This window comes from Narcine bancroftii, chromosome 5 (genome assembly GCF_036971445.1).
Source record: "Narcine bancroftii isolate sNarBan1 chromosome 5, sNarBan1.hap1, whole genome shotgun sequence".
NCBI lineage: Eukaryota > Metazoa > Chordata > Chondrichthyes > Torpediniformes > Narcinidae > Narcine > Narcine bancroftii.
The window spans coordinates 55,622,102-55,694,190 of NC_091473.1; the positions used below are offsets into that span (position 1 = coordinate 55,622,102).

A 72,089-nucleotide genomic window follows, 5' to 3' on the forward strand; every position below is an offset into this window, starting at 1 on the left:
AATTCTGGATAGAAACCAATCAAGTTACATTTTCCAAAGCCTTGGTCCTAACACAGAGTAATATCTGACTAACATGATAATATGATCTAAGATAAGCATAATTGAATCTGTATATAATCGATTAATCTAAAAATAATTTAAAAAAATGAAAGAAGGAAAAAGAAACTAGAACTAAATCTAATCTACCCCTTCCCTCTAATCAAAGTTACCCCAGTAGAGGAAAAAAAGTAAAGATAAGGGTCAAATAGAAACCTTCAGAAACTTGACAGAGAATTACTTAAATCTGCCAATCATGATGACATTCTATGAATGGGCCCCATATCTTTTGGAATTTAAACTTTCTATCTTTTATGTTGTATCTAATTTTTTTCCAAGCTTAAATATGACATTACATCATGTATCCACTGTGCATGAGTAGGTGAAGAGTCATCTTTCCATTTCATTAAAATTGCTCACCTGGCTATCAATGGGCTAAAAGCCTAAACTTTCTCTTGAGATGCAGACACAAGTATATCTGGTTCATGAGAAAAACCAAACAAGGCAATTAAAGAGCATGGTTCTATTTCAATCTTAAAATTGTTGATGAAGATTAAAAAATATTTTCCAAAATATTCTAATTTGGGACATTCCCAAAACATATGATCCTTCAAACATTTTTCACTTCTCACATAATGGATCAACATCTACATAAATATGAGATACCTTAAGTTTGGACAGATGTATTCTGTGTACCACCTTAAATTATAATAAACAATGCCTTGCACAAAATGAAGAATTGAACTAGTCTTCTGAGTTATCTGAATAAATACATATAATTTCACTACCATTGTAAAAATCCACAAATGCATAAAACAAGATCTAAGTGATCTTATAAATTAAGAAAATAATTAATAAAAGGATCCTATAAACTTAGAAAATTTAAATCCGTTACAATAGAACATCTGATTTTTTTTCCAAAGTTGCGCGTGCCATCATATCAGATAGCCATTGAGTATGTGGAGGAGGGAGAGCACCTTTCCAGCTCATCAATTTTGAAAATCTAGTAATAAGGGAGGCAAAAGAGACTACATGGTCAATGTTTTAATAATAAGATGTCCATTCAATAGTCTATTAACAGCTGGGAAGGAAATACTTTAATATTGTGGTTTGCATTTTCAAACTCATGCATTTTTCCCCGAACAGAGTGGAACCAGGGTGGGATGGGTCTTTTGGATGCTTTCCAGAAGCACCAGGAAATATAGATGGAATCAATGGATAGAAGGTTGGTTTGGGTGATGGCCTGTGCTCCATTAACAGTCCTTGAAATTTCTTGTGGTCTTGCACAGAGCATTTCCTTTACAACATTGTGAGGCATCTGGACAGGACACTTACTATGGCGCATCTAAAAATATTGTTGAGATATCAGATACCTACAAATTTCCTTGGGCTTCAAATGAAATGGAGACACTGGTGCACCTTTTTGGCTATTGTGTCAACATGGCTGGACCGAGATGATTGTTGGGGATATTTGCACCTAAAAACAATTATCTCTACTATTTGCATGTCAGCACCTGATACAGACTTGGGTATGCCCTCCACCCTGCTTTCTGAAGATGATGACCAACTCCTTCATTTATAAAAGAGTTTGTTGACTTGACACCATGTCTCTAGAGCCTAGACTCTCTCTGTCTCTGTCTCTCCCCTATATGACATCTCATCATTTGAGATTCCGCCTACACGTAAGGTGTCATTTGCAAATAGTAGATTGAATTGGAGCAGCACTTGGCCACAAAGTCATGGGTGTAAAAGACGTATAGTAAAGAACTGAGTACAGAGCTTTGCAGTGGTACTGCTGTTCAAGGTTATTGTTGATGAGGCTTTATTGACAATCCTCATTAATTCCAGTCTGTGCATCAGGAGGTCAAGTGGGGAACCAAGACCTAGGTCTCTGAGCTGATGTCAATTGTGATATTTAGTTTTGGGCACTGAAGCTCCAGAAAGAAAAATGGACCTTGAAAGAATTGTACTGTGGAGGCACTGGAATGATATCCAAACTAAATTGACTTGTATTCCCTTGAGATACATGAATAAAGGTGTTAATCATCAAATGAATGACACAGTGGTGCAATTTATTAAGATGTTGTGTCCCTGGTCCAGTGAACTGAATTGAATCCTGAGCTCTGGTGCAGTCAGTTTGAAGTTTGGATGTTTTCCCTAAGACAGTGTGGGGTTATCCTCATTGCTCCAATTTCCTCCCACATCCCAAAACCATGCTTGGATATTCCAAATTGCCCGTGGTGTGTAGATGAGTGGTAGAACCTGCAAAGAAGAGGAGAATAAAGTGATTTCATGGAGGAGTAAATGGGTTTTTAAGGTAGCTGTAGACTTAGCAGGTTGAATGGTATTTTCCTTATTGTATGAATTTGATGGGATGGGTGCTGAGAAATGATATATGTCTAAATGTGGGAATCCAGAATGAGGGCATATTCTTAAAATAAAAGAAACAGAAAATGCTGTAAAATCTCAGCAAGATGAACATTATCAATGGATAGAGAAATGGTCAACTTTCATTAGAATTCAGATGAAGATTCTAACCATCTGTCTGAGACCCAAAATGTTGATCATTTTCCTTTCCACTGACTGGCATTGCATGACTGCTGAGATTTTCCAGTATCTTCTGTTTTTTATTCCAGATTTCCAGCATCTAGACACTTTTTTTCCCCCTGATATTGACTGTATCAATAACTGATGGTTAGAAATACGGGGATTAGTGAACTCTGGAGACTTGCTTTGCTCAAAAGACTTGAGAAACAAAGTTTGGAGCTTTCCAAATTTGGATGCAGAGTCCCTGCGTGGTATCACAGCAGGAGCAAGTTGAGTTCAGTTCCCTTAGGGCTTTCAGGCAGGTGGGTTAAATCTGCCCCAATATTGAAATGAAAGATATTGGCAGAGAAAAGTTCTATTTATTTTCAAGTTCAAGAAAAAGACAAGGGGCACCAGAAGGATTACCTCGGCTTCAACATTTCAATATTGAAACAGAAACTGTCAAGAAATGTTAAGTGTTTTCAGTACCTCCATGTTCTAATGCAAGAACTGTGCCTTAAGTGTGAGCACATATGTCACAGTCATTTTGGTAAAGATCCAAGTAAAATTAATCATATTGAATGGATAATTACTGCACTGATGCTTCATTAGGCTGTTTCCATAACATGCCTTTTACTGATGTCTCCTAATATTTGTAATTTATTCAATCCTTGTCCTGGTCCTCAGCTGACATAGCTGGAGTCTGGGCAGATACCAAGTCCAGTATGTGGTGGATTCATCATTTTCATTTCTCTGGAATCCCCTAACATAACTAAGTTTTTAGCTTGTCTTGTATTCCCAACTAGATTACCATCAACACCAAAACAGGAAACGGTGGAAACACAAAACATTTGTGGAAAAATAAACCAATCACGCATTATATCTGAGAGCTTTTATCATCCAACAGGGCCTCAGAACTAATCCTTCATTTAAAATGACTTAGATGGTGGGTGAATCTTTGAAATCTCTACCCCCAGAAAGTTAAGGGGTCAAATCATGAGATGTATATATGGAGGATGTTTTTTGGAAGATCAACAAATTGATGCTATTGGAACTGGCACAGAAGAGGAGCTGGGCCCAATAGAAATCTGCAATGATTATATTGATAGATATAGCCATCTTGAAAGGTCATTTGGTCCACTCCAACTCCTGTGTTCTTGTGTTTTTGTAGTATCTCTTCATTTCAACAATGAAAAATGAAAATGTATGAAATGTTCAGCAGATTACCACATCTGTAGAAAGAGAAAAAAACAAGACTTAATCTTTCAGGCTGATGATCTTTTATCAATTCATAAACATTACCTCTGTTTCTCTCTTCACCTGCTGGACATTTCCACACTTTGATTTTGAACAGAAATCTAACTGGTTCCAGTCATTCTAGAAATACCCAGCATATGCAGTGTTTTGCTTTATGTATGGCCCCAGATCTAAACAGTAGAATTATAGAATCCTACAACATGAAAACAAACTGTCAGCCCAACTCATCCATGCTGAACAAGGTGCATACCTGACCCAGTTGCTTGCATTTGGCCCTCGCTCAATCTTTCCTATCCATGTACCTGCTCAAATGTCTTTAAAATATTGTAATTTGCCATTGAGACAAACTGAAGAAAAAACAGCCCCTCGGCCCAATTTCTTCATCACAGCCAAGCTAATTTCATTTTGAGCCAACTCTCTCTAAACACTTCTTGTTTATGAACCCATCCACTAGAAGTTCATTCTATATACCTGCCTCCAACATTGTGAAAAACGTGCCCCTCAAACCTCTTTTAAAACTCTCCCCTCTCACATCAAAGTTGTGCCCTCTTTGTGGAGTGGGGTGGGGGGGTGGGTGCGCGGTGGTTCAAAAGGGGAAAGGTGGTGATGTTTCCCTTGACTTTATAAGTTTCTGTCAGGGCACCAGTCAGCCACCTTCACTCCAGGGAGAACAGTTCAAGCCTATCCAGTCTATCCCCTTAACTGAAGGTCTCCAGTCCCAGCAACATCTGGGTTACTGAAAATAGTGTTATCCCTGAGTCAGGACAAACTGCTGAAAGTGATCAGAGGGGCATGAGTGAAAAATGTGACTGATTTTTTTTTAAAGTTAAATTTAAATATAATAACTTGATATTGGCAGATAAATAGCAGTCAGTTATTCTCTTGTACTTTTCAAAGCAGACTGTAAATTTTACAATGTGGCTTTGCTTCTGCTTCAGGCACACACTAATCAGCCTATCAGCAAGAGTCCCTCCCCTTGAGGAAGGTCTTGGAAGAAGATCCATTTCATCCTGTTTGACAGTGAAAGGATGTGTGTGTGCCTCATGCACAATATGGCAAGCAAGAAACCAAATTTAAAAAAAACCCACCAGATGTCTCATTCATCCAAAGGGTAGACAAAGAAAGACAATCAATATTCTGTGGGTATGTCTTCCTGTTCTGCATTTTACATTTCCTTCGTTGTCTATGTTCTCACTCTCTAAATGCTCCCATTCAGTCATTGACAAGATAGCCTTGTTTTCAATTTATCCTATGTTTGTTCTGAACTTTATCCTATCGAGGACAACCCACTCCTGTGGTGGAGGGGGTTGAGGTCACAGATTCAAAGTGATCAAGGAGTTTCTCATGGCGAGTACCAAAATGCAAATTTTATTTATAACCAGGAGTAATCGCAAAACCAGGCAGAATGACCGTAGATAAACTGTTCTCACAAGCGTGCAACTTCAGTAAAATAAAAAAATACCTATAGGAAGTACAAGAACTGAGGGTGATAACAAACAGTACCTGCCACCCAGATGTACAAGCACAGCACTTTGATTAAAGATTTTATCTAGCTACAGATTTGAATGTACAAGTTAAACCAGGTGAACTACATTAGTCCCTCCAGTTTGCATCACAAACGAACGCCACATTTGGTCCTCCAGCACCACCCATGGATCACTGCCAGGAGTGGGCTCAAGGGAAAAAAAGAGAGAAAAATTCACAAAAGTGCAGCTTCAGATACTCCTGGGGATAGATGCCAACCAAAGTATCGATCACATGGCTGCAGCTGATGAAGATGATCAATCAGAAGGTGGATAGTCTGGGGGTGGGGTGCATGTGATTTTGATTGTCAAGTGGGAGGTCCCCTGTGACTTGTGTAGTAACTCTCCATGTTACAGTTCCCCCAAAAAGCTTTTCAACTTTCTTTCTTCTCCCCCAACTACTGATGAATGACTTTTGACCTGAGCCAATAACTTTGTAACTTTTCCTACAGATGTGGTCTGATCGACAGACATTTTCATTATTTTCCCTTTTTATTATTTTAGATTTTGAGAACTTGTATTTCTGTTTTGTTTTTCACAAGTGGCTCATTAAAAAAAAAAGTCATAATACCTGAGGAAAAGAGGAACGTAACACGTCTGATTGTAGTCAGAGACAAGTGAGGGGTACAAACATGCTTTTAATAGCTGACAATCAATGGCCGGTAGACACAATAGTCTCAGGTGAATCTGAGGTAAGGTGGAAAAACCAGGGTTTATATTGGGGTAGATGAGGGTGGAGCCAAGGAAGGAGCCAGCCATCTGAACAATACACAGTGAATTCCAGTTCACAGCATTCACCCCTTCTTTCAGAATTGAGCCTGTGGGTGAAAAACAGAGATAATTCATTAAAAAAAAACACTAATAGTTTACAAATATTTACAAGTTAAGACTGTCAGGGGGTCTGGTAATTCTGGTTGAGTGCCTCAGTTAAGGACTTTGGGATTCCTGAACTTCCTGCACCACCTGTGGTGCAGCGTTACTGGGTCTTGAGGGCTCCAGCTCTGATCGCAGAGTAGATTGGACAACTTCTCTAAAAGAGTCGTCCGGAACCCTGGGTGAGGTACTCGGTACTTCCTGGCTTGTTTGAGGCATCAGATCCTCAGTTCTGGTAGGTGCCAGGTCTTTGATCAAGATGGTGTCCTCTCTGCCATCAGGGTTTGCCACGTAGGCACATGTTGGGTTGGCGTGTAGCAGGTTCACCCTCTCGATCGGGGGAGGTCTGTCTTGCTCCTCCTCACGTGCTTTCTCAGCAGGACTTCCCCGGTGCCATCAGCCAAGCTGGGAGAGTAGTCCCGGACGTGGATTTCCTCTGGAACATGAACATAGCTCATAAGGAGTTGTGTTGGTCACAGTGCAGAGGAGCAACCTTATGGAGTGCAGCGCCATGGGTAGGACTTCTTGCCATCGTGAGTCTGGAAGGCCTTTGGATGGGAGAGCCAATTTAACAGACTTCCATACAGTCACCTTCTCCTTTTCAACTTGTCCGTCCCCCAGGAATTGTATCTCGTCGTCTTGCTTGAGGAAATGCCTCATATGAACAGATACTGCTGTAGCTCTTCGCTCCTAAATGATGAGCCCCAGTTGCTATAGATAAAGCTGGGATATCCGAACAGGGTGAAGAGTGTAAGACCCTGATGACCATGGTGGTGGTCAGGTCTGGGCAGAGTATGGAGAATAGAAAATGTAAATAATCATTGATGTCTTTGAGAAAGTACACATTTCTATTGGTGGAAGGGAGGGGACGCTTGAAATCATCACTGATTCATTCAAAGGGGCAGGATGCATTTATCAGGTGCACTTTATTTGGGTAGTAGAAGTGCAGCTTGCACCATGTGCAGTCCTGGCAGGACCTGGTCATTTCCCTCATGTCCTCAATAAAGTAGGGCAGGTTGCAGCCTTAATGAATTGAGCCATGCAAGTGATGATCGGGAGGCAAAGCTCACCATGCAGTGACCACAACTGGCCAGTGTGTGCAGAGGCACAGCTTCCTCTTGACAGGGCATCTGGAGGCTCATTGAGAGTACATGGCCTGTATGCTATATCATAATTATAGGTATAGAGTTCGATCCTCCACCTAACGATCTTAACATTCTTTATTTTACCACTTTTGCGTTATTAAACATAAATGCCACTGATCACTGGTTGGTGAGCAGTGCAAATTTTCTTACAGCCAGCTAATGCCTCCAGTGCCTGATGGCTCTACAATAGCTTGAGCCTTTTTCTCCACTGATGGGTTCAAAGCTCGTGGCCTTTTAAGGGTGCAGGAGAGAAAGGCAGCTGGCTTGCCCACCTGGTTAAGGGTAGCGGCCAGAGCTACGTCAGAGGCATCGCTTTCCACCTGGAAGGGTGCATTCTCGTCCACCGAATGCATGGTGGCCTTTGCAATGTAGTTCCAATCAGAGTTGAAAGCCATCTGGGCTTTTGCCAATAATGGGAAGAAGGTGGATTTTAAGAGGGGGTGGACTTTATCCACGTAGTGAGGGACCAACTGTGTGTAGTAAGAGAAGAAGCCTAGGCACCTCCTTCAGGCCTTCATGGTCTTCAGGATTAGGAGGTCTAACAGTGGGTGCATTCAATTGGAGACAGGACCAATGACTCCATTCTCCACTGCATATCCCAGGATTGCCAGATGTTTAGTCCAGAACACGGACTTTTGTATGTGAGATTCAGGAATTTGGCCATGTGGAGAAACTTCTGGAGGTTAGCGATGTGGTCTTCCAGAGAGTGTCCACAAATGGTGATGTTGTCGAGATAAGGGAACGTGGCCTTCAAACCATATTCATCAACCATTTTGTCTATCTGTCTCTGGAAGTCCAAGACCCCATTAGTGATGCCAAAAGGGACCCTCTGGAACTGATAAACCCATCTGTCTGCCTCAGTCCTCGGAATGGATCAGTAACTGATAATATGCAGCTTTCAGGTCGATGATCAAATAGACCCGATACTGTACAATTTTGTTTACCATGTCCGAAATTTGAGGAAGGGGGTTCGCGTCCAGGAGTGTGGAACGATTAATTGTTTGGCTATAGTCAATCACTAGCCTGGACTTTTCTTCCCCTTTCACGACTACCACCTGGGGTCTCCAAGGGCTGTTGCTGGGCTCAATTATATTTTCTTTGTGCAGCCGCTGTGTCTTGGCTCTGATAAATTCCCAATTCTCTGCACTGTATCGCCTGCTCTTTGTGGCTATTGGCTTGCAATCGGGTGTCCGGTTTGGAAACAATGTGGGTATCAATATTTAGGGTGGAGAGACCGCATGTGACTTCTGGCTTTTGGGACCATCTGTTTCGCACCGTGATTGGAGGGAGTGGGCCAGAGTATTCCATGGTCACGCTTTTAAGGAGACAAAGGAAGTCCAGGCCCAGCAACACAGAAGGACATAAATCCTACAGTACATACAATTGGAACTTACAAAATTCCCCAACTCCCAACCTTTTTCAATTAGATGTACTATACACTATCCCTGGATCATCACAGAGTGTGAGTGCAAAGCTTGGAAAATACGATAATCTGTCGGGTACACTTTTAAGTTGTACCACAAATCAGTCACAGAGTTTATAAACCTCTCCTTGGAGCCAATAGACAATAGAGAATAGGTGCTGGAGTAGGCCAATTGACCATTCGAGCCACCACCGCCATTTATCAGATCATGGCTGATCTTTCCCTTTCAATAACCAATCCCAGACTTATCCCCATAACCCTTAACTCCCCTGCCCACAAGAGCCTTATCCAACTCTCTCTTAAATCTATCCACCAAATCCACCCCTTCTACCCTCTGTGGCAATATATTCCACAGACCCACAACTCTCTGGATAAAAAAAAATTCTCCTAATTTCTGTCTTAAATGGCTTTCCCTGTATTCTTAAACTATGCCCTCTAGTCCTAGTCTCACCCATCATTGGGAACATGTGCTCTGATTTCACCCTATCAAGCCCTTTGATAATACTAAATACCTCAATCATGTATCCCCTCATCCTTCTAAACTCCATCACATATAGCCCAAGTCTTTCTATCCTATCCACATATAACAATCCTGCCATCCCAGAAACTGACCTTGTAAATCTATGCTGAACTCCCTCTATAGCAAGTATGTCCTTTCTTAAATATGGGGACCAGAACTGGATGCAATACTCCAGGTGAGTTCTCACCAGGGACCTGTACAACTGCAGGAGGGCTTCTCTACTCCTATACTCCAATCCCCTCTAAACAAAAGTCAACATACTCTTTGCTTTTTTCACCGCTTGCTGAACCTGCATGCTAGTTTTCAATGAAAGGTGGACAAGTACGCCCAGATCCCTTTGCATTACACCACTCCCTAGCTTAACACCATTTAAATAATATTCTGCTCTCTTGTTTCTGCCTCCAAAATGGACAACCTTGCATTTACTCACATTAAACCTCATCTGCCATTTCTCCGCCCACTCCCCTAAACTATCCAGGTCCCCTTACAATTTCCTGACATCTTCCTCACTCTTACACTACCACCCAGTTTAGTGTCATCTGCGAATTTGCATATGTAGTTATTTATCCCCTCATCCAAATCATTTACATAAATGATAAACAACTGAGGGCCCAACACCGACCCCTGCGGAACCCCACTCGTCACATCCTGCATCCAGAAAATGACCCTTTCATCCTCACCTTTTTTTTCCTATTTCTCAACCATCTATCCATGACAGCACCCTGCCCCCGATTCCATGCTCCTTGATTTTGCAAACTAGCCTCCTGTGTGGGACTTTATCAAAAGCTTTCTGAAAGTCCAAATACACCACATCCACTGGCTCTCCCGAATCCACCCTCCTTGTTACGTCCTCAAAAAATTCCAGGAGATGAGTCAAGCAAGATTTTCCTTTAAGGAACCCATGCTGACCAGCACTGATACTATTATTCTTTCCTGTGTTCTGTTATTTCTTCTTTAATGATGGATTCCAATATCTTCCCCAATGTCCATTAAGCAATCAGTCAAGTGTCTGTTTACCCTCACTCCATCCTTGAGTTATTCAACTGGAGAGGTATTGCCTGATCCAGGACGACTGATGCAAGTGCTCCGGAAACTCTGTTGCTCTCCATGGCAACGTCGACTCTCTCCTCTTGGCTCATGGGCAGACAAGATGGTGTTGACCATGAGGCATGGAAAGATGGCTGCCCTCCATTTTGATCCGAAGGAGGAAAAAGTGGTGTCGACCTTGAGGCATGGCAAGATGGCCACCATTGCTTCCTGCGATGCTTCACTTCTGGTGGTAGTTCTCACCACAAGGCACAGCAGATGCTGGAGGTGAGCAGAATGAAGAGGCTGTGGCTGGCACTTCAGGACTCAGGCATGGGGTGAGCGCAGATTACGGGGTCACACATGCGGTTTCCCTATTTGGGTTCCCCGTAGCCCTGCAGACCCTCACCCAGTACCCTTGCTTTCCACATCCTGAGCATCACGGGGTATCAGGCATGGGGGGTGCTGTTTCTGTCCACAGAAGTAGTATCCCTGGTTGCACATGGCACCCCAATGACCTGGTCCTCTGAAAAGGCACCACTTTAGCCCATGAGATCGACAACTCCCAGTTGAGCCTGTATGAGTGCTTTTGCCCGCACCAGGGTGCTAGCCAAGTCTTTCTTCCCCAACTCCAGCAGTCGCTGCCTCACGTACCTCAATTCACTCCTGCCATGAGCATATCCCCGATTTGTTCCTCCTCTTTCATCCAGGCCATGACTGCTTGTTAATGGCATTTTCTCATCAGGCCCACAGTCCAAGGACATAATCATCCAGGAATTCACCCAGATATTTAAATAAATGGTGTCTCGCCAGCACCTCGTTCTGAGGCCTCATATAGCTGGCCTTCAAGCCTTCTATGGCATATTCATAATTAGCACAGTCTCTGATGACAGCGAACCCCTTGGGGCCAACTCAAGAGAGAAGTTCAGGTCTCCAGAGACTATCAGAGTTGAAGGCGTCTTGTGTGGCTTTCAAGTAGGACTGGAAGCACTCCAGCCAGTAGGCGAGTTTCTTGTGGGCCTCTGGGGACAGAGGGCTGACCTGGAGCATGCTGGCTTCAACAGGTCTTCCATCCAGCTTCAAAGTTAAGCTATTAAAATTGTAACGTGACTGATTGCACTCAGAGACAAGTGAGGAGTACAAATAGGGTTTTGATAGCTTACCTCAGGTGAATCTGAGGGAAGGCAGGAAAACCAGAGTTTATATTGGGGTAGATGAGGGTGGAGCCAAGGGAGGAGCCAACCATCTGAGCAATACATGGACAGTGAATTCCAGTTCACTGCAAGGAGACAAGAATCAACAGACTGCAGACGCTATTGTGTGCAGTTTTGGTCACTTACTGCAGGAAAAATATCAATAGATTGAAATAGTCCAGAAAGATTTTACAAGGATGTTGCCAGGACTTGAAGAGTTGAATTGCAGGCAAAGATTGAATAGATTAGAACTTTATTCTCTGGAGTGTCAGAGAATGAGCAGAGAATTGACAGAAAAGTATGAAGGGGAAAGATAGGGTAAATGCAAATAAGCTTTCTCCCTCTGAGGTTGGCTGAGACAAGAAAGAGAGAACATGGGTTGAGGGTGAGAGGTGAAACTTTTAAGGAAACATTCAGGAAAATTTCACTCAGAGGGAGGTGTGAGTGTGGAATGAGCTGCCAGTAGAGGAGGAGTATATGGGTTCGATTTCCACATGTGAGAGAACATGGGATAGGTACATGGATGGGAGGGATACGGAGGACGATGCTCTGAGTGTAGGTCGATGGGACGAGGCAGAATAAATAGTTTGGCGTAGACCAGATGGACTGAAGGGCATGTTTTCTTTTCCATGGTATTCTATGGTTCTTGTCTGGAGCAAGAATAAAAAATGGTTTGCCTTGATCATGAACTTATAATGACTAATAAATTTGGAGACCAGAAAACCAAGGGTTTACCTCATTAACAACCAAGCATTGGCTGAGTTAACAAGTCAGGCAGTGTCACTGGAGAGAGAAGTAAAGTTAATTTTTGGTTAACAGTTCAATTACTACTTTTAGTTTTTATTTCTGATGTCCAGTATCTGCATTTTCTTGATTTTTGCTTAAAGTTATACTTGCCTGTCTTTTGGAAGTAAATCATGAAAATTTGTAGACACCATGATTGAAGTAAAATCACAAAATGCATTTTGTGCTTTTACTTTGCATTTCTTTTAATATTTAGAGAAAGAACTGTATTTATTTGCTACATATCAGTAGATTCTAAATAAATTCACAGTTAAGATGATTCTGTTGCATTGGAGGAAACTTGGAAATTGATAAATATGAATTTGCTTCTTGGATAAATATTATTGGAAGATCTTCCCTGTTTCTCCTCAGATATTGCTCTTTATCAACTACACTTTGGCATTTAATGCCATTATCCCATCAAACCTGATCAGCAAACTCCAAGAATTGTGTAATTAGATGACAGATTTCCTCACCTCCAGAACACAACCTGTTTGGTAAGAACTTTTGCTCCACAATCTCCATCAGTACCAGAGCATCACAGGGTTGCATTCTTAGTCCCCTACTGTACTCACTTTACACCTACGACTGTGTGGCTCAGTACGACAATAACACCATCTACAAATTTACCAATGATACCATGATAGTTGCTTGTATAAAGGAAGGGGATGAGTGAGCATGCAGGATGGAGATTGAAAACTTGGCTGAATGGTGCACCAACAACAACCTTGTATTCAATGTCAACAAAACTAAGGAGATAATTGTTGACTTCAGGAAAGGAAAGCCAGAGGTATAGAATTCATTGATCATTGGGGGATCAGAGGTGGAGGGGTAAGCATATTTAGGTTCTTGGGAGTCACTATCTCAAAGGACCTTTGCTGGACCAAACACACTAATGGCATCATGAAGAAAGCACGTCAGCTTCACTTCCTCAGGAGTTTGCAGAGATTTGGTATGACACCAGAAACTCTGTCAAATTTCTACAGAGGTGTGGTCGAAAGTGTGCTGACCAGCTGCATCACAGTCTGGTATGGGAACACCAATAACCCTGAGAGTAAAGCCCTTCAAGCAGCAGTTGACACAGCAACAGGACATCACAAGCAAAATTCTCCCCACTATTGAGTACACCTGCAGGAACGCTGCCATCAGAGAGCAGCAGCAATCATCAAGGATCCACTCCACCCGACACACCCTTTGTTTCACTGCTGCCATCAGGAAAGAGCTAAAGGTGCTAAAAGACTTGCACCACCAGGTTCAGGAACAGCTGCTACCCCTCCACCATCAGACTCCTCAACAAGAAACTCAATCAGGGACTCGTGTAAGGACACTCTCTTGACTTTATTGACTTTCTTTTGTTCTCCCTGTATTACACATTTGGTTTGTTTATGTCCTTTTATTTGTTTATATGTTTACACTGGGTACAGTTTATATTTTTGCACCACAAATTAATGGCAATTCTGCCATGCCCGCAGGAAAAAAGAATCTCGGGGTTGTATGTGATGTCATGTACATACTCTGACAATAAATCTGAAATCTGGACTCCTTTACATTTTGTAGAGGAGGCAGAGAAGGATTTTATTTAACATAAGAGAATCTCTCTTTCGTGCTGCACTCGAGATTGGAGCAATGCTTTTGAATATTTATATTTTGTACTTATTATCTCTTTTTAATTGAATTTAGAATATTAGTTTTTTTTTAAGAAGCATTTGCTTGGCTGCAGCAAGTAAGAATTTTGTTGTACAATTTATCTAGCAATAAACTCATTATTATGATTTTTGCTTCAATTTCTGGCAAGCAATGGCCATCTACAATCTTAAAAGCTAGGCAAAGACAAACTGTGAACCATAGTGAAATGTGGTGCATTGTATGAGAATAGCAGTATGTCTTATGGGTTGTATGTGGATATTGCCATACTGCAGCGACAGCAGCTCTTAAGCATCTAACAGGCATTCAGCAGTTTTCCATTGTTTTATTTACACATTTCCATTATAATGCCATTGACTCTTTTCTTCCATTCATGAATCCATTTTTCATCATAGCATGCTGCCCTCTGCCAACATCGTGTGTAACCTGAGATAATTCAACCATTCAATTAATCTTCTGTGAATTGTATAACCTTCCCTTGCGCCACTCAAATGACTATAATACATTTTGTCTTGCCTTTCCCAAAGTTTCACTTGACAAATTCTTTTCTGAGGACATCCTTTTTTCATAAATTGAGATACATATATTTCCATTGCATCCAGCTGCTGAGCACATAGAATATTTGTACTCCATCAACTAATTGAGAATACCGCAGGGTGCAATGGTAATTGTGTGTGTACACAGTCAGTAGCACCATCATTTACACTTAAATAAAAAGCAATTCAATGCATATTTTAGCAAAAGCACATAGCTAATCCTTCTCCAAAATAATGTGCCTCTATGTTCATTCTCATAGGAAAATGGAGTTCATTGCAAACATTTTGCTGTCAAAGGTGGAGGCTGAACCTTAAAGCCACAAAGACAGTTTCCAAATCAGAACAAATTTATAAGCCAATGTGGGTCTTCTCCCACGTTGCTGTCATTGGTCTAGATCTGTGGTTTTCAAACTGCCCCCCAAACTGACATTCCACTTTAAGTAATCCTTATGCCATAGGTGCTCAGAGATTGCTTAAGGTAGTATGTGTGTGTAGTGCACGTCGAAAGAACCAAAGACTTGTTGATCCAAACCAAGGCTTTTATTAACTAAAAGACTGGAGCATATCACAAGTAGGTTGACCAGTTCAGAATGACCTGGTCTGGCTAGGAGCAATCCTTTAAGACCTGCCAGTAGGTGTGGCTACACTCTCAGCCAATCACAGTCATCCTACACGACCATCTGTACATAGACACATTGGTGATAGAATCTGTACTATCACAGTGAATTGGAAGAAAAAAGTTTGAAAATCACTGCTTTAATAGTACGTAATTGACTCGTTATATGCATGGTTTCATAACGCAAAAGGAAATTGGCCAATAACAATTTTTCTCAAGCAAAATATTTCAGTAGCAATTGGGTTGAGAGGAGTGGTTCTCAACCTTCTCCCTTCCCAAAAACATACCCTAAGGATATCCCTTACCAATCACAAAGCATTTATGGCATAGGGATTGCTTAAGTTTAGGGAGGCAGTTTGAAAACCACTGGTCTAGATTATATCCTAAAATGGGTAGCATCCTTAATGACATCCCGAGTGAGGCAAATCTCAAACATGCCAAACTTGATGTATGAGACATTCCATCAACTATTTAATCTCATAGAATTTATTGCATAAACTTTGACAGCTGAGATCTCCAATTCTTTAATCCATACTTTTTAAAACAACATTAAATTGTAGCAGAATCATTAGGAGAAATGATATGACGAAGGGAAATGGCAGTATTTTGTTTCCTGAGGAAATGTCATACAATTCAAAAACCATGAACTGAATTTTGAATTATCCCATGTTACGCATGATGGTGTTGTAATGGGACTGGAGCAGACAGATAAAGTTATTCAAGAGGTTGTACTTATGCACATCCAGTCTAAATTTCAAGCTGATGGGCAACATTATAATATAAATCACATGAATCACCTTCTGCCAAGACTGAAGTCATAAAGCAATGTATGTCATACAAAAGTCATATAAAGCAAGATAGAATTTATAGCTTTTATAACTGAATGCAGTTGACATTACTTGTACATAATTAGAGTTGACATTGTTGCTAGTCAACAGAAATTTGCATGAGAAATCCCATCAACATTTGAAGTGCATGTACCTTATAATGATTGCATGTGACTAATGTGACATTGCTTGGGCTGAATCTGTCTCCCAGGACCTCCATCCTCCAGTTGCTTTCTCTTCAAACTGTTACCTTCAGGAAGAAGGTGGAGAAGTCTGAAATCCAGCACCTCTAGATTCAGGAACAGATTTTTTTTCCAATAGGCTCTTGTCACCCCCTCTCCCTCTTGCTACCCTCACTATAAACTATTCGGTTACCACAAATTAATTAAAACTACACTTTTTTTTCCTTGGCTTAACTGTAAATGTGAACATTTATAATCTATCTTTTATATTTATTATCTCAATCCATACTGGGGTGATTTATTGTATGCTGTTGCGTTTGTTTCTTCATAAGTGCCTGCAGCAGGTAAGAATTTGTGTGCATATGTAAATTGTACTTTTTTGTCTAACAATTGTTACGCCTCACCAGAAGCAATTGAAAGCCACATAAACAGATAGGTTGTTTAACTCAAAATTTATTAACAATTGCCAATAATATAATTATCTCAACACCCAAACAATGGATATTTATAGTGTGTGGGGAAAAAAGATACTTGGACCTTTATAGTCTAAGCCCAAATAAATGCTCAAAACAAAACCCCAAGTCAGCCTTGTCAAGTCAGTCAAAAGAACACTCCACAGGATCTGGTCTCCATAGTTTAATGTCTTAGTTCAGTTGTGCGCAGGTCTTTGAGTTGAACGTGGAGAAAGATGACTGTTGTCATTGAGCAGACTTATGACCTTGGCAGGTGACTATAGGAGACTTTCCTTAGTTTCTCATGTGGTAATAAACACTTTCAATTTTCTCACAAGGGAATTTCTCACAGTGACTTCTTAGCCACTAGCACGAAGTCCACATCTTCGAAGCCTGGTTTGGGGTTGCACCAGGTGACCCTCTGTCACATGAAGTCTTCTCTGCCAAAACCCTGCCTGGGGTTATACCAAGTGAAAGGGGACTGGAGAAGCACAGGTTGGACACACATGATGGGAATCCGAGTTTAAAATCTGCTGTAAGAATGGTAGTGTGGGCAGCCACAAACAGAGCAGCTCAGCCTCCTGCCTTTTAGGTGGAGCTGCCGGGTGAACACACTGACGGTTCGCTCCTCAGCATGCTGGATGGTTTAACAACCACAGTGCATGTCTTCAGCACTCCTGATTGGAGGTGAGGGGTGGATATCAGCGGGCACGCACCCATCAGCTTCAGAGCATGGTTCTTGTGCGCTCCACACATCACGTGCCCCTTTCTCCCACTGCACCAGGCACAGTGACTTGGTCAAAAATAAAACTGTCCATGGTCCATAACACATCACCATTATCGGGTCTGCATTTGTGGCCACTTTTCATTTCTCGAGTGGTCCTCTCTTTTTATCAACACTCCCTCCAGAACATATTGCCTATTAATGCTGAGACCTAGCATTAAATTTTCCATTGTTGGCATCCAGAACTGCACAATGTTGGTGCTGCCAGCTGGAAGTAGGAATTGGAGCAGGAGTAGACTCGTCATGCAATCAAGTCTCACAGTTGGTCTGCCCAGGCCTCTACTCCTCTTCTACGCCAAATCTCCAGGCCCCTCATTTTCCAATCTTTTAAAAATGAATCTACCTCCTCCCTAAATACCCTCATTGATCATTGATCTCCAGGGAAAAGAATTCCAAAGATTCATCACCAAAGAAAGGAGAAATGGGGAAATTTCAGCCATTTTGCATGAAGAAGGAAGGGCACTCTTTGATGTTCTCATCTTATTTGGAACCATAAATGGTGTAATTCTCAAAGGAAGAAGACAAAAATAGCTATCAAGGTCTGAGGCCACAGCAGTAACAATCATCAACAGCTTTAACAAATGGTTCCTTTGATTTAGAAAGAAATCCCAAAGGGTTCAGAGGAGTACAATCAGACAAGAGGCTTTGCAGCAGGGTATCTATCAAGAAGGACAAGTGGAAAAAGGTTCAAGAAAGGAATCCTCCAGTCATAGAGTTGTACAGCATAAAAAAAAGTCCTTGCAGCCACCGCATCTTCCTTTCCATCATGCTTCTTTATACTAATCCCACTTACCTGCATTGCTTCCCCATTTCCATTAATGTCCTGCTCCTTCAAGAAAGAGGAAGTGAGTGGATGTTTTGAACTGCTAACTGTCCTTTTGTGATGGTGCTATTCAGTGGGAGGTGGGTGCTGCCAGCAGCAGTGAAGAACCCAGCGATACATTCCCAATTGACAATGATGTGTGCCTTCAGGGGAATCTTCTGGTGGCCTCCTGCCCTTGCTCTTTTTTAGTGGGTGAAGCCAATGGTTTGGGAGGTGCTGTCAGAGTAGCCCAGGCATTTTGTAGATGGTACACTTTTCACATGCAGTCAAGGGAATGGAAGAATAAACATGTGTCATCAAATAGACTGCTTTATTCTGTCTTGAATCTTGTTGACAATGAACTCGTTATTGGATCCCCAGAAAGATTTGCATGGAAAAAAAGACGCCTCTCCTTGTGAGAAGAATTCAAAAGTCGGATGCTGAAATGTAATGGTAAGTATTTGCTGTGTATCTGTTGTTCACTTCACAGTCACATGGAGTGAGCTGCAGACACTGCATTAACTGAAGCAAGCAATGAGGAAAGTGAAGGTTGAAATGATGACACCAAGTCCAAAACATCACATCTAATTAAGAGGGAAGTTTTTTGGATGGAATTCAACAAAACAGAGGCTAGTTGCACAAGTTAATCTTCTCCCTGCATTGGCCACCTTCGCCCATTTAGCACCTGTTACTTCACTAAAGTCGCTTCATTCCCAACAGTTACTTGGCCCTTTCTGTTGAAGATACTGAAGGTACCAAGAGAATAACAGAGAAAATGCAATGTTAGGATCATCATCTCCTCGTCAATTCTATCATGTAAAATACAGTTTCCTCCATAATGTTTGGGATAAAAACACTTTTCTTTTCCTTTATTTGCTCCTGTACTCAACAGTTTTAAATTTGTAATCAAACAATTCACGTGTAATTGAAGTGCACATTCCAAATTTTATTCAGTGTTATTTGTATATGTTTTGGTTTGACCATTGTAGTGAACTGGGAATTCACAACTGGTGTAATGTTCTAAAGACTGGCTCCTCCCCTGACTCCACCCCCACATATCCCGATATAAACACTGGATCCTCACCAGAACCCCAGTTTTATCCAAAGACTATTGTGTGTTATTCTTACTGAATAAAAGTGTGTTGTACTCGCTCTGGTATTGAGTACTTTCAGTCATGCTACGATTTTATTCAGTAAAGAATAAGATAGAAGCTCTGTTGAAGCCTGCCATGATCCTAATCGACCCTCTGTCCCCATGTTCTGGCTGGAGTGCTTCCAAATTTATCTAATGACCACACAAACTGTCTATTCCATGGATGAACTTGAGGTTGGGGCTCCTCTCACATCGGACCTAAAGGATTCCCAATTGTTAGGGACTGCACAACTTACGAGTCAGCCGTCAAAAGGCTGAAGGCTCATTACATGAGACCCCAGAGTATCGTCATAATGAGGCATCAGCTCTTGCAACAGAAGCAGTGGCCTGGTGAGTCCATTGAAGATTTTGTCCTCTGTGATAGTACAGATTCTATCACCAATGTGTATATGTAGATATGTACAGATGGTAGTGTAGGATAACTGTGATTGGCTAAGAGTGTAGCCACACCTACTGGCAGGTCTTAAAGGATTGACTGTGATTGGCTAAGAGTGTAGCCACACCTACTGGCAGGTCTTAAAGGATTGCTCCTAGCCAGACCAGGTCATTCTGGACTGGTCGACCTACTTGTGATAAGCTCCAGTCTTTTAGTTAATAAAAGCCTTGGTTTGGATCAACAAGTCTTTGGTTCTTTTGACGCACACTATAATTTTATTAACTAAAAAAAAAATTTTTAAGGGATGGAGCATATGCTGCAGATGGAACGCCTTGACATCAACCCACAGTCAGCTACAGCTTCGAATGACATCTAACTGGGTGAGATGCTTCGAAACATACTTACAGCTCTCTGATCCTGCCCTGATAGAGGACAACCATCGACTACTAATACTGATGACTCTGGTGTCCCCAAGAGTCAACCAGAGTGTCCAGGACGTGACCATTTACACCGCAGCCACGAAGGTGGACAGGGTCTATGCTCGGTAGAGACTGTCTACAAGGAGGCAACAGCCCGGTGAGTCCTGTAAAGCTTCTATTCAGGCACTAAGGGCAATGGGCAGGGTCTGTGCCTGCACAGACAGAACTGCTGCAGAGACCATAGACCACACATGTCAAAATAATTATATTTGGTCCGCAAGATCATTTCAAAAATGTATTAGAGGTGGCCCGCCCTGCAGCGAGAGCTGATGCTGTTTTTTGGTAATGTCACCCCCACCATCCTCCCCCTTCATTGCACATCCTTCCCCATTGTAACACAAGAAATTGTAACATGAGAAGTCTGTCGATGTCATCAGCCGGCAAGCCAGTTGGAAGGCTCCCCGCACAACCAGTCACTTCTCCCACCTGTCGAGCGGTGCGGCAGATTGGCGAGCGCCTGTGATTTCCTGTCGGCGCGACGGGCATGGCAGGCTGCACACGGCCCCTGGGCAGCACTAGCCCCGCGCGACTGGCACCGGACGACCCTTCCACAGCGCGAGCACACTTCTCCCGGTCATCACGGTCTTCAGCGCTTGCACCCGCACGGACCCCAGGGATGGCTGGTTCGGCCCTGCAAGTGAAGAGAGAGATGGTGGCTGTCCGCAAAGGCTGATCGGCAGCGCGCTGGGCCTGAGTGGGTGGATAAGCAGGGGTGGGCAGAGGGTGTAGGTGAGGAGTAATGGGCAGGGGAAGTTATGGTGGTGCGAGGGGCAGTTAGAGGGAGGGATGAGTAGAAGGAGGGGTGGATAGGGAAGAGGTAAAAGGGGAGAGGCAGGGCAAGTAGGGGAGGGGTGATTAGAGGGTGAGTTATGGGTAGAGGGAGGAACAGGTTGAGGGGAGAGGCAGTAGAGGGGCGTGTATAGGATGGGGTGGGTAGAGGCAGAGCGAGTGGAGTGAGGGGTGAGTAGAGGTTGGGTAAAGGACTGGTCAGGTAGAGGGATGGTGGGTCGAGGGTGAATAGAGGCCTAGAGCCTGAGGAGTGAGCAGGAAATGCTGAGTCCTGATGCAGGCCAAAATGGACACAGTCTGTGAATGCTGACTACATCTCCACAGGGACCAAATATGTTTCCCTCAGGTCAAGCAAAGGGTGAACTTGAGCTACCTACTCATGACCTGTAACATTTTCCTCCTAAAGTTATATCCTAAAGTTTAACATTACATATGTTGAAATAAGAGAAAACATGCAGATGTTGTTGAAAATTTTCAATAAATATTTAGTTCGGCCCCCGACTTAGTCCAAGTTTTTAATTTTGGCCCTCTGTGAATTTGAGTTTGACACTCCTGCCATAGACGATCTCATTCGGGATGCCTATGTGGCCGGGGTTCGATCGAATGAGGTGAGGCAGCGCCTGCTAGAACACAGGGGAGAAAACCTAGAGGATGTGATCTGGATCGCAGAGACGATGGAGGCTGCAGTCTTAAGTATGGACATGTACTCTCGGGGCTGGACCCCACACTCTGATGTGAGTAGGATGCCCTCCCTCTACCTATTACTGCCGCTACGCTGCCCGATGCAACCCTAAAGTGTTATTTTTGCAGGATGAACAAGCACAGTAGGTCCCAGTGCCCGGCAAGAAAAGCCAGGTGCCAGAAGTACCTTAAAAACGGCCACTTTGCTGTAGTCTCTTGCTCCAAAATGGCCACCGTCAAACACAGTGCCTCGTCTGAAACCAAATGGCCACTCTCCATTTCAAACATTTCTTCCTCAGAGCTCTTGTCCAATGAGAGCGAGGACTCCACCGCGCGGCAGCGCCTGATGTCACGGGGCAGACGCCGAGCACAGAAGGTACAACCCACCCTCGCTGCAATGATGTTCACCCTCCCTCACGAAGCCTCAGCCAGGACCTCAACGGCCCCCGCCGCCATCGACCAGGGATCCACCTATGCTGACCAGGGACCCACCATTGCCGACCAGAGATCCGCTGCCACTGCCAATCGGGGACATGCCGACACTGCCGACCCAGTACCCGCTGATGCTGCCGACCGGGAACACGCCAACGCTGCCAACCTGGTACCTGCCGACGCTGCCGACCGGGGACTCGACACTGCCATTCAGGGACCCGCCACCGCTGACCGCCGCCCCACTGACCGCCTCACCGCTGACGGCAAGCAGCAACACCAACTCCCTGACACTGTTTTTTTTAGGCCCAACTGTTTGCGTGACGTCATCACGGACACTTTGTGTGACATCATCATTCAGGACTCCACTGTCTACATTACAAGTCTTTGCATCAATAACCCTCGACCAGGACTTCCCCCAACCCCTCACAAAAGCAATGGAACTGATTAAAGTGCATGGACACTATACCAATTGCTTTTTTTGACTCGGGGTCAACTGACAGTTTTATCCGCCCAGATCTGGCCCACCGTTGCGGACTAGCTATTCTCCCCACTGCACAGAGAATTTCATTGGTGACCAGATCACTCTCGACTGGGGTAAAGGGGCACTGCTTGGTGATCCTGAAAGTCCAGGGCAACACATTCACAGACTTCAAACTATTAGTTCTTCCCCAATTGTGCGCCCCTGCTCTGCTGGGACTGGATTTTCAGTCCGAGTTTCAAACCATTTCCCTGCACTTTGGGGAGCATCACACTCCACTCTCTGTCTGTAACCACTCCACCCCGGAAACCTCCTGCCAACACCCCTGCACCCCAGGGCCTCACCTGTAGTGTCTTCACCCTCCGAGTTGCTCCGCCAGCACTTTTCCCAAATCTCACACTGGCCGGAAGCCTGTGGCCACCAAAAGCCGGCAATATAATTCTGAACACAGGAAATTTATCACAAGCAAGGTGCGCAGATTACTGGATGAGGGCATTATCGAACCAAGCTTGAGTCAATGGAGGGCCCAGGTAGTTGTTGTTAAAAATGGGGAGAAGCCGCAGATGGTGGTTGACTACAGCCAGACAATCAACCGCTTCACGCACCTGGACACGTACCCCATTCCACGGATCATGGATGTGGTGAATCAGAGCACCCAATACTGTGTATTTTCCACTATTGACTTACATTCAGCCTATCATCAGCTCCCGATCCGCCGAGAAGACCAACTTTTCATGGCCTTCGAAGCGAATGGGCGGCTGTATCAATTCTTCAGGGTACCCTTTGGGGTCACAAATGGCGTCGCGGTCTTCCAGCGGGAAATAGACTAGATGGTGGACCAGAATGGGCTGACTGCTACTTTCCCGTATCTGGACAATGTCACCATCTGCAGCCATGATACGGAGGATCACGATGCCAAGCTTGAGAAACTTTTTCAGACTGCAACTCGGCTGAACTTGACCTACAATTTTGACAAGTGTGTCTTCCAGACCACTCAGCTCACAATTCTGGGTTTTGTGTTGGGAACAGGGTGGTCATGCCAGACCCTGACCGCATGCGTCCCGTCATGGACTTGCCCCCACCCCACCCCATACCCAGAAGGCACTCAGACGCTAACTGGGTTTTTTCTCTTCCTATGCCCAATGGGTTCCACACTATGCCGACAAGGCACAGCCACTCATGAAGACCACCTCCTTCCCCCGTCAACTGAAGCCAGAGCGGCCTTTGATCACATCAAATCGGACATCGCTGCTGCAACGCTGCACGCCATCCACAAATCCATTCCGTTCCAAGTCGAGTGCTGACTGTCCAACTGTCCAACTGGCAGCCACTTTGAACCAGGCCAGCCAGCCAGTAGCCTTCTTCTCCAGAACCCTCCAGGGACCTGAGAGCCAACACTCCTCTGTCGAGAAGGGGGCCCAGGCCATAGTTGAAGCAGTACGTTGTTGGAGACACTACCTCACTGGCAGGCACTTTACACTGCTGACCAACCAACCCGCAGTCTCCTTCATGTTTAGCAATACCCAGCGAGGTCTTGTGCTTGAACAGAGGGACCAGCACCACCCCACCAGCTCAGGCCAGACTGTGACAACGCCGTTGGGGAATTGAGCGAAGCAGTGGCCGCACCCTATGGGCCTGCCAGCGCCACGACTCTGACGACCCCAATCCCGGCACCATGGCGGTCATGCCAGATAGTCAGGCCCCCTGACAGGTAAAGCCCCTAACCTCCATCCACCCTGGAGTTGGTTCTCAAAGAAGGGGTGAATGTGATAGTACAGATTCTATCACCAATGTGTATATGTACAGATGGTAGTGTAGGATGACTGTGATTGGCTGAGAGTGTAGCCACACCTACTGGCAGGTCTTAAAGAATTGCTCCTAGCCAGACCAGGTCATTCTGGACTGGTCGACCTACTTGTGATATGCCTCCAGTCTTTTAGTTAATAAAAGCCTTGGTTTAGATCAACAAGTCTTGGGTTCTTTCGAACCACACTACATCCTCTACAAAAGAGGATGGGCCACCTCTACATTCAGTGTGGACTTGCGGAAAAAGTGGAAAGGTTTGGAATGATTTGAGTCTATTATTGGGACAAATTATGAAGATAAAGATACAAAAGAATCCATGATTTTTTAAAACTCGGGGATATATATGAAAAGGATATACAATTGAAACTGGATAAATGCCAAGAAAACTTTTAAAATATATCAATAACAATTGCAGAGAAATGTACAGCGATAACATGGGAAGTTTTTAATGAAATATTATTAAGCAGATGGCACAGTGAAATGCAAAATTGTATACCTTTCGAAAAAAATTACGTATAGTTTAAGAAATTGAGTTGAAAATTTTTATAGTATTTGGAAACCATATATGGATTTTATGAATAAGTTTACATCCACCTCTTCCACTTTATCCACCCCTTTCAATTAGAAATTAATAATAATTAATGAACATATACATGATAAAGCTATTGTATAGGTAGTAGTAAGTATTTCTTACTTTTCTATCTTTTTCTTCTTACTTTTGGGGGGAGACGGGTTGGGGAGAAAATTTAAATTTTCTTTTTTTTTTGTATCACCCCAGCAAAGCGCGCACGATAAAGGCATCCTGGCCCTTTGAACGACCCAGTGTCAATTTCAAGGGATCCCTGCCCTCCACTAGTGGAAACATGTAATTCCTCACAGTCATTGATGAGTACTCTTGATTTCTGTTCTCCATTCTCTGCCCAGACACACCCACGCCATCTGTCATTAGGGCTCTAGGCTCTTATTTTTGCCCTGTTTGGGTATCCCAGCTAGATCCTAATTCTATCCCAACACAAGTGGAACAAGATCTCACATTTGCAATATGTTATCTGAGCTCCAATGGAACTATCCCTGCATATGTAGAACAGTGAGCAGTATACATGGAACTGTGTCCCATATCAGATACAGCTGCATCCATCACACATGGAACTGTATCCTATGTCACCTACAACTGGACCGATCACACATGGAATTTTATCCCACGTTACATACAGCTATAGCCATCACACGTGAAACTGTTTCCCACATCACACGTAAAACTGTATCCCACATCACATACATCTATGTTCATCACACATGCAACTGTATCCCACATCACATACAACTGCACTCATCACGCGTGGAACTTCAAACATATCTGACATTCTCCCTGGTCAGAATTTCTTCTGCCACACCCTCAGGCAGAAGGTACAGAAGCCTGAAGTCGAGTACTTCCATGTTCAAGAATAATTTATTTTCCAAAGACTGTCTTGAACCTCCTCTTATTAACCTAACTGCAAACTACTCTGGGACAGTCAAAATATCTGTCCGCATTACTGAATTTTTTTTTTTGCATGAACTGTGAAATGTATTGATCTAATCTTTTCTATTTATGATATTTTCTGCTTCATAACATATTAGAAACATAGAAAATATGTGTAGAATGTGATAGTATAGATTCTATCACCAATGTGTATATGTACAGATGGTAGTGTAGGATGACTGTGATTGGCTGAGAGTGTAGCCACACCTACTGGCAGGTCTTAAAGGATTGCTCCTAGCCAGACCAGGTCATTCTGAACTGGTCAACCTACTTGTGATATGCTCCAGTCTTTTAGTTAATAAAAGCCTTGGTTTGGATCAACAAGTCTTTGGTTCTTTCGACGTGCATTATACAGAAATAAGCCATTCAGCCTTTTAAGTCTGCTCTACTACTCGATGCGATCATGACTGATCATGTGGCCTTAGTGCCCTACTCCTGGTTTCTCTCTATACCACTTGACCCCTTCAGCCATAAGGACCACATCCAATTTCCTTTTGAATATATCTGATGAACTGACCTCTGCAAAGATAGAACATCACAGCATAGAAACTGGCCGTCTGACCTTTCTAATCTGCACCAATCTATTATTCTACCTTGACCCATTGACATGCACCCAGTCCATATCCCTCCCAACTATAAACCTGACCAAATTTTTATTAAATTTTGAAATTGAGCCCACTTGCTCCACTTCAGCTGGCAATTCCATACTCCCACCACTCTGTGTGAAGAAATTTCCCCTAATGTTCCCCCCCCCCCTAAACTTTTCCCCTTTCATTCTTAACCCATGTCCTCTGGCTTGTGTTTTCATTTAACCTCAGCGGCAAAAGCATAATTGCATTTACTTTATCTACACCCATTATAATTTTGTATTCCTCTATCAAATTTTCCATCATTCTTTTATGGTCCAGGGAATAAAGTCGTAACCACTTCATGAAACTCAATTCCATAAGTTCACAACTCACTGAGTGAATAGATTCTCCTCATCTCAGTTCTAAATGCTTTAGCCCTTATCCTTAAGACTGCGAATCCTTGTTCGAAACTTTCCCACATCGGGAACTGCAACTAACCTGTCTAGTCCTGTCAGAATTATATTTGTCTATTGTGGTAATTTCTACTTTTGTTGGTGTATCTTTCATCCCTGTATGGCAGTAGCAACCAAGAATTTTGTTACATCAACACATTGTATCTTTGTATATGACATTAAACTCTCATACTCATAGTTATACTCACTGATGGAACTGATGTTTCAGGTGTGGAACTGTATCCCAGGTCATACACAACTATAACTGGAACAGATGAAATTGTATCCAGTCGTCCATACAAATTTAGTATGAATATGGGACATGCAGGTACATCCATCATTGGATCAATGAAGACGCTGTTTACATCCGGTACCGCACGGATGGCAGTCTCTTCAATCTGAGGCACCTGCAAGCTCACACCAAGACACAAGAGAAACTTGTCCGTGAACTACTCTTCGCAGACGATGCCGCTTTAGTTGCCCATTCAGAGCCAGCTCTTCAGCGCTTGACGTCCTGCTTTGCGGAAACTGCCAAAATGTTTGGCCTGGAAGTCAGCCTGAAGAAAACTGAGGTCCTCCATCAGCCAGCTCCCCACCATGATTACCAGCCCCCCCACATCTCCATCGGGCACACAAAACTCAAAACGGTCAACCAGTTTACCTATCTCGGCTGCACCATTTCATCAGATGCAAGGATCGACAATGAGATAGACAACGGACTCGCCAAGGCAAATAGCGCCTTTGGAAGACTACACAAAAGAGTCTGGAAAAACAACCAACTGAAAAACCTCACAAAGATAAGCGTATACAGAGCCGTTGTCATACCCACACTCCTGTTCGGCTCCGAATCATGGGTCCTCTACCGGCACCACCTACGGCTCCTAGAACGCTTCCACCAGCGTTGTCTCCGCTCCATCCTCAACATCCATTGGAGCGCTTACATCCCTAACGTCGAAGTACTCGAGATGGCAGAGGTCGACAGCATCGAGTCCACGCTGCTGAAGATCCAGCTGCGCTGGATGGGTCACGTCTCCAGAATGAAGGACCATCGCCTTCCCAAGATCGTGTTATATGTCGAGCTCTCCACTGGCCACCGTGACAGAGGTGCACCAAAGAAAAGGTACAAGGACTGCCTAAAGAAATCTCTTGGTGCCTGCCACATTGACCACCGCCAGTGGGCTGATAACGCCTCAAACCGTGCATCTTGGCGCCTCACAGTTTGGCGGGCAGCAACCTCCTTTGAAGAAGACCGCAGAGCCTAGCTCACTGACAAAAGGCAAAGGAGGAAAAACCCAACACCCAACCCCAACCAACCAATTTTCCCCTGCAACCGCTGCAATCGTGTCTGCCTGTCCCGCATCGGACTTGTCAGCCACAAACGAGCCTGCAGCTGACGTGGACTTTTTACCCCCTCCATAAATCTTCGTCCGCGAAGCCAAGCCAAAGAAAAAGAAGGTACATCCATATAGATATATTGTGTATGCTATACGAGCATGAACATAAATTGTTGCAATGGCCAACCTGTTACTCAGCAAAAATAAATGATATTTCAAGAGAAGATTATTTGTACCCAAGAGTGCATTGACATTAGAGATTTTGTCTCAAGACAGTATTTTTCAAAAGACATCCCACCACATATTTGAGTGGATAGAGCAGAATAAGGTTAAACACAAAGCATGTTCTCCCAGCATTTGTAGAATGTTACTTCAGCAAAAGTGAACTTTTAAGCTGCTAAATGTGCTTTTAAATGCTATTATATATTTAAGCACCCAAGGCGCTCAACACCACACAGGACATAGCAGGCCATTTTAAAGGCAGCCCTATCCACACCCATTCACTCACTCTATCACTTTTGCACAGTAGGAAAAGTTTGTACTGCAGCAACACACCAAGGGTCCTTAGACAGTACCTTCAGATCCCATGACTTTCACCAGCAATGACACGGAACTACACATGGAAGTTGTCATTCAGGCCAGGCACCACCCTTCATTTGGAAATACAGTATATTGCCATTTCTTCACCTTCGCTGAATCAAAATCTTGGAACTCCCTCCCCCTCCCCCTCCCCTCTCCACACCATATATACCCAAACCCCAAGGATTGCAACAGTTAAAGAAGACAGTTTGAAACCTTCTCAACTTCAAGCTTAGACTACAAGAAAGGAGTCTGTGGGCTCCTGCATGAACCACTCACTCATTGAAATTGCTGCTTAAATTTATGGCTTTAGTTGCAGTGGCTTTCAAACTCCCCCCTAAACTCACATTCCACCTTAAGCAATCTCTATGCCATAAGAGTTCTGATTAGTAAGGGATTGCTTAAGGTGCTATGTGAGTAGAAAGAAGACGGTTTGAAAACAACTGTTTTAATTGTATCTAATTGACTCGTTATGTGCACGGTTTCATCACTCCAAAGGAAATGGGCCAATGACAATTTTTCTCAAGCAAAATATTTCAGTAGCAATTGGGTCTAGAGCAGTGATTCTCAACCTTCCCTTCCCACTCACATACCACCTTAAGCAATGCCTTACTAATCATAGAGTGTGATAGTACAGATTCTATCACCAACGTGTATATGTACAGATTGTAGTGTAGGATGACTGTGATTGGCTGAGAGTGTAGTCACACCTACTGGCAGGTCTTAAAGGATTGCTCCAAGCCAGACCAGGTCATTCTGGACTGGTCGACCTACTTGTGATATGCTCCAGTCTTTTAGTTAATAAAAGTCTTGGTTTGGATCAACAAGTCTTTGGTTCTTTCGACTTGCACTACACAGAGCACTTATGGCATAGGGATTACTTAAAGTGGAATGTGAGTTTAGGGGGGTAGTTTGAAAACTCCTGCTTTAGTGCAATAATTTAAAAGATTATTTAGTTCCACTGCATCACAGACATTGAAAATTGATTTCACACCCATTCAGCTTTAGACTTTCAAATGTGGAAAAAGAACAAAATTCTTGTTGTATTTTCTGAAAAATAAAATCACTGCTGCAGCATGAATCTCTAAAGACTTATTGGCAACAACCCTTCGGAGGTTCTTTCATGTAACAGACTTTGTTCTTCTAAATGCCTGACTAGGTCTGTTTGATTAAATGAATGAGATTTGATTTAATTCTTTCTTCCCAAGACTTCAGGACACCCCAAAGCACTGCCTAACCATTGAACTACTATTGAAGTATTGCCACAGTTGTAATGTGAGAAATTAACTGCCAATTTACAACCAAGGCTCCCTTAAGCAGGAATATAATTATAATCAGATATTCTTTTCAAGGGGATGCTGATTTATCGATCAGGATAAAGGAAAAATTCTTTTTTCCTTCTGGGTTCTTTTCATCAACCTGAATTAATATTCAAGGCTAACATTTAGTGGGATTAAATTAAATGCTGAGACTGGGATAAATAACAAACTCAGGCCTGCATCACCCAATTCATGATCCATACAAAATTTCTGCTGGTGTCAAATAGAAAACATCAGTAAATATGTTCAAAGTTCAGATTTATTGTCAGAGTACATACATGACATAACATTCAAACTTGAGATTCTTTTTCCTGAGGGCTAGGGAGAATTATCAATTATTGGTAGTCCAAAAAAAATCTGTATTCCAGAAGATAGGTATAAATGTAAACAAATCTTCTTCTTTCTTTGGCTTTGCTTCGCGGACGAAGATTTATGGAGGGGTAAAATCCACGTCAGCTGCAGGCTCGTTTGTGGCTGACAAGTCCGATGCGGGACAGGCAGACACGGTTGCAGCGGTTGCAAGGGAAAATTGGTTGGGGTTGGGTGTGGGTTTTTCCTCCTTTGTCTTTTGTCAGTGAGGTGGGCTCTGCAGTCTTCTTCAAAGGAGGTTGCTGCCCGCCGAACTGTGAAGCGCCAAGATGCACAGTTTGAGGCTTTATAAGCCCACTGGCGGTGGTCAATGTGGCAGGCACCAAGAGATTTCTTTAGGCAGTCCTTGTACCTCTTCTTTGGTACACCTCTGACTCGGTGGCCAGTGGAGAGTTCGCCATATAACACGATCTTGGGAAGGCGGTGGTCCTCCATTCTGGAGATGTGACCTACCCAGCGCAGTTGGATCTTCAGCAGTGTGGATTTGATGCTGTCAGCCTCTGCCATCTGGAGTACTTCGATGTTGGAGATGAATCTTGAGGATGGAGCGGAGACAACGCTGGTGGAAGCGTTCTAGGAGCCGTAGGTGATGCCGGTAGAGGACCCATGATTCGGAGCCGAACAGGAGTGTGGGTATGACAACGGCTCTGTATACGCTAATCTTTGTGAGGTTTTTCAGTTGGTTGTATTTCCAGACTCTTTTGTGTAGTCTTCCAAAGGCGCTATTTGCCTTGGCGAGTCTGTTGTCTATCTCGTTGTCGATCCTTGCATCCGATGAAATGGTGCAGCCGAGATAGGTAAACTGGTTGACCGTTTTGAGTTAACAATAAAGAAATGCAAATATACATACAATACAGAGAGAAAAAAATCAATAAAGTGGAAAAGTCAGAGTCCTTAAATGAGTCCCTGATTGAGTTTGTTGTTGAGGAGTCTGAAGGTGGAGGGGTAACAGCTGTTCCTGAACCTGGTGGTGTGAGTCTTGTAGTGAGTGGAACCTTGATTTCAAAGAATAGGACAGGCGGAGACACATAGAAAAGACAGATACCAAGCAACTGCACAAGGGTGATGAGTTGTTTTATTGTTTATAATAGCTAAATGGGAAAATCTAGTTTGAAAGTAGATTTGCTGTTTACTTTAATCCATTGGTACTCAAGAAAACTTAGGAAGGCAAAAGGGGATCCTTGGAAGGCAAGATTAAGGAAATTCCCAAGACATTCTGTCAGTGTATCAGGAGAAAGAGGGTAGCCAGGAAAAGAGTCAATCCTAAGGGACCAAAAGATAATCCACATGTGAGGGTCAGTGATGTTCAAAATGAATAACTTCACATCTGTATTCATCAAGGAGAAGGACATGAATGAGTTCATGTAGCTGGGGGATAAATAATGTTATTTTATTTAAGAATGGCAGCTGAGATAAACCAGGTTATGACAGACCAGTGAGCCTTGTGTCAGTGGCAGTGAAATTACTGGAGAAACTCCAAAAGCATTGGATTTATGTACATTTGGATGGGCAAAGAATGATCAGCAATAGTCAACATGCCTTTGTGTGAGGAATATACTGCCTCTCTAATTTGATTCAAATTTTGATCAGTTAGCTAAGAAGATTGATGAGGAGAGGTCAGAAGATATTATTTATATTGATCTTACAATATATTTGACAAGAACTTGCTGGTCCAAATGGCTAAGGCAAATAGAATTCTCAGTGAGCTGGCTAATTGTATTCTAAATAACCATTGTGATAGAAAGTGGAAATAACCAGATGTATGCCACAGTGGTCAATGCTGGAATCTTTAGGGTTTTTTTGTGAGATATATTAACCATTTGCATGTGACTAAAGATAAAATGACAATTTATCATATACATGGACAATGTACAGATGCACTGAAATTCTTGCTGTCCATGGGTCATAATATTGGTAGGTTTCTGCATATTCTGATAGCAAATAAATTTGTCTAAGGCTACTATAAATCAGATAGGAAATAGAGTGGAGCAATAGCAATGGAACTTAATTCTGACAAGTGTCAGGATTTCAGGTTGATATATAGGACTAGGTTAAGTATTGGATAGATTGATCCTCTCTCATCAAGTTATGACCCCAGAGGACCTCAAAACCCAGCAGCAATAGATATTCACCAAGAAAAATGGTTACTTGAACAATAGTTGCTTTTAATTATCTTTAAACATGAAAACAGAATCACACTTTAACCTATCACTATTGACTTAACTAATCTAACTTAACCCCCTTCTAATTCTAAGTGCACGTATATATAATATATATGTAAGTTCAGAAAAGTTCTTTGGTTCACAATCCAATCTCATTTCTTCAAGTTCACTGGTTGCAGGCAATTTTTATACTGTATACAGAATTTAACATTTATGAAGTTCACCAGCCTTTGGTGCTTGAAAGTTAAATGGTTACCACTCAGGAAGGTTCTTGTCGGTTTTCAGAGAGAGATTTGTTGTACGCTGACGCCCACAACTAATTTACTTCCATTAGCCACTTCAGTGTCTTGCTGATGAAACTTTCCCCCTCAGGGTTCTCCAGATGATAATCTCTTTCTTTCAGGTCACCACAGAGTACTTTTTTGTTTCTCTTATTCCAAGTGAAACATTAGACACCCCATCTTCTCCTCTTGCATGAACCACAAGTGTTTTGACGAGACTGCACTAAGCACTCACAACCCATCTTCCAAATGGGGTTTTCCACAAGCTTGCCAGCTTGTCCTGTTTCAGTTCCAGTTGTTGTTGCTGAACTGTAAAACTGCAGAACTAATCTCTGTCTCTGTCTCTGTCTCTCTCTCTTTCTGAGAGAAAAAAATCCTGTTTTACTCTCTCTGCTTGCAAAACCACATGACCCTCTTAGAACAGCAAGTTCCCCTCCAGACTATCTGCAGCTCTGACAAGATCTTTCATCTGTTGCCTTTTTGGAAACAACAATCCATTAGTGAAGTTTCTTGGGCACTCTCCAAAGCTTTTGCAAAGTTTCTGAGGCCCCAACATGTCTACATTAGCAGAGCTCCAGTATTTTAAATAATATCTGTTTCAAAGCGTTTGTATGTGACCTACACTAACAAACCTTCCCCAATTTATCTCACAAAAACATATCTATATTCTGTCACAGTATGGTCAGCTGCCTCAGTCAAGCTAACGAGGATGACCACTCGGAATATTAACTGGTATCGGAAACATCTGTAGTTATATTCCCTGTAATCGTAATGTGTTTTGGGAAGTCAAGTAGAGATAGAATAGATGCAGTAAATTGTGTAAAACCCCTACTTTATGACACAATTTCCATCAACTCTTTTTGTTTGACTATGACAACATTTTCACAATAGTTATCTCTTTTTGATGTAGAACATATCCTAGGGACATTGAGTTATTAAAACTTTTCCCTAAATAATATGCTTTTATTTAATTTTATCAGTGTCTGAGTAATTAGAAATGTTGAGATTGCTTAAAGTATACCTCATGGATCTCATTGTCACCCAGGTTTGGATCAAGAATAACCATGTTCATCTTCATCATGTCAATATGCAATCTTTTATCATTTCCATGCATTTAAATGTATTCTCCTATGAATGAGAATGAAGATCTTGATCTGCGAATACAAGAGATTGCAGATGCTGAAATCTGGAGTAAAAAGCAAACTGCTGGAGCAATTCAGTGAATCAGGCAAAATTCATGGAGTGAAATAGCTATCAATGTCTCAGGTCCATTAAGACTCTGAGAGGAGAGGAGAGGAAAGGAGAGGAGAGGGGGGATCAGTTGGTGATAGGTGAACTCCCTCAACCATTCAATGCAGTCTTGTTTTCCATATTGCCCAATTTGGAACATAAATTGAGCAACATGGAACAGTGAGGTTGGCATAGCGGTTAGCACAATGCTTTTACAGCACCAGTGATCAGGTCCGGGGTTCAAATCCTGAACTGTCTGTAGGGAGTTTCTATATTCTCTGCATGTCTATATGGGTTTTCCCCAAGGGCTCTGGTTTCCTCCCATCATTTAAAACACATCAGAGTTGTAAGTTAATTGGGTGTAAATTTGGCACTACAAATTTATAGGCAAAAATAGCCTGTTACCGTGCTGTATGTCTAAATTGAAATTAAAATGAACTCAATTGTCCCAGAAAATCCATCATTTCCACATGCTTTTTCCACACTGAACTGGTATTTGCTTACCTCTGTTTCATTTTTCTCCTCTGTCCAGTCACTTCCCACCTACATCCGTGATACATTAAATGCCCTCTATCACTAACAAATTCCAGTTCCCTGAATTCAACCACCTCATCTTCACCATTGACATCAAATCACTATACACCTCCATCCTACATAGTGAAGACCTTAAATCCCCTGATTTTCTTCTCAACAACAGACCCAAACAGTCACCCTCCACCACCACCCTCCTCTGGCTGACAGAACTTGTCCTCAACCTCAATAAACTCTCCTTTGACTTCAGCTTTTTGATGGTTACGTGGAGCAATCCATGCTCAAACCTACATAGGCAAGGCTTCTCAACTCTTCCCCCACTACATTGATGACCCCATTGGTACTGTCTCATGCACCATGATGAGCTCGCCAACTTTATACACTTTGCTATTAATTTCCACCCTGATCTCAAATTCACTTGGTCCATCTCGAGCAACACACTCTCCTTTCTCAATCTCTCTGCCTCTATCTCAGCAGACAAATTTTCTACCGATATTTTCTACAAACCCACCAATATCAATAATTAACTCAACTACACCTCTTCATATCCTGTCCCCATAAGGATTCTTTTCTCTCAATTCTTTCATCTAAGTTTCATCTGCTCCCAGGATGAGGTCTTCTATGTGAGATTATCCAAGATGTCTTCCTTATTCAAAACATGTGGGTTCCCCTTGACTACCATTAACTAAGCCCTCACCTGAATATCCTTCATTTCCCACACATCTGCCTTGGTCCCCTCCACTCCCATGCATAACAAGGATAGAATTCCTCCTGTTCTCATCGACCATCCCACCAGCCCTGAATCCAACATATTATCCTCCGCAGTTTCTGACACCTACATTAACCCACCACCAGACACATTTCCTTTTCTCCCCTCTTCAGTTTCTAAAGGGACTGTCTGCTCTGTGATTCTCATCCTCCCTTCCTACCAATTTCCCCCTTGATGCCTATCCCAATGACCACAGGAAATGTGACACTTGTCCCTGTACTCCTCCGTCACCATCATTTGGGCCAAAACTGTCCTTTCAAGTGAAGCAACACTTCTCTCAGAGGTCATGTCCTGCATCCAATGCTCCTGTTGCATCCTTCTCTACATTTCAATTCCCCACCCCATCCCCATGCTGGCATGTCTGTCCATGATCCAATGCACTGCCAAACTGAGACTACCATGAATTGGAGAAACAACATATTCTTTCTGGGAAACCTCCACCAGATGGCATTAACTTCAACTTCTCTAGTTTCTGTTATCCTTCCACCCCGCCCACCCCACCCTACACCTCCCTCCCGCCCACCTGCCCATCTTATCCTTTTTCTGTCCCTCTGTCTCCTTCACTCCAGCTCTGCATTCACAGAGATACCCCTCTCACCCAATCAGGTTTCAGCTTTTCTCTCCTGCCCTCGTATCCATATCTGCTGATGGACTCTTGGCTGTTTCAGTGTGCCCCTTCCCTGCATTATCTTCCCTCCACCCCAGCATGTTTATTCATGTGTCAGTCTGCTGTTTACCCATTTTTTGATAAAGGGCTCAAGCCGGAAACATAGGTTATATTATTTTTATCTCCTTCAGCCAGTTTAGGATATTCATGTGTCTTTTGTGAAGCCATATCATACCTGCTTCCATCACTACCTCTCCCAGCCTGCTGCAGGCACCCATCACTCTCTGTGATGCACCATCAATCACTCAGGGGACTATTGTGGAGAAACCAATAGGCTTTAACTCACTTGAGGACACAGCATATCCTTACTGTTCAGTGTCCTGCACTGAGTTTCAGGGGTCTGTGGAACAGTCACCCTTATGCAGGAGCCTGATGAGGGGGTGTGGGGGGGGGGGGTGCAGCACTGGTACAACCGGTCACTCTGTAAAGTAATTGTTTCATACATCTCCCTTAATCACTCCACCCCTCCTCTCACACCACCACCACCACCTTAATTATGTTTTCTAGCCTGTGACATTTTCACCCTGGAACAAAAGATTCTAACCCAATGGTTCTCAACCTTTTCCTTTCCACTCACATAACACTTTAAGTAATCACTATGTCATCGGTGCTCTGTGATTAGTAAGGGATTGCTTAAGGTGGTATGTGAGTGGGAAGGGAAGGTTGAGAATCACTGCTCTAGACCCAAATGTGACTGAAATATTTTGCTTGAGAAAAATTGTCATTGGCCCATTTCCTTTGAAGTTATGAAACCATGCACATAACGAGTCAATTAGCTACAATTAAAACAGTGGTTTCAAATTTTTTTTCCACCCACATACTACCTTAAGCAATTCCTTCTAATCACAGAGTACCTATGGCATAAGGAATACTTAAAGTGGTATGTGAGTGGAAAGACATTTCTTTTTTGCTACCTCCTTCCCTTCTTCAAGAGATGAGTGACAATTGCAATTCTCCAGTCCTCAAGAACCATTTGAGAATCCATTGATTCCTGGAAGATCATTACCAATGCCTCAACAATATCTGCAGCAACCTCCTTCAGAACTTGAGGGTGCATTCCATCCGATCCTGGAGACATCTATCGTTAGACCATTTAGCTTCCCAAGTACCTTCTCTCTCTTGACCTTGACAGCACTCACTTCACTTCCCAGAGACCTTTGGGAGTCCATGAAGCTACTCAAGTCTTCTACATTGAAGACTGGTCCAAAATATTCATTCAGTCCCTCTACTATCTCCTTGTCTCCCATTACAATCTCTCCAGCATCATTTACTAATGGTCCTATGGCTACTCTTGTCTCTCTTTTGCCCTTTATATATTTTTAAAAATCTCTTTGATATTATTTGCTAACTGAAACTCTATCAGTCACTTCAAAAGACTGGAAGTGTCATGTTTTGTCTTGTTCCAGGTTCCCACGACCTTTCTAGTTTCCCTCCTGTGTGATTACCTACCCTGCCCTAATGTGTTTCATCTTTGTCTGATTACCCACTTGGGCCTTGTTTCCTCCCCTCCCCTTGTGTATATAAGCTATCTTCCCTCTTTGCTAGTTTGTCATTGTGGTATGCTGTTAGCCAGCATCAGACATGCACAAGATAAAGACTGTACAACAGGCACAAAGACTTCCACAGAGCCAGACTGGCTGTAGCTGCAGTAACTCTGAGTGACCTTCAGGAGGCTGGTGCAGGCTTATATCCCAGAGGGTGATTGACACCTGACTGGGTGGGGCTTGATTCCCTTCAGGTCGACTGACTGATAGCCAGCCAGGTGTTGTCCTGTCCCCTTACACTCCTGCAGGTACAGGTGTTGCCCCCTGCAGTAGGCCGGTGGTGTACCACCACAGTCATCACCCTTTGTTGAAAATGTTCCAGCCTTCTTCCCTCATGTTAGCCTTCTTGTGAGTGTTTTTTTTTATATCTTGGAACTGTTTTTTTTTTACCCTGCCTCTGCCTTGCCCTGTTGATTTGTTTGCTTTTACTGATTGACCAGCTGTGTACTGAACCTGTGATTCCTAGTAAAGATTCTAATAATTGTCTAACTGAAATGTCTCTGAGTTGTGTACTTGGGTCTATTCTCTGTGAGCCTAATTTCTTGAGAAGGAAGTTGCCAGATGACAGGCTTTTATTCCCATAAGACTGAATCTGCACTCATGTTGCTGGCCCAATTCCAGAGGTTAACCTGGAGGGCAGACTTGGGTGTAACTGCTTTTATTAGGGAATTCCAAGGGGAGGAGTCACAAGGTTAGTCAGCTCGGAGGTGAGCCAGCCTTGCAAAAAGAGACTGTACAAATGCAGCAAATAGCATTTCTGTGGGATCACTGCCTAACCACCTGTCATAATTTCTCTTTTCCTTCCTAATCACCTTCTTGGCTGTCTTCTCTGTTTTCAAGTTTCTTAGTCCTCTAACTTCCATTAATTTTTGCTTTCTTATATACCTTTTTGTTTTTTGCCTTAACTTACCTTGTCAGCCACAATTTTTTTTTACATTTACAAATTGATTTCCTTTTGGTATGTTCCTGATCTGCACTTTCCTCTTTTTTTTCTGCAGAAACTCCAGCTGTCTTCCCTAATAGTGAGCTTTTCCAATCGACTTTGGACAGAAACCCCTTTTGTGTGACTGCAATTTGCATTATTTCACTAAAATATCAGACTTTAGCCTCTCCTCTTCAAATTTTACAGTGAAATCATTCATGTTGTGATCACTGCCTCCAAAGGGTCTCTAATCACCTCTGGTTAATTTGATAACACCCAATCCAAAACAGTCAATACTGCTCATCAAAAGCCTCTCCAAAAACCATCCTGTAGGCATTCCACAAATGATGGGGTGGAGAAAGGAAAGAGATAGAGATCCCATTAATTTTTTCTGTTGCTCTTATGGGCTTATGGATGGAACTCTGATCCAATGCTCTACAGCAGCTGGCCCAGACGATCATGTAGAAAGGTGAAGGTGACAAGGTGGTGGCGGGTAGCGTTGTCGCTTTAGCTTTCTCAGGAAATGCAGTTGCTCTTGTGCTATCCTTACAAATGAGGAGATGTGTGCCGAGGATTTGTTACTTCTTGAGTGAAGTCTGAGGAACTTGATGCTCTCTATTCTCCCCTCTACTGAACTATTAATGTGTAGTGGAGTGTGGTGGTCCCTGGTCCTCAATCATTTCCTTTATCTTGTTTATGTTGAAGTCAGGTTGTTACTCTTGCATCATTTCACATGAATTTTGCCATGTGCACCTCGTGTCACTGATGTGTCACAGCTGTCTATGGATTTTCTGTGTGCACCCACATTTGCCTTCCAAATTGTGCAGTAATGTCCTGAAGGCAACATCACAAGCTCTGAGAAATGCAGGGACCTCTGTATCCAGCTATGATTTCTAGTTAGCCCTGGTTATGTCGATTTGATCCTGGTAACATCCACAATGCACTTGTTGATGTGCTGAAGTTGCCAGTCACTGATCTCATGTACTCCTCAATGGTTACATGACCTTGGCAGGTAGCAACCTCCATGAAAGAACTCCAGGTCGCGGTCTCATAGCAATCTTGTAGCACTGCTGTTCCTTTCCCCCAGCCACATCCTGATCTCGCTGTGAACTGGCTTAATTTCTTTTTCCAGCAGTGTGTATGCTGGGATTAGCAGGATGGATATGTAGTCTGAGAAACAAGGTGGGAGTGAAGGACAGCCTTGTGCATACCAAAGATATTGGTGTACACCTGATCCAAGGTAATCTCTCCTCTGGTGGTTAAGTTGACATGCTGTTGAACTGTGGTATAACTGCTTTCAGCTTAGTGTGTTGATGTTGCCAGCTACCATCATGGCAATATCAGGATAGGGCCTCTTGGCTTCACAGATGGTGACATAAAGCTCCTTCATTGTACACCTTCATTCGCTGAAACCAGAAGGAAAAATGCTGTAATCAACATGCCCATCAATTCCTTGGGCAGGTAGAAGGTGTCACATTTGTGGCCCGAAATGTGAAGTTAATAAAACATCGAACACAAGTTTTATGATGTAAACTTCTCAGAGTCTTTATTTTCCAGTTTCCTTTGTTCTCCTGCTTGTGCTCTTCTTTCTTTGGCTTGGCTTCGCGGACGAAGATTTATGGAGGGGGTAAAAAAGTCCACGTCAGCTGCAGGCTCGTTTGTGGCTGACCAGTCCGATGCGGGACAGGCAGACACGATTGCAGCGGTTGCAAGGGAAAATTGGTTGGTTGGGGTTGGGTGTTGGGTTTTTCCTCCTTTGCCTTTTGTCAGTGAGGTGGGCTCTGCGGTCTTCTTCAAAGGAGGCTGCTGCCCGCCAAACTGTGAGGCGCCAAGATGCACGGTTTGAGGCGTTATCAGCCCACTGGCGGTGGTCAATGTGGCAGGCACCAAGAGATTTCTTTAGGCAGTCCTTGTACCTTTTCTTTGGTGCACCTCTGTCACGGTGGCCAGTGGAGAGCTCGCCATATAATACGATCTTGGGAAGGCGATGGTCCTCCATTCTGGAGACGTGACCCATCCAGCGCAGCTGGATCTTCAGCAGCGTGGACTCGATGCTGTCGACCTCTGCCATCTCGAGTACCTCGACGTTAGGGGTGTGAGCGCTCCAATGGATGTTGAGGATGGAGCGGAGACAACGCTGGTGGAAGCGTTCTAGGAGCCGTAGGTGGTGCCGGTAGAGGACCCATGATTCGGAGCCGAACAGGAGTGTGGGTATGACAACGGCTCTGTATACGCTTATCATGACATCACTCCTTTAATCAGAAATAAACTTTACCTTCACTTACCAATATCCCATGGAAACCTACAAACATCGTAACTAATGGTAATACTATAACTCAACTAGATAAAATTTACTTCCTACAGCACTCATACATGCACTTTATGATATAAGATTGAATACTGTCCCAAAGTTCTTATTAAAACTATGGCACAAAGTCTTCATATCGTTTGGGCACTTTTCGGTTTCGTTTCGGCCTGCCTGCGATATTGTCGTCGCTTCTCGGTTGTTCACTCTCAGCGTCGGAAATACTGCTCGCTACAGCTTCGGGTGTTTCTGGCGCTCTAATCACTTCATCAGGAGTGCTGGTAACTGCCTCTGGAACATCATCAGGTCTCTCAGTTTCAGCATCTCGTATTGGCCTTTCAACCTCTTCGCTCGATGTATCTCTGGACTAGTACCTTTTTACACCTGATACATTTCTCTTGTACAGGACTCCAGTTGGAGACTTGACTGTCACCATACTGCCACTTCTGGATACGACAGTATAGGGTTGATGGTAATAAGGTGTGTCTAGCTTACCACCAGTTTCATGCCTCACTAGAACATTATCTCCTGGCATGATGTCTGAGTACTTGGCTCCACATTTCGAATCTGTGTACAGCTTTGCTGTACCTTTCTTTTCAGCATCGTGGTCCCTCATCTCCTGGTCGTCTCGGATTTCCTTTACTTCTGGCATTTTTGTGCGGATTTTTCTCCCAAAAAATGCTTCTGCAGGACTTTTTCCAGTGGTTGCATGAGGCGTTGCTCGATAGACAGCCACATAAGATAGCAATGCTTCTCGCCAATTTTGTCCTTCTGCATGTGCAATCCTCAATCGTTTTTCAATGGACTGATTTTGTCTCTATACTTCCCCGTTGGATTGCGGCCATTTCGGAGTTACTTTATGATGGTGGATACCTGTGGTCCTCATGTATTCCGCAAATGTCTCTGAAATGAATTGTGGACCATTGTCAGAGTATAATGTAACAGGTAATCCATATCTTGCGAATATCTCTGCTAACGCTTGTATTGTTTTTTCAGTGGTTGTGGACTTCAACACCACGTACTCATAGTATCTGCTGTAGTAATCTATCACTGCCATAATTGATTCACCCGTCGGTAAAGGTCCAAGAAAATCAACAGCTACGTCGATCCATGGTCCTGTCGGGAGTTGCGTACTCCGGATCGGTTCTGGCGGATTACTCCTACTTGTGATTTGACATCGTGACAAGTTTTAACAAATTTCTCTGCGTCCTTATCACAACCTGGCCACCATACCTTGGTCCTGAGGTTTTGCTTGGTACCAACAATACCTAGGTGTCCTTCATGCGCTAAGGATACGATCTTTGGTCTCAATCTTTGCGGTATCACCAATCTGCAACCTCTCAATACACACTGTCTGATGCAACCAAGTTCATCTCTAATGGGAATGTAAGCCTTGTGAGTACACTTGTCCCATTGTCCACTCTGTATGCATTCTCTTACTTCCATGAGTTCTGGATCACGTTCGGATTCTCTCTCGACTTCCTTCGTAGTCACAGCTTTCGGTGTTGACTGAATAGCTACGAAGCGTACAAAGCTCTCTGCTTCTGTCCCCAATTCTGACTTGGATTGTGAGCATCCATCCTTCACCAATCTGGACAGCGGATCTGCAATGTTTGTTTTCCCTGCAATGTGGATTACTTTATATTTGTAGGGTTGTAGTCTGAGTACCCATCTCTCTATTCTGGCACATGGTTTGGATCTAGGTGCATAGATCACCTCTAATGGCTTATGATCTGTGATGAGTTCAAATTCAATGCCATATAAATATGCATGGAACCTTTCACAGGCCCATACAAGTCCGAGTGCTTCTTTCTCTGTCTGAGAGTATCTTCTTTCCACATTTGATAACGATCTGCTGGCATAGGCAATGATTCTTGGTCCTCCATCATGCATCTGGACCAACACGGCTCCTAAACCAACCGGGCTGGCAGCCGCTATGACTTTGGTTGATGCCACTGGATCATAATATCCAAGAGTTTTTCCATCTGTCAGGCTTTGCTTCAGCGCTGTGAACGCTTTCTTCTGCTCAGATCCAAAATGAAATGGTACACCTTTCCTGGTTAGTTTCCTTAGTGGTTCTGCCACTGTAGCGAAATTAGGAATGAACTTTGCACAAAAATTGACCAATCCCAGGAAACTCCTCACCTCTGTTGTGTTCTGAGGTGCACGTGCCTCTGCAATAGCTTTCACCTTGGCCTCTGCAGGGTTTAGTCCTTCCCGTGTAAGTCTGTGTCCCATGAAGTCCATTTCTGACACACCGAACTGGCACTTGTTTCCATTCACGGTAAGGCCTGCCTCCTGTAGTCTAGATAGTACACGCCTCAACCGTTTGTCATGCTCTTCCTTCGTTGGTGCATGGATTATGATGTCGTCAGAAATGTTGGCAACTCCAGGAATGCCTTGAATCACTCGATGGATTTCATATTGGTAGATCTCCGAAGCTGCATTAATTCCAAATTATAGTCTCTTGTAACGATACAATCCACAGTGAATCACAAATGTTGTTACATCTCAGGAACCTGGATCCAGCTCTAATTGATGATAGCCCCATTTCAGATCAATTTTTGAGAATATCTTACTGGTAGTTAGTTCTTGAATTATTTCCTCCACTGTTGGTATAGGGTGTCGTTTTCTAATTATAGCTTCATTGGCCATTCTCATGTCAACACATAGTCTTATGTCATCCTTTGGTTTGGGCACAATCACTACGGGACTGACCCATTGTGTCGAATGTTCCACCGGTTCAATAATGTCTTGTTCGATCAATTCTTTAATTTTGGCTTCGACTTTCCCACGAAGTCCAAACGGAGTTCGGCGCATTGGTTGTGCCTTGGGTTTGACCGTTTCATCTACCGCTAGCTTCAATTGTCGACCTTTCAGCTTTCCTACTCCTTGGAAGACTGCGGGGAATTATTGCTTCATATCCTCGTATGACTGAATTGAATTGACACAAGCTCCAATATGAAGTATTGCCAGGTCTTGCGCTGTGCTTCTACTCAGCAATGGTTCTCTATAACCATAAACTCTGCTTCGGTGTGCTTATCTCCAGCTTCAACAGTTGCAGTAAAACATCCAATGGTCTGCAATGGCTTGGTTGCTGTGTATGGATACAGTTTCTTGGAACACTTATTTGAGGTACAGATGATCTTTTTCCTTTTCAACTTCTCCCATAAATGTCGATCAATCACATTACTGTCACTGTCTGAGTCTACAATGACCTGCACTGTCACTCCACCAATGATCACTGGGACCTTCTCATGACGTACTTCATTCAACGTAAATTGGTAACAACTCTGTTTCTCCTGGGTATCATCATCGTCACCATCTATCTGGCGAATGGTATCTTTCTTTCCAGGATACTTTCCTTTCCCCCAAGCTTTGCCTTTGGAAGTTGTGCTCTTCCTCTTCTGGTCTGCATTGGACTTGCTTTTGCACTTCTTTGCAAAGTGGTCCTTACCTCCACACTTTCTGCAAACTTTGCCTTTGGCCGGGCAATATGGGTCTTTTCCAAAGTGACCTCGGTTTCCACATCTATAACACTCCACGTCATGTGTCGGCGTATATCTTGGCTGGTTATGGCGATGTGAGAGCCTCTTAATTTGCTGGCTTGAGTTGTCTTTCAGGGTCATGGTATGAAATTGCCCTTCAACAGCCTCTAATGCAGCAGCAATGGCTAAAGCATCGGTGAGTTCCAACTCTCTCCCTCTTTCCAGTAGACGTCTTCTGAGTTTATCCAATCTGCAGTGCTGTACGACTTGATCCAATAATTGGTTGTCCAAATCAGCTGGCATGTAATTGCATCCAACAGCTAGCTGGCGTAGTCTCGTCACGTACTGAGCAATTGTCTGGCCATCTTCTTGTCTCGTTCTCCGAAACAAATGGCGTTGAAATGTAGCATTCGGTGTCACTACATAGTGTGCATTTAATGCATCTACCGATTTCCGGTATTCATCTTTTCTTCCAGTATTCAAAAGTGTCTTAAATGTTTCCCGAACTGCAGATCCCGCGGTGAAAAGAAGTAACGCCCTTCTCTGCACTTTTTGTTCAACCGTACCGGTATCTAGAAATAGGCCACGACTGTCGGCATAGGATTCAAATTCTTCCAGCCATGCCTTCCACTTCACACTTACAGTGCTTGCATCACCCGTTGGGTCAAAATGAGCAATTCCACTATGTGTTAGAAAGTCACTGTCTGCCCCAGCCATGAGGAAATATTCCAGCCCCAAAAGTACTGAGACAAAGAGAAAATTCTTATCACCTTGAAGTTGTCTGTAATCCTCTGTAATCTTCTTTAGTCTTTAATTTTCTTCAAGCTTCTTTCATCCTCATCGCCAATGTCACATTTGTGGCCCGAAATGTGAAGTTAATAAAACATCGAACACAAGTTTTATCATGTAAACTTCTCAGAGTCTTTATTTTCCAGTTTCCTTTGTTCTCCTGCTTGTGCTCTTATCTCTCTCTCATACCACATGACTTCCGGTACATCTCATACATATTCATTATCATGACAGAAGGGTTTGGATTTCATCATTTGGTGCTTTATCTCTGTGAACAAAAGGTCTTTACAACAGAGAAATTTGTGCACCAGTTCTCATTGATGTAAATGCACAGATTCCCTCTTTGAGTCTTGCCAGAAGCAGCAACATCCCTGCCTGCCCTGAGGGAAATCAAGCCATCTAGCTGGATCACTGAGTCTGTAATGGATTCCTGGAGCCATGTTTCTGTAATTGCCAGAGCATAGAACAGCAGCCCTGCAGTTCTTGCTGCTTCGTACGCACTCTCAGCTAATCCATTTCTTTTCATGGTCTTACATTTGTGAGTAAGATCATTGGGAGAGCAGGTTTGAAGGGGTGAATTTTTAGTCTATTTCCGATGCTAACCCACTTGTCATGCTTCTGCCTTCTTGCACAGCACTTCCAATTTCCTCTGTAGCATTTCCAATGGCCTCCCTTGTGTCTCCAGGGTTCCACTCCATGTTTTACTTCAGACTGGCCTCTTACTTCAGCAAGTTAGAATTGCTCAGTATCTATCAGTCCAATCCTCTACTTTAAAATTCCATGTCATGATTCTAATTTCCTAGAGTTTTGGATGATTATAGACAATATTTTTAGGGTGGGGGATTTTACTATTTATATGGTGCCTATGTGGTCACTTCAACCACGTGCACAGCATTTTTTAAAAATGAAATAAAAGCAAGAAGTTCTGTGAATGCTTGTTATGTTTGAGATATTGATAACTTTTCAAACTTTCTAAACCCAAATTGAGATAGCAAGTGAAAGTCAATGTTTTCTTTTGCCCCTTTCAATTAAAATTAATACTTTCAATTACTTAATATCAATTGCGAGGGGGCATGGCAAGATGGCGTAAGGAACAGACGTGCCTTCCAGTCCTCTCCTGACTCTTTGTTATTGTTTTGTCTATAAGTGCCCGTTAAAACTTCTTAAAAGTTCAGAAATAGTTAGAGGTGTTGAATTAGTTACTAATGGTACAACTGCTGAAAAGAAGCAAAAAAAAACGGCAACAGATCGTTAAGAAATTGCATTTTCTGAAGTTATCTGAGTCTACCTGTTTACAAGAAGCCAGGACTCAGCGTGGAATGGATCCAGGAAGAGAGGTACAAGATTCGGCAATGGAGCTCCGCTCTTTGTCGGCAGGGCTCTTTAAAGATGGCACCCGGCAGCCCTTGGAACAAAGGGCTGGCCAGGTGCGTGCGCGTGAATTAACGCCCGCTGTGAGCGCTGTCAGTGAGTCTTTGACAGCTAGAACAGCTGGGACGCTGCCAGCTGAAGACCCGACCTCGAAAAGCCGCTTACCAATTGATGTAGCGGTGGCGCTGCGAAATGCACCTCCAGTAATGAAGACTTCAACAGACATCGATGTAATGAAGGCATTTGATATAATATGGGTTAAGGATAACCCTGGCCAGCAGCCTCCAGATACTGCTGAGGAGGTTGTGGCAGGGGTTTCCACGTGTAGTTATACTATAAGAAAAGCAGTTAAACCAAAGGAAATATACAGAAACAGCAAGATCCTACTGAGCCTGAATCTATTCCAGTAGATATGCTTATTAAGAATCTTGAATCTAAGTTATCCTCTACAATAAAAGAAATAGGTAAGGCTTTAGTTCAGGCTAATACAAAGCTTAATACTTTGGTGGACATTAATACTCAACAGATGGTTGATTATGGAGCTTTTAAGCTTGAAACGAGTGAAAGACTTGATGGTTGTGATCAAGGCATAGTCGAGGTAAGAGACCAAATACAAGATGTAAATAAAACAATTGAAATTTTACAAATTCAGAATAAAAATTTGGTGAAAAAGGTTGATTATTTGGAGAATCAATCTAGACGGAATAATATAAAAATTGTTGGTTTGCCAGAAGATATGGAAGGATCAGATCCAAGAAAATTCTTCACTGAATGGATTCCATAAGTGTTAGGACAAGATAAGTTTCCGGAAGGCATAATATTGGAACGTGCTCATAGACCTTGGAGAAGAAAGCCTTTTCCAGGACAAAATCAAAGACCTGTTTTGGTTCGTTGTTTAAATTATTATGATAGAGAGACAATTTTGCGTGTGACTATAAGAAATGCACAACAAAGAGGATCTCCCCTGATTGTTCAGAATAATCGTGTTTTTTTTCTATCCGGATTTGAATCAAGAAGTTATGTCTCAACGACGCGAATTTAATCCTGTGAAAGAAGTGTTGTGGAAAAAAGGATATAAAGCAACATTTAGATATCCTGCAGTATTGAAGATTTTTCAAGATGGTTATCAACCAAAATTTTTTGATAATCCTAAGGAAGCTATGGACTTTGCTCAATTACTGCCAATTACGCAATTTCAGGAATGACGTAGTCCACCACGGTCTCCAAGGAGAGTGGAGACGCAAGATGGGAACCGAATTCCAAGGAGAAATGGAAGCAATGGTGGTCGGAGTGACAGTTAATTAAAATGTTTTTTTTCCTTGAGAAGATTTCAGATAATGATGATAGTTTAATGTGAAATGGGAGTTGGGAGAGGGAGCTGGGTGGGCATCATTTTCCAGAAGTCATCAGCTACGTGTGAGTTATCTCACACCCAATATTTTGTGGGAGTTACCGCATTGAGCGGTTGAGACAGGAGAAGGTGGTTGTAACCTCCTACCTGTTCTTTCTTTTAATCAATTTTTGGATTAAGGAGTGAAGTTTTTTTTATTATTTAAACAATTTTTTTGTAGTTTTAGGAGGGGTTAAGGGAAGGGGGTGTTTTTTTCTTTTTTTTTCTTTTCTCTTTTTTTTCTCTCCTTCTCTTTTTCTTTGTGTTATTGTAAGTAATGTCTAAACTTAAGTTTGCCTCTCTTAATGTTCAGGGTTTAAATAATCCTATTAAGCGTAAGAAAGTACTTGCTTACTTAAAAAAAATTAAAAGTTGATGTGGCTTTTTTGCAGGAAACTCATTTAACAGATAAGGAACATTTGAAACTTAAATGTGAATGGGTTGGACAAGTTTTTTATTCTTCATTTAATTCAAAGGCGAAAGGAGTGGCAATTCTGGTGCATAAGAATCTATCATTTCAGTTACAGAATGAAGAAAAAAATGGAGGAAGATTATTAAAATTGAATTGTACAATTCTTAATGAGGCTTGGACTTTGCTTGATGTTTATGCTCCAAATGTTGAAGATACAGCTTTTATTGTAGATGTGTCTTTATTACTTGGACAAACAAATTCCAATGTGATGATTGGGGGAGATTTAAATGTGGTATTGGAGCCTTTATTGGACAAGTATCCAAGAGCAATTAAGAAATCTAAGATGGCAGTACAAGTGACTAATATGATGAAAGATTTGAATTTAGTTGATATTTGGTGAAGACTTAATCCTACAGAGAAAGATTTTTCTTTTTATTCTTCATGTCATAATTCCTTTTCAAGAATTGATTATTTTTTAATTTCAACACATTTGCAGGATAAGGTTATATCTGTGGATTATAAGGCAAGGTTGGTTTCAGATCATTCATTACAATTATTAGAATATCAGAGTTCACAAGATGTTCAGAGAACCCCAAGATGGAGATTTAACACTATGTTATTACAAAAACCAGAATTTATTAGTTATTTAAAAAAGCAAATTGAGGATTTTATTAGTAATAATGCTAATTCTGTTTCTAGTCATTTTGTTTTATGGGACGCAATGAAAGCTTTTTTACGAGGTCAAATTATTAGCTATGCATCTAAAGTAAAGAAAGAGAGAATTAGAGAGATTGAAGATTTAGAGAAAAAGATAACTGTTAGTGAAAAAGAATTTCAAAAGAAAAATGCCACTGAAATGCAAAAGAATCAGTTAACTAATTTAAAATTAAAGTATAATGAATTACACACATATCGATTTGAATGTTTAATGAATCGAACTAAACATAAGTTTTATGAATGTGGTGAGAAAGCTCATAAAGTTTTATAATGGCAGTTAAAAAAAGAACAATTATCTAGAATTATACCAGCAATTAGAAATAAATCGGGTATTACTTTTAGACAAAAAGAAATTAATGAGGAATTTTGTAATTTTTATAAAAAACTATATACATCTGAGTGTAAAGATGTAAATGAAGATGCAATAGATTCTTTTTTGAAAAATATTAACTTGCCACAGTTGAATCAAAAAGATAGACAAGAGTTGGATAAATCTTTTACAGAGAATGAAATTGAAATGGCTATAAGAGATATGCCAAATGGAAAGGCACCTGGTGAAGATGGGTTCTCTATAGAATGTATAGCATCTACTTCCACACTCTTGAGCCTTCTCCATGATAGGGGGGGAGAAGAGACTGTTGAGAATGTAATGGGTCCTTCAGGAGGTTAGCTGCTTTTCCTAAGCAGTGGGAGATGGAGTGAATACAAGGGAAGGTTGCATGCATTCAGCTGCATTCACCCCCTTCTGAAACTTGAGCAGTGGAGCTCCCACCTTCCATTTGGCAAGTTTGCTTTTGATGGAGCACCTGTCGAAGGTACTGAGAAACAAGGGGGTGATGCTAAATTTCCTTAGTCTTCTCAGTAAGTAAAGTCTAAGAAAGCTCGCCTCATTTAATCCATCTCCATCTCAACCTTTCCTCTGCATCTACCTGTCTAAATGTCTTTACCTGTCCCTACTGCTTCTTCTAGCAGTTTGTTTCACATAAGTTATCTACTATCTACAAAAAAAGGAGTCTTCAGATTCCTTTCAAATCTTTCCCCTCTCACTGTAATCCTATGCCCAATAGACTCCACAACCCTGGGAAAAGACAATGACCACCTTTTCTACATCCCATGAATAAGTGGCACTTCACCTGAGTATTCGGATGGAAACAACCTCACTTCTGCTGCAAGATCAAGCTGCAATGTAGACTCGAGGACATGATCTTTGTCTGACAAATTGATGCTTTGTTGAGAGATTGACATTCCACACAGAGTACCCTTGACGGTTTTAGGCAAAACCCCAAGTTGCTGATGTTCATTCTCATGATGAGGGCTTATTGTCACTTATGCAAGTCCAATGTACAGAACCAATGAAAATTTTTACCTGTTACAGCTGCACAAGTATTTAAAACAATAATTATAAAGTAAATTGACTCAATGAGTGTGATAGCAGCTTGGGAAAAAAATACTGTCTGTGAGCTGAAAGGTGCTGGGCTTCAGACTTCTGTACATTCTTCCTGAAGGATCCTTATCACCATGGTCATTCATGTAATGATGAGAGGGATCCTTTTGGATGTTGGCTATCTTCTGGAGGCAGTGCCTCATAAACAAGTCTTCAATGAACAGGAGATCAATGCCTATGATGAACTTGGCTAGGTCTTCCACATTCCTGGGTAAAGTTTCCAAACCAGGATGCAATGCAACCAATCAGTGTACTTCCCACAGTACCTCTGTAGAAGTTTGAGAGAGATTTTGTGTGTCTTTAAATTCTCATATTCTTTTGAAAGTATAGATGTTGGTGAGATTCCTCCTAGTTCCTTCAATGTGCTGGCTCCAGGATAGGTCTTCCAATATAGTGATGTCCACAAATTTGAAACTACCTGCACTCTGCATTGCTGTTTCGATGAAAACAAGTGTGTGCTCTCTCTGCCTTCCTTTCCTAAAGTCCACAATAAGTTTCTTGGTCTTTCTGACGTTGAGAGAAAAATCATTGTACTGGTGCTTCTCGGACTCCATCCTATATTCTAATATAATTACCAGCTATTTGGCCAACAGCAAAGGCATCTCAGTTAATTTATAGATTGTGTTATAGTCAAACTTGCTATGCATTTGTGGGGAGTGAGGATAGACCAGTCACACATTCACTACAAAAAGGTGCCAGAGGTATTTTACTTGTAGAACAAGTTATTGTGCACAGAGCCATTTCTTCCATGTTCTCTTGCCATCATAGAAAATGAAGATCTTGTTAAGAGTACACAATAAGGGAAGAGAATTGCTTGGTCGAGATATGTTGATGATGCCAAAACAAGGGGAAGGTTAGGTGGAACAGAATTCCTTGGGGAAGTGGGAGGGAATTGAACAAATGATTGGAAAGGAAACTGTTGCTGGAATAAGTATTGGGGAAAGGGGAGGAGATTAGCTCAATAATGGGAGCAGGGTGGAAATTAGGGGTGGGATAGGGAACTGTTGATGAGTATTAAAATGGGTGGGGACATAAATGGATTTGATGGGATTGCAGGGAGAATTAAATAAGATCAGCGTAAATGCATCTCCGCTTCCTGCCCCTCCCCTCACTATTTTATTCAGGGTCCTGCCTGATTTTTGCTCATACGTTGTTGATGGGCTCCAAAATGTTGATTATGTATCTTTGCCATAAAGATTACTGCATGAGTTTCTCCAGCACTTTTGTTCATTAATCAGCATTAATGCAGGCTTGATGGTCAATGTGGACTCAGTGGACATAAGCAGCTGTTTGATTCCATGTATACATGGGTATGTTAATGTAATTAATGGCACTATTGAAAAGTAGAAACACAGATTTCACATTTATTGTGTGACATGTTTGACAGTTGTGTGCCCTCAGCAACATGTGTAAAGATTTTCCAGACAATTCTGGCAGGATGGTCGATTAGAGTTTGTAAACTAGCTTTCTAGGAAGAAAAAAAGATTGAGTTTCACACTTGAAATGTCATTGAGTCAACATCATGACTCTGTATGCAGTCCTGCAGCAGATTTCTCCTGCTGGGCATTTCAGGTGCACTGTTAGGCTCCATGGCAAATGAGGGAAGGATGAGCAAAGAGCTACCAGTGACACGTGCAAAAGTTCCAGCCTTTCACCTCCTTCACATCTTCCCATGGAAATCTCTGCATGAGACCTTATTCTCCATTGTGCATCCCTGGCAAAAATCATCAAGCAACTACTCATCAATATATCTGAGGTGTAGGAGCAGCTTTGAGTCAGCATAGACCTTTAGCTTCCTTTATGAGGGAGTAACAGTGAATATCTCAGTTCACAGCCAGTTTCCAGCCTTTTCCTTTCAACACATTCATACTGAGATTTCAAAGGTTCTGAATGTGAATATGAATATTAAAAACTGTCTGATATTCACACTGGTGATTCTATTTTCATTTCAAACAAACCTGTGATTGCATTGAATGTAATATTTCTATGAGCCAAGCTTAATGAATCTGTTTTGTGACATCCTCATTTCTCTTCAACATTATGCATTGATATTCTTCATATGCCCTATCACTACATGCATGGATGGATCCTGTTTTAAAAAATGTGATTGATGTCAGCATGACAGTAGGGGAAATGAAATCTAGCTTTGAATTACTTGAAGTGAGCTTGGGCAAAATTCAGGGAGAGTTACTGAGCAACATCCACCGTCTGCAACATGCTGAGTGAGAAACCAAGGCTCATATCACCCTGTAGACAGCTTAACTATAGTAAGAACATGTACCTGGAAAATATCTTGCTGGTTTAACTTGGAACTGGTCAAAAGCAACAGCTTTCTACTTTTACACAAAGTGCTGGAGGAACTCAGCAAGGTCATGCAGCATCCATGGTAAACATTACACAGTCACTGTTTTGGGCCTGAGCCATTCTTCAGGGTCCCTCCGGCCTGCTTATGCATTGTAGACATTGTAGACATCTTGTTTCCCTCCAGCTTTCTAATTTGCCCATAACCTTATTTGTATATTTGACCGCATTTTTGCTTCTGACAGTGATTAGGACGTTGTTCAGGGTACAAACCAATTACCACAAGGTTTGAACTTCACTGCATCCTAATACTGATGCCAATTCCTCAACAGCCTGTCAACCTTTCTTTCCCAGCACCCCCTTTTATCCTTTCTCTCCCACACCCTTCCAAAAATCAAAATCCTTTAGCACTTCTTCCCCACCCCATCACACTCCCTTAAGTACTTCCTCTCTGACACCCCAACACCACCCTGAAACCTTTACTCTTCCAAACAGCGCACCCTTTAACTCTTCCTCTCCCACACCCAAGCACTGCACGCATTAACCCTTCTCTCACGTCCCCATCACCTCACCCTTTAACCCGTCCTCTCACACCCCCATCATCACATGCTTCCAAACACCACATTCTTTAACCCTTTCTCTCCCATATCCTTTACCCATATCCCCCTCCCATAGCTGTCCTCCCTTCCAACACCACCCTTCCTCTATTACCAGCTTATAAAACAGAGGAAAACAGCACAGGAATGGGCCATTTGACTCGTGATATTCGCACAGTTCCAAATTGAACCAAACCTCTTTTGCCTGACATGATCTCTAAATCTCCAGTCACTGCATTCTTGTGTGTCTTTCAAAAAGGCTTGTATTATTTCTAACCTAGAAGCAGACTGTTTTGTACTTTAGATTCATGCCATCTCCTAGAAGAGTCCTATTCCTATTCTCATTATCTCCCTGTACTCTAACATTCTCTATTACATGGCCTTGAACACCTTGATTCTTTTACAACTCCACAACACAAGAAATCATTTGCAGTGGCCAATTAACCTACTAACTCGTCTTTGAGATATGGAATGAAACCAGAACACCCAGGAGGGAATCCTAAGTGGAAAATGTCCAAAGTTCCCACAGGACCTGAGATTGGTATCGAACACTGGTCTCTGGAGCTGTGGAACAGCAGCAGGTAACTCCTGTGCCACTACTATCTTTCTCAATCCTTTCACGCCATGGACCTTGCTCTCCCCTGCCACTCCCAGTCCCTGTAGCTGATACTTAATCCCCTACTACGTTTAAATTCAAGTTCAAGTTTATTAACATCTGACTGTACATTTACAACCAGGCGAAACTGTGTTTCTCTGGATCACAGTACAGACACACACAATGCACAGCACATAATAATCACATATATGAATAAAAGCTATAATTTTAAAATAAATTTATATAAGTATTTTGAAGTGATTTTTTCAGTTACAAAACACTGTTCGTCAATAATCACATATATAGATAAAAGCTATAATTTTAAAATAAATTTATATAAGTATTTTGGAGTGATTTATTCAGTTACAAAACACTGTTCGTCAATAATCACATATATAGATAAAAGCTATAATTTTAAAATAAATTTATATAAGTATTTTGGGGTGATTTATTCAGTTACAAAACACTGTTCATCAATCTGAAAGTCCTCATTTTGATGCTCTTGTACCTGCTTCTTGATGGCAGTGGGTGGAAGAAACTGTATGCTGGATGGAAAAGGTCTTCAATAGTTCTTTGAACCTTATTTAAGTAACACTCCCAGTAAATGTCATTAATAGAGGAAAGGCAGACCCTAGTAATCTCAGCCGTTCTGATGATGCTCTGTTTTGACTTCCAGTCCAATGCTTTGCAGCTACTATACCGCACATTGATGCAGCCAGACAAGGCCCTCTCAGTGTGCTCCTGAACAATGTAGTCAAAATGGGGGTTGGTGACGATGTTTATCCAGTTTACGCAAAAAGTTAAGCAAGGCATTTAAATGTCATGGATCTAATTTAATCTTAAAAATTGTTGATAAAGACTGAAAAATATTCTGCCTATATCCTCCTAATTTAGGACATTCCCAAACGTTTGAATCAATGAGGCTTCAAAAATTTTAATCTTTTTATAAAATGGGTCAACATCTGCATAGAAACTGGATAATTGGAGTTTGGACGTGTATTCTGTGTACCACTTTGAATTGTAATAAACAGTGCCTTGCACAAAATCAAGAATCATTGCTGACACTAAGAGTAGAATAACAATCCTCATTTGAAAAAGTTATATTAAGATCATGCTCCCTATCATTTTTAATCTTAGCCATTGGAGCTAGTCTTAAATCCAATAAATCAATATAAATGCCTGATATCAATCTGCTGTGAACAAATTGTAGATCAAAAAGTGTATCAAGAATATTTGAATCTGTGATTCAAGCAAAAGTGTTCAATTTAGACTGAACAAAATTCCTAACTTGCAAATATCTTTAAAAAAAGGTCTATTAGAGATCTTAGACAATAGACAATAGACAATACACAATAGGAGCTGGAGTAGGCCCTTCGGCCCGTCGAGCCAGCACTGCCATTTTACAGATCATGGCTGATCACTACTATCAGTACCCCTTTCCAGCCTGATCCCCATAACCCTTAACTCCTTTGCCCACTAGAGTCTTATCTAACTCTCTTTTGAACATAATCAGCGAATCTGCCTCTACCACCCTCTGTGGCAGAGCATTCCACAGATTCACACTTCTCTGGGTAAAAAAATTTTTTCTCATCTCCGTCCTAAAGGGCCTACCCTGTATTCTTAAACTATGCCCTCTAGTCCTCGTCTCCCCCATCATTGGGAACAAGTAATCCAACTTCACCCTGTCTATCTCTCTGATAATTTTGTATACCTCAATCATGACCCCCTCATCCTTCTAAACTCCATCGGATACAAGTCCAGTTTTTCTAGCCTTTCAGCATATGTCAACCTCGCCATCCCTGGAACTAACCTTGTAAATCTGCGCTGCACACCCTCTATAGCTAGTATGTCCTTTCTCAAAATTGGAGACCAGAACTGGACGCAATACTCCAGGTGGGGTCTCACCAGGGTCCTGTACAACTGCAGAAGGGCGTCTCTGTTCCTATACTCCAATCCCCTCTTTATGAAAGCCAACATGCTATTAGCCTTCTTCACAGCTTTCTGAACCTGCATGCTAGTCTTCAGTGACCGGTGAACAAGTACTCCCAGATCCATTTGCTCCTCCCCACTCCCTAGCTTGTCTCCATTTAAATAATACTCAGCTTTCCTATTATTGCCCCCAAAATGGATAACCTCACATTTGCTCACATTGAACGTCATCTTCCATTCAGCAGCCCACTCCCCCAACCTGTCCAAGTCCCTCTGCATTTTCCTGACATCCTCCTCACACCCCACACCGCCACCCAGTTTCGTGTCATCTGCAAATTTGCTCATGTTATTAATAATCCCCTCATCCAAATCATTTACATAAATTACAAACAACTGAGGACCCAATACCGATCCCTGTGGCACTCCACTCGTCACTCGTCACATCCTGCCATCCTGAAAAAGATCCGCTTACTCCAACCCTTAAATTTAACTGACAATTATTCAAAATAAGCAGTTATTTCAAATAAATAAATCTTTAAAATGTTTAACACCAAATCTGTAACATTCCTTCAAGCATCATCTAATGCTAAAGGTTGGAATAAATGGTTATCTACAATAGAACTAGCCAGACAAAAATTATTATAACCAAAAACATTTTCTAAATTGAGCCCATATTCTCAATCTAATTCTCATTATCAGATTATGTGTCCATTTAGAAAATGAAAAGGGTAAAGCCGATCCTAAAATTGTCAACATAGACAATTCCTTAGAAAAGTTCAGTTCCATTTCTGCCCAAGAAGGGCATCTTACTAATTTATCAAATTTTAATAATTAAAATAAACTATGTATATTAATCACCCAATAATAAAATTAAAAATTTGGAGGTGACCTTCCCCAATTCCTAATAGATTTACTTGTTTGGGTTTTTAGTTCGTTGATAGTCAGATGAGCAGTTTTAATGAAATGGAGAGATGAACTCTCACTGACTCATGCACAGTGGCTGCAGGATGAAATGATCTTTCAAAATTTAGAGAAAATTTTAGGTATAATATTAAATATAAAGAGTTTCCATTTGAAAATGTATGGACCCATTTATAGAGAATACCATCATTATTGGCAGTTTTAGGTGATAACGGTGCTCTAGTGCTGATCTGTCCGTCTGCTGGAGGTTTGCAACTTACCGGTAATCAACCTTTCAATTTGTAAACTTGATTAGAGGGATGGGTAAGATTGGTATTAGTTTTAGGGTTTTTCTTTTTCTGTTTGGTAAATGGATTTGTGGGGCTTAATTATGATCCTAGATACCTCTTGTTTTTAGATATTAACATATAATGAGGTTTGTTATAATATTTAACTGATTTTTATGTATAATCATTTAAACAATTACATTTAGCAATTAGGGATGAAATTTAAATTTTGCATGGTACACTTACTTTAATTATGCTATATATAGTCCACAAGCATCGAATCCACGCAGCTGAAGACCCAACTGCACTGAGTGGGTCACGTCTCCAAAACGGAGGACCATCGCCTTCTCAAGATCGTGTTATACTGAGGTGCACCAAAGAAGAGGTACAAGGACTGTTTAAAGAAATCTCTTGGTGCCTGCCACATCGACTACCGCCAGTGGGCGGATCTCGCCTCCAACCGCGCATCTTAGCACCTCACAATTCGGCGGGCAGCAACCTCCTTTGAAGAAGACCGCAGAGCCCACCTCACTGACAAAAGGCAAAGGAGGAAAAACCCAACACCCAACCCCAACCCACCAATTTTCCCCTGCAACCGCTGCAACTGTGTCTGCCTGTCCCGCGTCGGACTTGTCAGTCACCAACGAGCCTGCAGCAGACATGGACATACCCCTCCATAAATCTTTGTCCGCGAAGCCAACCCAAAGAAAAAGAAAATATAAATATATGTTATATTGCTTTGCTATATTACTAACATATATGGATTATTGTGAAGAAAGATAGGGGCTGGTAGCTTTGCCCTTGTCAACTTCCTAAGGAAGTACACAGGTGCTGCTGTTGTGCATTCCTGACCATTGTGGGTCCAGGATAGGTTGATCTTTCTCAGTCATTTGCCTTGTGACCCTGAATCTCCGCTACCTCCCTCAGTCCTTGCATCTTTTTGATCCTCAGTCTCAGGCTGAACCTGCTGTAACACAAAATACAAGGGAGTATTTCACTCCATGACTTTATTTATTTACCGTGATGGTTCTCTGCTTCTGATCAATTTCCCCCCATTTTGCTTTGGTTGGGAAATTAGCTAAAAGTGTGATTCAAAGGATCACCTGCAGAGTGCAGGTCAATGTCCCAGAGTGATATGGACTGAATTTGTGACAAATTATCCCAAGCAGAGCCTGCAGAGAAATGTTTCTTAATGCTTGTTTATTGAAACTGTTAGCACTGAGTAAGTACTCTGGACCTTTTGCTTCAGAATGCTCCTTCTTCTTGGTGCTTTAAATTGTTAAAATGTGTCACAGTTATTGAACAAAAATAAACTATGGTGGTACACCACCAGCCTACTGCAGGGGGCAACCTCTGTACCTGCAGGAGTGTAAGGGGACAGGACAACACCTGGCCGGCTGTCAATAAGTTGGCCTGAATGGATCAAGCCCCACCCAATCAGGTGTCAATATAAGCCTGCGTGGGTCTCCCGAGGCCTCACTCAGAGTTGCTGCAGCCACAGCCAGCCTGGCTCTGTGGAAGTCTTTGTGAATTAAAGCCTGTTGTACAGTCTTTATCTTTGCGTGTGTCTGATTCTGGCTAACAGTGCACCACAAAAACACAAAAACTTGCTTCATGTTTCAAATGTCTCCCGTAAATAGCCAACCTGGGGGTGCGTGGCAAGATAGCGTAATCTCGACCTCACTGGCCAGACTTTTAAGAACCCATTTTTAATTCTTTGTTTTTAAGTTTAAACTTTTTTAAAAACTTAGTTTAAAGTATCAAGGAGCAGTTATGGCCATTGATGGTAGGGGGATTGGACCTCAGGTGCGGAAGAGGCTGCATTTTGGGAGTGTTGAAGATTTGGGGCCTAAAAAGCCTGTTACAGCTTCAGATTTTATTTTTTCCATGCCTAAGTCACGGGGATTGCCTGTGGGAGCTGAAGGGAAAGTGACTACTACTCACCAGGAGAAAGATATCGCTGGGGTTGCTCATTCTCAGTGGGGGGGGGGGGGAAATAGGTCATCATCGTCACCGAGCAGCCTGCCAACTTTGGCGGAGGGAGCTCGCAGGAAGATGATTCCATTGTTTGAAACCACTCAGGCAGTACTCCAACCTGAAGAGCTTGATCTTATCCATAAGTTCTTGAAACAACAGCGAGTTGTGGGGGGAGATCAGCATCAACCCCCTGAGGAAGTCGGGGTGCCGTCGCTGGGAGTTCAAACTCATAGTAAGTCCATTAAGATGCCTGCTGTTGAGCTGCAGCAGGAGCTGCGGTTGTCTGTGTCATGATAATGAATATGTATGAGATGTACCGGAAGTCACGTGGTATGAGAGAGAGAGAGAGAGAGAGAGAGAGAGAGAGAAGAGCGCGAAATGGAAGAACAAAGGAAAACGGGAAAATAAAGCCACCTGATAAAACTTGTGTTTAATGTTTTATTAACTTCACATTTCGGGCCACAAATGTGACATTGGCGACGAGGATTAAAACAACAACATTTTGTAACTTAAATGTGATAAGAATTTTGATCTTTGATTCGGTGGCTTTGGGCTGAAAAAAAAAAGTTTCCTCATGGCAGGCGCAGAAGCTGACTTTCTAACACTTCGAGGTGTTCCTCATTTTGACCCGACGGGTGATGCAAGCACTGTAAGTGTGAAGTGGAAGGCATGGCTGGAAGAATTTGAATCCTACGCCGACAGTCGTGGCCTATTTCTAGATACCGGTACAGTTGAACAAAAAGCGCAGAGGAGGGCGTTACTTCTTTTCACTGCTGGTCCTGCAGTTCGGGAAACATTTAAGACACTTTTGAATACTGGAAGAAAGGATGAGTACCGGAAAGCGGTAGATGCATTAAATGCACACTATGTAGTGACAACGAATGCTACATTTCAACGCCATTTGTTTCGGAGAATGAGACAAGAAGATGGCCAGACAATTGCTCAGTACGTGACGAGACTACGCTAGCTAGCTGTTGGATGCAATTACATGCCAGCTGATTTGAACAACCAATTATTGGATCAAGTCGTACAGCACTGCAGATCAGATAAACTCAGAAGACGTCTACTGGAAAGAGGAAGTGAGTTGGAACTCACTGATGCTTTAACCATTGCTGCTGCATTAGAGGCTGTTGAAGGGCAATTTCATACCATGACCCTGAAAGACAACTCAAGCCAGCAAATTAAGAGGCTCTCACATCGCCATAATCAGCCAAGATATGCGTCGACACAGGACGTGGAGTGTTATCGATGTGGAAACCGAGGTCACTTTGGAAAAGATCCATATTGCCCGGCCAAAGGCAAAGTTTGCAGGAAGTTTGGAGGTAAGGACCATTTTGCAAAGAAGTGCAAAAGCAAGTCCAATGCAGACCAGAAGAGGAAGAGTACAACTTCCAAAGGCAAAGCCTGGGGGAAAAGAAAGTATCCTGGAAAGAAAGGTACCATTCACCAGATAGACAGTGACGATGATGATACCCAGGAGGAACAGAGTTGTTACCAATTTACGTTGAATGAAGTACATCATGAGAAGGTCCCAGTGATCATTGGTGGTGTGACAGTTCAGGTCATTGTAGACTCAGGCAGTGACAGTAATGTAATTGATCGACATTCGTGGAAGAAATTGAAAAGGAAAAAGATCATCTGTACCTCAAGGAAATGCTCCAAGAAACTGTATCCATATACAGCAACCAAGCCATTGCAGACCATTGGATGTTTTACTGCAACTGTTGAAGCTGGAGATAAGTACACCGAAGCAGAGTTTATGGTCATAGAAGAGAGGGGAGAACCATTGCTGGGTAGAAGCACAGCGCAAGACCTGGCAATACTTCATATTGGAGCTTGTGTCAATTCAATTCAGTCATACGAGGATATGAAGCAAGAATTCCCCGCAGTCTTCCAAGGAGTAGGAAAGCTGAAAGGTCGACAATTGAAGCTAGCGGTAGATGAAACGGTCAAACCCAAGGCACAACCAATGCGCCGAACTCCGTTTGGACTTCGTGGGAAAGTCGAAGCCAAAATTAAAGAATTGATCGAACAAGACATTATAGAACCAGTGGAACATTCGACACAATGGGTCAGTCCCGTAGTGATTGTGCCCAAACCAAATGGTGACATAAGACTGTGTGTTGATATGAGAATGGCCAATGACCTATACCAACAGTAGAGGAAATACTTCAAGAGTTAACTACCAGTAAGATATTCTCAAAAATTGATTTAAAATGGGGCTATCATCAATTAGAGCTAGACCCAGAATCCCGAGACGTAACAACATTTGTGACTCACTGTGGATTGTACCAATACAAAAGACTATCGTTCGGCATTAATGCAGCTTCTGTGATCTACCAGTATGAAATCCATCGAGTGAGTCAAGGCATTCCTGGAGTTGCCAACGTTTCTGATGACATCATAGTCCATGCACCCATCAAGGAGGAGCATGACAGACGGTTGAGCCATGTACTATCTAGACTACAGGAGGCAGGCCTTACCGTGAATGGAAACAAGTGCCAGTTCGGTGTGTCAGAAATGGACTTCATGGGACACAGACTTACACGGGAAGGACTAAACCCAGCAGAGGCCAAGGTGAAGGCTATTGCAGATGCACGTGCAACCCAGAACGCAACGGAGGTGAGGAGCTTCCTGGGATTGGTCAATTATTGCGCAAAGTTTGTCCCTAATTTTGCTACAGTGGCAGAACCACTAAGGAAACTAACCAGGAAAGGTGTACCATTTCATTTTGGATCGGAGCAGAAAAAAGCGTTCACAATGCTGAAGCAAAGTCTGACAGATGCTGATACTCTTGGATATTATGATCCGGCTGCACCAACCAAAGTCATAGCAGATGCTAGTCCTGTTGGTTTAGGAGCCGTGTTGGTCCAGATACATGATGTAGGACCAAGAATCATTGCCTACGCCAGAAGATCGTTGTCAGATGTGGAAAGAAGATATTCGCAGACAGAGAAAGAAGCACTCGGACTTGTATGGGCCTGTGAGAGGTTCCATGCATATTTATACGGCATTGAATTTGAAATCATCACAGATCATAAGCCATTAGAGGTGATCTATGCACCTAGATCCAAACCATGTGCCAGAATAGAGAGATGGGTACTCAGACTACAACCCTACAAATATAAAGTAATCCACATTGCAGGGAAAACAAACATTGCAGATCTGCTGTCCAGATTGGTGAAGGTTGGTGGTCCACAATCCAAGTCAGAATTGGGAACAGAAACAGGGAGCTTTGTACACTTCGTAGCTATTCAGTCGACACCGAAAGCTGTGACTATGAAGGAAGTCGAGAGAGAATCCGAACGTGATCCAGAACTTATGGAAGTAAGAGAATGCATACAGAGGGGACAATGGGACAAGTGTACTCACAAGGCTTACATTCCCATTAGAGATGAACTTTGTTGCATCGGACAGTGTGTATTAAGAGGTTGCAGATTGGTGATACCACAAAGATTGAGACCGAGGATCGTATCCTTAGCGCATGAAGGACACCTAGGTATTGTTGGTACCAAGCAAAACCTCAGGACCAAGGTATGGTGGCCAAGTTGTGATAAGGACGCAGAGAAATTTGTTAAAACTTGTCACGGATGTCAAATCACAAGTAGGAGTAATCCGCCAGAGCCGATCCAGAGTACGCAACTCCCGTCAGGACCATGGATCGACGTAGCTGTTGATTTTCTTGGACCTTTACCGACGGGTGAATCAATTATGGTAGTGATAGATTACTACAGCAGATACTATGAGTACGTGGTGTTGAAGTCCACAACCACTGAAAAAACAATACAAGCATTAGCAGAGATATTTGCAAGATATGGATTACCTGTTACATTATACTCTGACAATGGTCCACAATTCATTTCAGAGACATTTGCGGAATACATGAGGACCACAGGTATCCACCATCATAAAGTAACACCGAAATGGCCGCAAGCCAACGGAGAAGTAGAGAGACAAAATCAGTCCATTGAAAAACGATTGAGGATTGCACACGCAGAAGGACAAAATTGGCGAGAAGCATTGCTATCTTATGTGGCTGTCTATCGAGCAACGCCTCATGCAACCACTGGAAAAAGTCCTGCAGAAGCATTTTTTGGGAGAAAAATCCACACAAAAATGCCAGAAATAAAGGAAATCCGAGACGACCAGGAGACGAGGGACCACGATGCTGAAAAGAAAGGTGCAGCAAAGCTGTACACAGATTCGAAACGTGGAGCCAAGTACTCAGACATCATGCCAGGAGATAATGTTCTAGTGAGGCATGAAACTGGTGGTAAGCTAGACACACCTTATTACCATCAACCCTATACTGTCGTATCCAGAAGTGGCAGTATGGTGACAGTCAAGTCTCCGACTGGAGTCCTGTATAAGAGAAATGTATCAGGTGTAAAAAGGTACCAGTCCAGAGATACATCGAGCGAAGAGGTTGAAAGGCCAATACGAGATACTGAAACAGAGAGACCTGATGATGTTCCAGAGGCAGTTACCAGCATTCCTGATGAAGTGACTAGAGCGCCAGAAACACCCGAAGCCGTGGCGAGCAGTATTTCCGATGCCGAGAGTGAACAACCGAGTAGCCACGATAGTGTCGCAGGAAGGCCGAAACAAGACAGGAAAGCGCCTAAACGATATGAAGACTTTGTGCCGTATTTCTAAGTGTGTGACAGTTGGATTGATAAAAGAACATTGGGACCGTGATTTAATCATATATCAAAGTGCGTGTATGAGTGCTGTATGTAGTAAATTTTATGTAGTTGAGTTATAGTATTACCATTAGTTACGATGTTTGTATGTTTCCGAGGGATATTGATAAGTGAAGGTAAAGTTTATTTCTGATTAAAGGAGGGATGTCATGATAATGAATATGTATGAGATGTACCGGAAGTCACGTGATATGAGAGAGAGAGAGAGAGAGAGAGAGAAAAGCGCGAAATGGAAGAACAAAGGAAAACGGGAAAATAAAGCCACTGATAAGTTTACCTGATAAAACTTGTGTTTAATGTTTTATTAACTTCACATTTCTGGCCACAAATGTGACAGTCTGGTTCTGGCACCGCATTAGATAAAGCAGGGTTGAGTCTTTCTGAATTACAATTTAACCTGTTGGGTACTGTTACACAGCCGGTGATGCAGGAATTGGCTCAAATGAAAAATAGTATGAGGTTAGAATTCACTACAGTTGATGCACGTGTGGAAGCATTTTCTGAAGATTTTGGAAAGTTTCGGTCTGCTTTTTTGGAATGTTGACAGCGGGTGGCCTCTGGTACAGAAGGAGTGATGGAGGTGGAAAGATCCATTGGAGAGTTGCGGGGGCATGATGGGGAGTTGGGGAGGAGGGTGGATTATTTGGAGGGTCAAAGTGGAAGGAGTGGTGTGGGGATTGTTGGTTTGCCGGGGGGTGTGGAGGAACAAGATCCTCTTTGTTTTTTTACAGAATGGATCTCACGGGTATTGGGGTGAGGGTTTTTTCTGGAGGCTTGGTGTTGGAAAGGGCTCATGGAGCCTTGGGGGGAGGGTCTCTACCTGGTCAATCACCGAGACCCGTGATGGTTCGGTGCTTGGGTTATTTGGACAGAGAAACAATACTTAGTCTAGCAGTGCAAAATGCGAGACAGCGACGAACTCCGTTAATGATTCAGAGTGGTAGAGTTTTTTTCTATCCCGATTTGGGTCGGGAGGTTGTTTGGCGTTGGCGTTGATTTGATCCAGTTGAAGAGGTTTTGTGGTGGAAAGGCTATAGGTCTGCTTTTTGCTGTCCGGCGGTGTTGAGGGTGTTTTGTGGAGACTTTCAATCTTGGTTTTTTGAGAATGAGCGTGAAGCAATGCTTTTTGCTGATTCATTGCTAGATGTAAGAGGACAAAGACGTAGTCCACCATTGTCTCCTAAAGAGAAGTCTGGTTGTTCTGGAAGTGGAAGAGGTGGTAGGGGTGGGGGAGGTGGGGGTGGGGGGAGTCTAACTTCTCTTGGGAAGGGGTCGCCGAGTTTGGAGTCTCTTGGATGAATGGAAGAACTTTCTTATTCTTACTTTATTTTTATGTCATTATGATATCTTGTTGTTATTCTTTGTTTGGCTGGGGAGGGAGAGATTTGCTTTCTGTTCTATTAGTCATCAGCCACTGGTGGGTGATCCACACCCAAGTTTGGTTTAGGGATTACTACCTTTTGGTAGTTTTTTTTGGTTTTTTTTTTTAACTTTATCTTTTTTTTCTATTTTTTCATTTTCATTTTATTTAGTCTTTAATTTGTGTTTCATTTTCTCCTATTGGAAGGCCTATTTACGTTGTTTTGAGTTTTTATATATAGATATTATTAGTTCTTAGTAATATTAGTAGCTATGTCAAAGTTAAAGTTTGCTACTTTTAATGTTCAAGGTTTAAACAGTCCGATTAAGCGTAAGCATTTTTGTGTATATTAAGAAAATGAAAATTGATGTCGCTTTTTTACAAGAAACACATCTAAATGTCAAGGAAAATATGAAATTGAAGAGGGATTGGGTAGGGCATGTATATTCTTCTTCATTTAACTCTAGGGCTAAAGGTGTAGCAATTTTGATACATAAGAATTTATCTTTTGAATTACAATCAATGGAAGAAAAGGCAGGATGTATTCTGAAATTCAATTGAAAGATTTTTAGTGAATTTTGGACTTTACTTAATATTTATGCCCCAAATGAAGATGTTGAAACATTTATCTCTGATGCATTTTTATATCTGAGTCAGGCTAATGAGAATGTTTTAGTTGGTGGTGATTTTAATTGTGTTTTGGAACCTTTATTAGATAAGTCCCCGAAGAAGGTTAAGAAATCTGAGATGGCAGTTCAGGTTCAAGTGTTGATGAAAGATCTCAATTCAGTGGATATTTGGAGACGTCTTAATCCAACAGAGAAGGATTTCTCCTTTTATTCAGCTTGACTTGAATCGTTTTCAAGGATTGACTTTTTTTTAGTATCGGCACACTTTCAGGGGAAAATACAAACAAGCGGAATATAAAAGCAGGGTGATTTCGGATCATTCTTTGTTATACTTTACATATATAACTTCTGAGAAAGTTCAAGTGGCTTATCGTTGGAGATTTAATATAATGTTGTTAAAAAATACTGAATTTATTGATTTTTTGAAAGAACAAATTAATTTATTTTTGAAAGAAAATTCTAATTCTGTTCACAGTAAATTTGTAGTATGGGACGCTTATTTGAGAGGACAAACAATTAATTATACTTCTAAAATTAAAAATAATAGATTAAATCAGTCTTGAGTTAGGGAAATGGATTAGTGAGTTAGAAAATGAGGTTCAGAGAGACGTTACAGAAGATCAGAAAATAGAATTGTCCAGGTTGAAATTGGAATATAATACTTTGCAATCTTATCAATTTGAGTGTATGATTAACAGGACTAAACAACGATATTATGAATGGGGAGAGAAAGCACATAAGGTATTGGCATGGCAATTAAAGAAGGAACAGGTTTTGAGGAGTATTAATGCTGTTAGACGGAATTCGCTTATTACGTATAAACCTCGTGAGATTAATGATGAATTTTGTTCATTTTATAAAAAGTTATATACATCTGATGGAAAACAAGAAAATGGATCGACTGATCATTTTTTATCACAGTTGAACTTACCGACGTTAAAGGATGTAGATATACAAGAGTTGGAAGCACCATTTATTGACTCAGAAATTAAAATGGCTATGATGGAAATGCCGAACGGTAAATTGCCTGGTGATGATGGATTCTCGGTCGAATTTTATGAATTTTTTTACGATGACCTCTCTACAGTGTTTGGAGATGTACTATGTCAGGTTGGAGAACTTTATGAATTGCCTGAGTCTTGTTCTAGTGCTTTAATTACAGTAATTCCAAAGAAAGATAGAGATCCTTTGAAAGTATCTTCATATCGACCGATTTCATTGTTGAATGTAGCTTATAAAATTATAGCTAAAATTTTAGCAAATAGATTGGCTAAGTTTTTACCTAAGTTGATTCATATGGATCAAACAGGTTTCATAAAGAATAGATATTCCTCGGATAATATTCCATGTGTGATTAGTTTGATTAATAGATTTCGACAATCTTCAGACCATCCGATGGTGATATCTTTAGATGCCGAAAAAGCGTTTGATAGAGTTGAGTGGAATTTTCTGTTCAAAGTTTTGGAGAAATTTAAGTTTGGTCCTTTTTTTATTGGTTGGATTAAGGCTTTATATAGTAAACCGGTAGTTAGAGTATGACGAATGGTTTGATTTTGGAACCGTTTAAACTGACCCGATCTACTCGTCAAGGTTGTCCTTTATCACCAACTTTGTTTGCATTAGTGATTGAACCTTTGGCACAGTTGACAAGACAGAATACACAGATACAGGGTATGAAAGTTTTAGATGAGGAATATAAAATTAATTTATTTGCTGATGATGTATTGGTGTACTTGACAAATCCAGCACAATCACTTTTGCATTTGAAGGAGCTTTGATGCAATATGGACGTCTTTCTGGATATAAAGTTAATTGGGAAAAAGCGAAATATTACCGGTGAGTGAAGGAGATTATTCATCTTATAAAAACATTCTTAATTTGAAATGGACGGATCAAATTAAGTATTTGGGCATAATCATGGATGTCAATTATCAATCTTAATAAAATTAAATTATGTTCCATTAATTAAAAAAATTAAAACTGATTTGATTAAATAGAAAGATGTACCTATTAATTTATTAGGTAGAATAAATACAATTAAGATGAATATTTCTCCACGTCTACAATATTTATTTCAATCTATTCTGTATTTACTTGATAATATTTTTTTCGAGATTTGAATAAAATGGTTAGGGAGTTTTTATGCAGAGGTAAATTTTCAAGAGTAGCCTTGAATAAATTAACTTGGAAATATGACCTAGGGGGACTATGTTTACCACATTTTCAAAATTATTATGAAGCAGCCCAACTTAAATTTATTAGTTCATTGATGGATTTGGAACACCCCCTAGTTGGGCCAAAATTGTGATGGTAAATATTTTTGAATTTGAAATAAATCAATTTTTGTTTAGATGGAATGTAAATTTGTTACAGCAACATAATGTGCCTATACTAAAACATTTAATGAAGTTATGGACAAAGAAAAAGAAAATGATAGGTTCCAGTGGTGAATTGTCGGCCTTGACTCCGTTGTATAACAATCAACTTATTTCTTTCTCAATACATAATTGAAGTTTATTACATTGGATATTTAAAGGTGTGGAAAATTTGGGAGATTGTTTTAAAGAAGGTAAATTTTTATCTTTTGATCAGATGAGGGACAGTTATGGTATTGATAAGAATTCTTTATAATCAAATTTGATCTTTGGTAAAGCATGTGTTTGGTAGAGATATGATTTTACCTGAAATGACTAAATTTGAGACTTTTCTTATGAAGGTACCAGAGAAGGGTTATATTTCAGTTATGTATCAAATATTACAGGATGGTATGGATAAAAAGGGTTGGGATAAATCTAAAGGTAAATAGGAAGTGGATATCGATTTTATTTTTTCCCAGGATGATTGGTCAGGTATTTGTTATGATAGTGTAACTAGACTGATAAATGCATGTTATGCAATGGTTCATTAAAATTTTTTACATCAATTATACTTAACACCTGAAAAGCTGAAAAATATTGTTTTCATGAATCAGATTTGTCTTTTAGATGTGGTAACGGTGTTGGAACTTTTTTCATGTGGTTTAGTCATGTAAATATATATACAATCTTTTTGGAAGAAAGTACAATCGATCCTGAGTGTGGACGAAGGCTCTTGTGTAAATGATGTTTCTGGAATACCTGTATAAGATTAAAATACCTTTAGATCCAACAGTATTTTTATTGGGTAGTTTGCAACCTCTGAAAGGTCTGGGATTAGATAAATTTCAACTTGCTTTTGTATATTTAGCATTATCTGTAGCGAAAAAATGTATTGCTAGTATGTGGAAAGATACAAATATGATTGATATTAATAGATGGCATAATGTGATGAAATATTGTTTAATAATGGAAAAAATCACATATGTTTCATGTGATAATTTATAGTTTTTTATTAATAAGTGGTTGTTATATTCAGAATATTTACATTTTGATTTACATTGGTTAGATCTTAATATGTATACTTAATCTTTCTTTATTTTTTTTTCTCTTTATGGCTTTCCTTAGGAGAGTTGGCTGAAAGGGGGGGGGGGGGGTTCTTTTTTTCTCTTTTTCTTTTTTTTCTTTCTTTATATATATATAAAATATATCATTCATGTTTAGTTTATTGTTATATATGTTACTTATTATCTGTATTTTGAACGAATAAATAAAGTTTAAAAAAAAATAGCCATCCTAACATCGCGGAACTCATGGCAGATGTTAAACACCTGGTGGGCCATATGTTGCAATACACTTTTTCCCTATTGCAAATGTAATACTGATGATCAGATACAGTGGGGGTCACAATAAGTTATGTGAACAACAGAACGCCCAGTCCAATCCGTCCGCAATTTAGCAACTCTCAACTCATGCCGATTTAATTCTACCTTCAGTTTACATCAATTATCTGGTGCAGTTTTCAGTTTCTGAAATTGTCTACCCAGCTGGAAAAAAAAAGCCATCAATATTTACAGGCCTTACAAATCTCCACATCAGTCAATCTGATTTTAAAAACTGCCCTTGCTTTCCCTAAGACTTACGACAAGGAAAACTCACAATCGATCCTGAGTGTGGACGAAGGCTCTTGTGTAAGTGATGTGACTAAAGTAATAATAGTTTTTCCACATGATATTCCAGGATTTCCTTTTGGATATTTTAATCAATATGAGTCATTTTATTTGTGAAAGCAAAAACCTGGTGTTTCATGACATGAATGCAAGTATGAAATCAACAAAGATCTAAATCAGCATCAGAATGGACCCCAGTGATTCTCTGTCCCTATGAGGCTATAGTGTGAGCTTGTCTTAGAACTGAAGCTGGAGGATCACCAATTTTTTTTTTAATTTCACCTTTTTTACATAATGATATCACTCTTAAAATGGAGTCAGAGTTAGCACCCAAAGACCAAGAGTGGGCCTCAACAAGTCCATACTACTGCAGGGGTTCTGGAACCAAATAAACAAGCTGAAGCCAAAGAAAACGCTGTGTATCCCAAATAAACAGATGCCTTGCAACCAAGGTGAGGATTCTGGACTTCCTAACAGAAAGGCCAGTCTGTCCGAATTGGCAGCAGAACCCCATCACGCTAAGCACTGGTGCCCCTCAGTGCTGTGTGCTCAGCCCACTTTTTTTCTTGCGATTGATCTACAACTGCAATGCCAGATACAGATCCAACAGAGTCATCAAGTTTGCAGATGATACAACAGTAGGTGGCGTCATCAGCAACTTCTCATGAAAATGTCGGGGAACGGCTCAAGAGTCACAACCTGAATTTCAATGTGAACTGAACAAAGGAGGTGATTGTGGACCTCAGGACGACAAAGGATGACCACCATCCACTACAGATTAATAGCTCAGTAGTGGAGAGAGTAGAGAACATCAAGTTCTTTGGAGTCCATTTGAGAAATGATATAGCCTCGTCACAAAACATCATGGAAAAAATCGGAACATTTTGTACAGGAACAGCAAATACATTTCCTTAGAAGGCTGAGGCAGGCAAGGCCACTTGCAAATATCTGTTAACTTTCTACAGGAGCATCTTGGCCAGCTGTATCACAGTGTGTCATGATTGCTGTGGAGCATCTTCAGAGGTCATTTCACAGGGCCATAAGGATAGCAAAGAGGATCATTGTGGTCTCCCTCTACCCCATCAACACAATCTACCATGGTCTAAAGAGGGCTCACAAAATCAATAAAGACCCTGCCTCCATGTATGCAGTATCTTCCAGCTACTCCTGTCAAGAAGAAGATACAGGAGTGTCAAAGCCAGAACCATCAAGTTAAGGAACAGTTTCTTCCTGCAGGAAGTGAGACTGCTGAACTCCAGATGATCTGCCAATACAAACCCTCCATGACTAATTTATTTAACAATAATATTATTAATTTTAATATTTGTATATACGTGCTATGCCTGCATGTGTGCTACGTCTGTATGTGTGTTTGCATTGTTGTGTACCGAGGACAGGAAAATTTTGTTGGTTTATACTTGTACAATTGGATGATAAATAAACTTGAACTTGACTTAACACCATGAACTCTCAGAGGAAAGACTTAGGTTTCACCACCAACAAATCAGAAGCAGTCCAAAAAATATCAGTGGTCACAAAAGGCTGGGGAAATGCTAATAATTAGCAGTTGTGGTTGAATTATCTTGTGATCAACACTTTACTGCTTGACTATAACTTGTATCTTGAAGGTTTTTTTTTCATTCGTGTACATTTATAGTGCAATAAAAACAGTGAGTCTTTTCCCTGTGTCAATTATGTGGTCAAACCCTCTAAACTTATAAAGAGAAGCATGGTCAATCTATGCCATTAGGTAGGTCCAAAACCAAAAAGATTGGAATCCGTTCTGGGCAGCTGTACAAAGGATAGGTAGTGGCCACCGAGGCATTGCATTGATCCATCCTTCTTTGAGTTTCCAAGTGCAGATGTATTTCTTCTTTGAAGTGATTGGATTTGAGCTTCAGTTGGCACAGAAATATCTGCCCGGAATTAACTACTCTTCAAAGATCAGAAAATAACAGTTGGAGAATGAGGAGAAGATGCTGTTGATGTGCCTGGAATGAAGGCTATAAACCCAAGGCCTTGAAATTGGCTAGAGCTTCAGGATTGATGAATCACAGCTAATCCCTTTCCAGTGTTGCCCTACAAATTCGACACAGTGCCTTAACACAAACTTTCCCATTCCAGAGGTAACCTCCTCCATCCTTTTCTTAGATTAAACCTTCCGTGAGCCCTTCTAAATATAAAGAGGCTCAGGACTAGCTACATCTTACACTTATTGTCTTTTTTTTTCTCTCCCTCTCTCATGGCGCATTGTGATCATTTAACTCTATACTGATTGTG

At 41.7% G+C, this 72,089-nt stretch overlaps 1 protein-coding gene across 1 annotated transcript; it reads right to left on the reverse strand.

Moving 5' to 3' along the window:
• Positions 1 to 2,022: 2,022 nt before the first annotated feature.
• On the reverse strand, positions 2,023 to 23,158 carry LOC138765295 (uncharacterized). Its single transcript, XM_069942341.1, has 5 exons — positions 23,154 to 23,158; positions 22,838 to 22,977; positions 22,232 to 22,427; positions 20,583 to 20,787; positions 2,023 to 2,298 (listed from the first exon to the last, which is right to left on the reverse strand). Exons 1-5 carry the CDS (start codon positions 23,156 to 23,158, stop codon positions 2,194 to 2,196), a joined length of 651 nt encoding a protein of 216 aa, XP_069798442.1. The 3' UTR covers positions 2,023 to 2,193.
• Positions 23,159 to 72,089: the final 48,931 nt, after the last annotated feature.

Coding starts and splice junctions, on each gene's coding strand:
- LOC138765295 (XM_069942341.1), bottom strand. Junction 22,428..22,837: donor GTTGGCAGGAGGTTTCCGGG/GTGGAGTGGTTA, acceptor CTTGTAATGTAG/ACAGTGGAGTCCTGAATGAT. Junction 20,788..22,231: donor CCGGTCGGCAGCGTCGGCAG/GTACCAGGTTGG, acceptor CTTCACTTGCAG/GGCCGAACCAGCCATCCCTG.